Here is a 71,823-nt window from a genome sequence, read left to right on the forward strand (position 1 = left end):
ATCTCCAAGTAACTAGAATGCCATAGAAATTAAAGGTGTCAGCTCTAAAGTTGACTGAAGAAAAGGGGAGACACATCCGCAACACTGCTAGATAAAGAGATATCCGCTACACAGCTAGATAAACATTGTAAGATGCGTCCGCTTCTTTACAGCTGGATAAGATTAGGAGAGAGATAAATATGAGAGGGACATCTGCTACACAGCTGGACTAATTACGTGTGATGAGTTAAACCAGTGCTAGAAAGATCTTGTGCCAGATTGAAAGCGGACTAACAAAGCAACCAAATGTATCATTTTTGTGGTTGATGGCTCTTTCTCTTCGCGATTTACTTGTAATTGATATCTTCATTTGTATTAGGGTTTTGATTATCTTGTACTTTGATGTTTTTGATACTCTTGTAAGCGATCATGTAATCACTATTTTGATTTGAATAAATTGATTTGCTGCAAAGATAATACTCGTGCAGTTTTAAAAAAAACTTGATCTTATATCCCGTTACGACGCACAAACGAAACTCCCTACAAACTCACCTAAAATGTAGAATTTTTAAACATGTGGTCCTTATTCCGTAGGAATTATGATTTATTTAAAATTATAGTTCAACAAGTAAAAATAAATTACCTTTTATGCCCATCGATTTTTCAGTTTGATTGAACGTTACCGTATCTTAATTTATCAATTCGATTGAACGTAGCTATATGCTAGTGTATGTAAAGAATGCTTTATTTTTTTGTCGCTTTAATTTCCAAAAATAAAGTGTGCCCCCATTAAACATTTGTGCTAGATTCTCCACTGGATTAAATATAAGAGAAAAATGAAAATAAAAAAAATCAAAGCCAAAACTAGCAAAATACTTGTAATTTTGCTAAAAAGATGAACAAAAGAATGAATAACCGGATACCCGACGGGTTTTACGCATTTGCACCATTAAGATTTCGGTCCAATCGAATAATTACCCGCCGGTCCTAAATTGTTAATATAAAATCGTCCGTATTTTGATTTTGATCGATTCTTACTGATTTAATTAAGTTTTTCAACAGTTAATTTATTATTTCTTCCACAATTTTTTTATTATTATTTTGGTTGTTGTTGATCGAAATTTTTGAACAATTTCTTTAATTATCTCAATTTGTAACTCAATTTGGTGAATTGTGAGAATAAAATTTTCAATTTTATTTTTTCTGCACATTTGTTGTAACGGACATCAATGAGTTTTTCTTATCACGTAGTAACTCCATTTGGTCATCCAATAACCAACATATAATTCAATAATATTGAAATAGGGATAAAATTGACTCGTGATAAATCAAACAGACACACAACCTTAAAGAGAAGAGCCAATGAATTTTGATTAGAAATGTATCAAGAGAATTGAAATAATTCATGGGTCAGCGAAAATATAAATTAAAACAAATGTGCAGAGAAAATAAAATTGAAAAAAACATCAACATAGTCACCAATACTACGACTACAACAGACCGCCACCAACATCGAATGATAACTTCAACTACAAGTCTCCACCAACATCGTCACCAATACTACAACTACTACAGATCAACACCAACACCCAACAACACCGTCACCGGTACCACTGCTCCTACAAGTTACTGCCACTGTCATCAATAGTACTACTGTTCGTATTAATCGTACCCCATACATATAAGCTTTATAAACCTACAAATGACAACCACCACTATCTCCAGTACCCCCACTCTATGCTACAATAAATCATTATCACCACCACCACCATCACCATTACCCGCTCCTTACTATTACAAATTACAACTTCACCATCTCCAACACCCTCCAAATACAACTACATCAAAAAGATCAAAACATAACAATTATATATACAAACACTTACAAGTATTTATTGAGGTAATTTGCCAAACAATAAAATTCATCAAAAACCCTAGAGTTTAAAGCCAAATACTACAACAACTATTGCTACTAAATGATATGCGCAACAAAGAAATATAAAAAGACAGAAATACCCATCAGCTTCCAACTCAACTACTAAAGGTTCATGTCAGGGATTCTATAGTCATACTTAAGAAGAAAAAAAATAGAACCTCTTGCTAAGTTCAACCTCTTGAAAAAGTTAAACCATATAGATATTAATATCAGCCATTGAATCCACAAAATCAACCCATGTAGAACTAAAATAATTGAATCTAAACAAGATAGAGTTGGAAGATTTACCTTGTGAACCATTATTGTTTTCAGTTTCTTTTCTGAAGACATCAAGAATAGAATCAATCAAATCTGCAACTTCAGAATAATTAGAACACCGCTGCTGCGATGGGGAGGGTCAACTGAAGAAAAACGAAACACCGTTGATTGCATAATACCTTATACATCCTTTTTTCTTGGAATGTCATTTTTGAGGCATATACATCGTTTTAATTGTGCCTAAAAGGATAAACACCTCCGAATTTTTTTGTAAAAACTCTAAATTTGATATTGTTGTTTGTAACAAAAATCGGGTGAGTCGCGCTCTGCAAATCGGGCGACCAACTCATTCTTTTTTTCTCGTTTCAAGCGTTGAATTCGGCGTTCTTCATCATTAATTCAGGTGAAATTTCATTCAAAAATCTCAAATGATTGGTGTTCATTAATTTGTTGGTTGGCTATTTTGGTGTCAGTTAGGATTTATATCTTAATTTTAATGGAAAAACATCAAAACTCAGAAATGAATCCATAAGTTGTGGATCTTAATAACGCTGTTGAAGAAAGTCCATCAATAGATCTTATTAATGGTACTGAAGATAGATGTGTTGTGTGGAAACATTCTTTGATTGGACGTCTTGATTTACTTCGAATGAAATTTTCTGATGATGTATCAAATCTGAAATCTCAGTGGAAATTAGTTTGTCAATGCAAGATTATACCATTGGGGGAAGGTTTTTTCACAATCAAACTTGATAATGAGAGAGATCAAAATTACACCAAAGCTGGAAATTGGGAGGTTTACAATCAAACTTTATGGATTCGTAATTGGATACCAGATTTTCGTCCAGAATTACATCGAACATCTTCTGCAATGGTTTGGGTACATTATCTTGGTCTGAGTTTGGAATATTGGGATGAACAGACACTTTTTGCCATCAGCAAAGCATTGGGAAATCCAGTAAAAGTATATGAAGCTACATTGAATTTTGAAAATGGATTATATGCAAGAGTGCTTATTAAAATTGATTTAGCAAAGAAAATTCCACATAAAATATGGATTAAAACTAAGTTTGGAGGTTTTATGCAAGATGTAGTGCTTTCAAAGTTGCCAAAATTTTGTCATCACTGCAAAATTGTTGGTCATTTACAAGCTGAATGCAGAGTGGAGATATCAGCTGAAGTAGAAGCAAGTAATAACCAAGAAAATCAAAGGGATGCAACAAAGAATTTCAAACCAATTTCCCCTGAGCAGACTGCTGACAAAGGAAAAAATACTTCATCTACTTTAAATGTTGCTACAACTCCACTAATAGCAGCTCAGAAGGAACAAGTAAAGTTTGATATATGTTATACTCCAGTTACAACAATAAATCAGCACATTGCATCATCTCAAGACCAAAATGCTGTTGTTAATCTATCTTCAGGTAGATTTTGAAACTCTTAATATTGTGATTGAGGAGGAAATAGATATACAAATGAGTGAAGGAAATGAAACTCTTACTCCAGCAAAGATACTACAAATTGCTGAAGACAATGCAATGGAGAAAAGTGTCATCAATTTTATCAATGACAAAAATGGTTCAGTGTCAGAGGAAAGAGTTCCAACAACTCTTGGTCTAAGGTAATTCAAAAACCATCATCATCGAATATAACATCCATTCCAGCAGACCAACAAAAGGAGGTAGCACCTAAGGTAAAATCTCAGCAAGTCAAAAATAAATACAACTTTAGGAAGAATCAAGGAAAAGGAGGTACTAGGGACCTCCATTACTTACAATGAAAGTCTTATTTTGGAACCTCAGGGGCCTGAGAAGACCTACGACTCAAGAGAAATTAAGGTCTTTAATAAATCAATTTCAACCTTCTTTAGTTTTTATAGCAGAACCTAAAGTCATTTGTAATGCAACATTTTGCAATAAGTTGAATTTACCAGGGATGTAGAATATGGTGATTCATAATTCAATTTTAAATAAAAAAGGAAACATTTGGTTGTTTTGGAATAAACACTTTCCAACACCAACTGTGGTATCCATGTCAAATCAGATGATAACAGTCAACATTAGAGGCAATCTGGTTTCTGGAGTTTATGTCCATGTTGGTGCAGTGCAAAAAAGATTTTTTATGGTATGAGATGGAAGTGATAAGTGATTTAAATCTACCTTGTCTTGCTATTGGTGACTTCAATGCCATCACAACAGCAGGGGAAAAAGTTGGAGGAAGGCCTGCTAATACAATAAATATGCTTGAGTTCAATACTTGTTTAGACAAATGTGAACTGCAGCAAGCTCCAAAATCTGGATGTGAATATACTTGGTCAAATTGTCACCATGGTGCTAGAAGGATTCTGGACAGAGCAGTATTTAATAAGCCGTGGCTTCAAAAACATGAAGGTTGGGGATATAAAGTTGGAATGAGAATAACATCTGATCATTCTCCACTTTTGGGTGGGTGTGCTAACTGTCCTAAACCAAAAAATGTTCCACAAAAATTTCAAAAAATTTGGATTGAACATCCTGGTTTTATGGAAGTAGTCACTAAATGTTGGTCTACAAATATAGAAGGTGATCCAGCTTTTGTATTTCAGAGCAAATTAAAAAATCTAAAGAAGGTGTTAGTAGAATGGAATTGGAAAGTTTTTGGTAATGTAAATGAGCAAATCAAAGAAGCTGAAAAAGAAGTTCAAGTTGCAATGCAGATATCTGATGCTAATCCCCTTAATGAAAAGCTCTTGGACAACTTAGTGAAAGCTGAAAACAATTTAAATTCAAAAGAAGTGCAGTTAAGTACAATGAAGAAACTGAAAGCTAGAACCAAATGGTTCCAAGAAGGGTCTGCCAACACAAGCTTCTTTCATACCAATTTGAAGGTAAGGCAAGCTAGAAATTTTATTACTGAATTGGAGAATAGCAACAATAAAATTATCACAGATCAAGGAAAAATTGCAGAAATTCTCATTAATTACTTTGAGGAAAAATTCAAGTTTAAGGAAGTGGATATCTCAGACTCATTACTTGAAGTAATTCCAAATGCAATAACAGCAGATGATCAAGTTATGTTGGATGCGGTTCCATCTACTGAAGAAATAAAGCAAATTTTATTTGAAATGGATCCAGATAGTTCCCCAGGGCCAGATGGTTCCTCTGGTAGTTTTTATAGAGCATGTTGGCAAGTAATTCAAAATGATGTAGTAAATGCAGTTCAATTTTGTTGGAGAAGGAGGTTTATTCCAATAGGCTTAAATTCTAATTTTCCAAGTGCTTCTGCCAAAGGTTGAAGGTGCAATATCTCCACATCAATATAGACCAATTGGTCTCAGTAATGTAAGCTTTAAAATTTTCACCAAAATCATCACAGCAAGAATGTCAAGTCTTATGAATAAACTCATTTCTCCCCAGCAAGCAGCATGCATTAAAGGGAGAAATATACAAGACCAAATAGTTCTTGCTTCTGAGATGATTAATGAAATGAAGAAGAAAAGAATAAGTGGTAACATTGGACTCAAATTGGACACATCCTAGGCTTATGATTCTGTAAGTTGGAAGTTCTTATTTCAGGTATTAATCAAATATGGTTTTTCAGATACATGGTGCTATGCACTTTATTTGAATCTGCAAAAGTCTCAGTTATGATAAATGGTGGACCTAATGGCTTCTTCTCAGTAGGTAGAGGGTTAAGACAAGGATACCCTCTATATCCAATACTTTTTGTGCTTATGGAAGATGTCCTTAGTAGAAACATATCTAAAATGGTAGCTGAAGGCAAGATAAGTCCAATTGTAATAAGGAATGAAATTCATCCTTCTCATATGTTCTTTGTTGATGATGTGTTTATCTTTTGCAATGGAGCAAAGAAAAGCATTCAAAATATAATGAAACTTTTAGAAGAATACCAGAAAAGCTCAGGTCAAGTAATAAATAAAAGTAAAAGCAAGTTATTTATGGATGGAACAACTGCAGCAAGGACAATGCAAATTAAGGAAATGGTGCAAATGAAAGTAAGCACTCTACCTAACAAATACTTGGGAGTAATTTTACAATATGGCAGAGTAAAAATTTCAACAGTATGGCCAATGGTGGAGCTGATGCAAAAGAAATTGGCTACTTGGAAAGGAAAATTGTTGTCATTTAATGATAGATTGGTACTCACAAAATTAGTACTTTGCATTGTACCAATTTATAGTATGTCAGTATATAAGTGGCCAAAATCAGTAATTAAAATTTGTGAGAGAATAATTAGAAACTTTTTATGGTCTGGTGATGGTGAAACTAGAAAATACAAAACTCTTGCATGGAAGAAGGTCTGCTCCCCTTTTAGCGAAGGAGATCTTGGAATACAAAGATTGAAAGTTCTCAATAAAGCATTACTGATGAAGATTCTATGGAGAATAATAAACTCTGAAGCAGAATGGGCTCTATTTATCAAGGCTAAATTCCAAGACAAACAGAATCAATAAGAATAACTAGCAACTTTCATCATTTGGCCATGTCTAAAATGGGCCTGGAATCACTTGAAGGAGAACATAAGATGGTGTCTTGGAGATGGACATAAGATATCTATTTGGTTTGATTTCTGGATTAGTAATTTACCCCTTATAGAAGAAGTTGGTTACACTGACTATGTTAAAGCTCACATCAACATGAAGGTGTCAGATTTAATCATTAAGGGAGATGGAATGTACCTGAGCAGATCAAACAAATGCTTTCAACTTACACTTTACCTGAAATTGGTATTGGAAGAGATAACTTAATATGGAAAGGAGAAATAAAAGGTAATTTCACAACTTCCTCTGCAATCAATTTAGTGAGAAATAAATAACATCCTCTGCATTGCTATAAATACATATGGAATTCATACTTACATCCTACTATATCAAGCAATATTTGGAAAATTATCCAAGGAATATATGTTGATGACTCAGTAATGGTTGAAAGAGGGTATTAATTGGCTTCAAGGTGCTGCATTTGTGAAGAAGACCAAGATAATATGCATCATTTAATGTGGGAGTGCAAATTCAGTAAAGAGATTTGGAGATGGATATGTTCTGTATTTAAATTCAAAATTCCAAAATCTTTTGAAGAAGTGTGGAATAATGCAAAAGGTAAAAGTCCATTTATGAGAGAATGCTGGATTATTGATGGTTGTGAAATTTTAAAAGAGCTATGGTTTCAGAAAAACAAGATGTTGTTTGAGCAAGTTAAGCCTAATATTCAAAACTTTAAGGGCAGAATCAAAAAGACAGTATATGAAGGAGGGTTCAGAATCAAAAGTCACAAATGGGATAGTGACAATAATAACCAGGTAATTCTCTTCTTTAATCTGGGACCAAGAAAAACTAAATTTCAATGCATTAAACCTTGCTTCTGGATACCACCAAGTACTGGCTTTATTATGTTTTGCTGTGATGGAGCATCCATTGGAAATCCACGAGCTGCTGCTTTTGGTGTAGTAATAAGAGATCACTTGAGTCAAGTGTTGGGAGTCATCTCTGGAGGAATTGGAATTGCTATTAATTACATTGCAGAAGTATATGCAATCATTTGTGCAGTAGAGTTGGAAGTAGAATAAAAGATACAAGATGTAATTCTTAACTCAGAGTCCAAAACAGTTATATCTGAATTTGCAGCAAATAAGATGCCATGGTTTGTTAAAATAAGATGGCAGAAGGCAATAAATAATATCCACTCAATCAAATTCTGGCACAGTTTCAGGGAGATTAATTTTGCTGCAGATACAGCTGCAAGAAGAGGTGCTAGATTGGCAGCAGGTTAAAGGCAAATCTTTTATGGAAGACCAAGCTTCTTAGCAAGAATAGAGGTACCAAATGTTGAGTATTACAGATTTTTCTAAATTTGACTTTTAAAGCCTATGTAGTTGGCTTTCTTTTTCTGATATTTGTCTTGTAATCTTTCAAAAACAATTTTCTTATAAAATATATAAAATGTGATTCAGAAAAATAAAATAAAAAAAAATGAAATTGTTGTTTGTACAATTGTGTAGATCTCTTTAGTACTTTCCAGTAAGATAAAATTTGTAAAATTCCAAGGAACAATTTTTTTAGATATGCTTTATTCTAGTTTGCTTGCCAATTATATCCCAGAAAAAATATGATAATAAAGAGTTATAGTAATTTTACTAAAAGGGAGAGGCATTTCCGGTTTTTTAATAGTAAACATTTCCAATATTTTTATCAAATTGCACATTTTTGTTAGGTTACAATTTACAAAGAAAAATGGCCATAAAAGGGACTTCCTCCCTTCGGACCCTCCGGTCGGTCGTCTCAATAAACTTCAGCCCAGTTACTACAAGCAAAAAATCGGCCTAAAGGACCTTATCACCAGTCTAGCATACTTTGTCCTATACACAAAAAGAAATCCCCAAAATCAAAAATCTACAGAAAACAAACAAAATTGATTAAAGCCCTAGATTTTAAATTAAAAGGGTTTTTTCCTCACCTTGTCAGAAACATCTACAATTTTTTTACCTCTTAAAAAAATTGCAAAGAAAAACCACAAATTGATGAAGTGAAGTATGGGCGCAACAACAACAACAATAACAGATATAAAGAGACAAAGAAAGAATAGTATAGATAGAGAATCTCCACCAGAGATAAAGGAGGTCTATTTGATTGTCATGTTTAACGACTTCGATTATACTTCTCGGGAGTAGGAAGTTGGAGGAGTAATGGTGGGGAGAAGGAAAAGCTGTGGAGAATGGAGTGAGAGGAGAGGGGTTTTTTTTGGTAGCTGGAGAGTGTTAAGATTTAGGGTTCGAAATTACTATGGGGGTCGTCGGAAAGTCTGAAGTTTTTATTGTATTTCAAGAGACTTTTTAAATTACACGTTAGTATTGTGAGAGTTTGGAAAAATCTTTTAAAATCCCGTTAACCGTGGGAGAGTTTGAGAGAATTTGTCAAACATCCTAAAAATTCCTGTTAGTCGTGGGGGTCTTTGAAATTCCTGTTAGTCTCAAAACCCTAAATTTTGGGGGAGTTTAATTTTTTTAGAGATTTCTAGAGAGTTTGTGTATATTTTTTGGCTTGGTGAGCAATGAAGAGATTTTGGGAGAGAGCTTGGTGAAGGAGGGATAATATGTTTGAGCTTTATGTATGGGTTTCACTTCTTTTTTTTTTAATTTACTTTTCCATTTTTTATGGATCAACGATAATCATTTTTGTATTTATTCATTGGATGATTATGGTCTTAAGTTTGACGATATTGTGTTTGAGTATATATATAATCTCATTTATTTGCAAGATCAATATTTGATTGAGGAGAAAAATGATTTTACTGTATCTATATGATGTTGAAGTAGATAATATTTCGATTGCACCAATGTTATTTGTTCATCTGCATTACCTTGTTCCCTCTATCAACTACTTATAAAATTATTCTTATCAATCAAGCATAGATTTATGTATCCATAAACACTCATCTTCACAAAAGGGGTACTTAACCATAATTTTTTTATGTTGGGGTATATGACCTCCATAAATTTATGTTTACATTTTGACAGTTAGGTCTATAGACACTGGTTCTATACACGGTGAAACGTACAAGTTATAGTTCCTCTGCAATTTGCCTCTCAATCGCTTTTTAATAATCAGACTTTGTGTTGTTCCTAGTTCTGAAAGTATTTTTTTTGGTTTGAAACGTTAATAATCTTCCTGATTATTGTTCATGGCAATTACGAGCAAGGTTTTGCCTCAAACTGCTAATCTTCTTGATCTAACTCCATAATCCCGTTGGTGAACTTATGACGATGTTGTTTTCCTAAATGTATCCTAGAACATGAATGCATTGAACTGCTCAACCCTTGGCCCCTAACCAAAATTCTGAAAATTTATGGTGAAAAAGCAATGTAAATACTTTCAATATCAAGTGTAGTTTTTTTTCCCTAGTGAATATACATCTTATTTTTAGCTCGACAACTCAATTGTAATGCTTATACATTGTTCGTTTGTTTATTAGTCGTCATAATATGGATAATTATAGATAAATTAGTGTCACTAGTAACCATTTTGAACTTTTCATATTTTCATAGAGTGTGTCATCTATTTTCATAGAAATTATCTATATTGTACACACAATGATCTTATTAGCTCCCCAACTGATCACCCTTATGCTTATTAGATCAGTATAAAAAGTTATAATATTTTCTTTAAGTTGTTTGGAGTGTCATTAGAACTTGAACATATGTATAATATATGGGTGTACAAGCATGATTTGGGTACATGTCCTATCAGTTAACAGTTTGATTGATTAGACACTCCCAATATTGATTTTTCTTTTGCTTGAAAGATAGTTTATATAAGTACTATTATCATTAATTCCGTAGCTAATTTTTTAGTCTTTCAGTAAATACTGATTTGTAATTCATTAGATGCACAATTCAGTTCCTATAGGTATACACATGTTGTAATTCTCTTTTTTTTTCCCACCACATAATGGACAACCAAGAGACCTAAAAAACAACAACAAGAAGAATCCGTATACAATCAATGGACCGAAGAAGGGACTGATGAATTATTGAAATTATTGGTAGAAGCTACACTTCAGCGTCGAAAAGACAAGAATGGATCATTTACTAATAAGACCACAGAGACCAAAATATTACCAAAACTTAACCAGATATGTCAATGTAACAAAACTTATGAGAACTTTAAAGAAAGACGTAAATAGTTCAAAAATAGATTGAGTCAGTACAAGGAAATATTTAATTCTAGTTCTGGATTCGGTTGGAGAGACGATTTAAAAATGATTGACGGAACTGAAAAAATGTGGAACAATTACCTGGAGCTATGTGTATGTTATTTGCTGACAACTATCTTATTTTTGATATATACATAGGTCGAATATATGGTTTATTTGTTTTTGATTTGTGTCAACAGGGCCAACCAACTCATAATCACCTTAGGGTAAAAAATGGTAGAGACTATAGGGACTTGCTTCTTGTTTTGGGGAACAAATGTGCAGCTGGAAAAGTAACAACTGACCTCACTCAAGATGGTACAAGTGCTAGAATTTCTACAGAGGAAGATGAACAACAAGAGGATGACGAAGATGCTAATGGTACTCATACAAAATAATATGATAATGTTTTTGGCATAGCATATTAACCGTATTCCTAGGTGGAAAATAGTGAACTAGAAACGATGGTTCCAAGATATGGATACCGACAAAATTCATACCCAAAAGACAGTTCCAAGGAAAAGAGAAAGAAATGACAATAATGATTCTTCTGCATCTTCAACTCCTATAGGCCAATCAGAGTACATTGAAAAGTTGATTATAAGCAACTCATCAACTGCTTCTACTAATGAGTCAATGCATGTTATCGTTGTGGAAAATGTTAAAGAAAGAGAAGATCACAAAATTGAAAAGGAAATTTATAGACTTGAAACGGATAAGATGGAGAATGAACTATAAATATTTTGTATGCCATGTCGGGAATTATGTTGGAAGAGAAGCTCAAAGTGATTGAAATGCTCGATAGAAATCACAAGAAGAACATATTTAGACGTTTGACTGCCGAAGAGAGAAAATTGTGCCTCGAAGTTAACAGAATGAACTTGATAATATATTCGCAACATACTATTCTTTGCGAGCAACTTTCAAAATTACAAACTTGGTCATATGTCTACTCGTTTATTTTTATTTATGCTTGCTTTTAAACTATTACTACTTGCTTGGTTGTGTTCTATTTTGCTAATTATGACTTTATTTTCTAACATTGGTTAAGATTTTTTTTTTTTTGAGTATCTTGTTTGGTTATGATTTTACGAAATTGACATCTTTATTGTTATATATTATTTTGATAATCGGTTGTGTTTTATTTTGCTAATTATGACTTTATTTTCTAATATTGGTTAAGATTTTTTTTTTTTTTTTGAGTATCTTGTTTGGTTATGATTTTATGAATTGACATCTTTGTTGTTATATATCATTTTGATAATGGAATCTATGCACCAACATGCTTATTTTCATACATGTAAGCTTATTTAAGGATGATTCTGAACAAATGTATGTTTATTTATGTTTTTTTTACTAGGAATTACTGGTTGATCCAGTTTTTCATGACCCGGTTAATGACTAGTCCACCAGTGAAACTAATTTACTCGCTAGTCCAATTTTTTTTTTTTTTGGACCAGATTATTTACTAGCTGGTCCGAAAACTTTGTGGAGATTATAAAGTGTGTTTTCTAAATACCTAAAACACCCTTCCAGATCTAACTAGTATCGATACATATGTTAACATGTATTGATATGTAGTAACATATGTAGTATGTAGTATCAATACATATTAATATGTTACTACATATGTAGTAGTAATATATGTAGTATCTAGTATCAACACATGTTAATATGTTACTACATATGTAGTATCAATACATAACATAACACATATTGGTATGTAATATCGATACATTACAATATCAATGCATAACATATTGATACTACATATGTAGTATCAATGTTGTAGTATCAATACATAACATATTAATATGCAGTAACATATGTAGTATCAATACATAACATAACACATATTGGTATGTAGTGATGCTTATGGAGAGCATAAAAGAGGGTTTTACATAGTACTATATGTTAGGGTTAGCAGAGTAATTTTACTCTTTTCAAACCTTTTTTGGACTAGCGAGTAAATAACTTCTCCCGCTGGACTAGCCATTAAACCGGGTCGGATTTAGTGGACTAAACATCAAAGTTTTTTTTTTTTTTAATGTGAGCATGTCGGATTCAGAGTTATCTATCGAAGATCAGGCACTGATACAGAAGAAAAAGACAATGCCGACGATGAAGAAGATGAATTATCCATAACTTTAAATATACTATCAACGGTTCATTCATAGTTAATGTATATAATTAAGCAATTACAATACATGTAATGTAAATATGTTGAACGACCAGTAAGACGACCAGTTACTGCTTTTAAATAAAACTATATATTATAATGAGAGTTCTGAATGAAGACCCGGAAGGATTTCGACAGAGTATAGGATGTATCCTAATGTGTTTCAAAAACTTTGGTATATTATTCGGGAGACAACATCGACTCGTGATACAAAATGTGTTTCTGTTGAAGAAATGCTCGATACATTTTTACTTGTCATTTGCCAGGGTGAACGATGATGTAAAATACGTGGCACATCTGATCGCTCTCGATAGACAGTTAGTATAAAGATCAACAGGATGTTACGAGCTTTAAATGAAATAGCTCTGCGGATGATGGCCAAACCAACAAACACAACACCGGCTAAAATACAAAAGAGCACATGATTTTATCCTTACTTTAAGGTAATGAAAAAAATATATAAATTGTTGTTGAAAAATGTTAGCATGTTAACTTATTGGTGAATTGAAAATTTTAAGGATTGTATTGGAGCTATGGATGGTACACATATCCCATCAATGGTAAAGCGTAGGAATGCAGTCATTTTTCGAAATCGTCATGAAATTATAACTCAAAACGTATTAACGGCTTGCAACTTCGACTTGGAGTTTATATATGTGCTGAGCGGATTAAAGGATCTGCTCATGATTCAAAAATACTTAATGATGCAATGACAAGGAGAAATAGACTTCCAATCCCTCAAGGTATTTTTAGAATAGCTAGCATGTAGTACATATTGTGCATGTCAAAGTTTGTTTTACTATACTATGCGTGGGTTTAGAAAAAAGTTCGGTGACACGTACGGTTTGTTTGGTTTTTTTTTTGACAAAATTTGTTGTGTTTTAATTAGGTAAATATTACTTGGCGGACTATGGGTTTGGCCAGCGTTATCACCATTCCGTGTACAGGTTAGCACCATTTGAAAAAACCGGCGATACAGGTTAGCACCATTTCGTGGCTAGCGTTATCATGTACACGAATTTGGTGGTGTCGGTAATCATGCTCAAAATGCAGAAGAATTACTTATGTTAACGCTTCTTTAAGGAACATAGTTGAAAGATTATTCGGTGTTTTAAGTCCCATTTCACAAATTTTTAAGTCTCAACCTCCATTTCCATATCAAGTGCAAGCAGAGCTAATGACAACTTATAATGGATTACACAATTTCTTGAGAAAGGAATATCGCACCGATGAATTTCTTGTTGGAGAAGATGACCAAACAATATCGATACTCATAAATGACGATGTAGAAGTTTTATCACAAACTCAAGAAGTTAATGCATGAAGGGATGATATAACAAACACTATGTGGTCTGATGTCCGTGACCAGAGGGATTTGGAATTTTATGGAAAGCACCATTAAAATGAATACACTATGTAGTCTGATGTCTGTCCAATATTACGAGAATCTCAATAGTTGGTTTTGGATACGACATGAGCAGTGAATGCTGTAATATTTGTTGTCTACATCAAAATATTGCAAATTCTCTGGGATTTAAATATATCAAAATCCTCCAAACTCTTTCACGACTAGCCCCATGTATATTTAGGTATACACTATGAAGATAGATGGCTAGGATTTTATGAAATCCATGGCTCACAAATCGTTGTCTAAGTCAACGAAAATGTTACCATCCACACATGCGAGTGGCACGCATGAATTATTTTTTGTTGCTAATAGTAACAAGAACAAGTTGTTGCGAGTTTAGCAACAACAACTGTCTGTTGCTAAACTTTAGAAATTATTTTGTCTGTTGCTAATTTTAGTTGTTATATCTTTAATTTGGTGTAGTGCAATAACTTAATGGTTAATCGATATGAAAAAAACTGTTCCAAATTTATGAAGTGAAAAATTGGGTATCAAATCACGATATGGTGATATGAAACTGTTTGTTGATCGGTGAACCAATTGATTACTAACCCACATGGGTTTCAAACCTGACAACTAAGATTTGTGTAGGTAAGAGCTTAACAGCTGTGCCATACTTTGGTAATCTATATTATAAGAAAATGTTGCCTCTGTCTTGAAACAAATCCACTGTCGAAAACATGTGGGACAAATCCGAACGTCCATATATATATATATATAGTAAGATTTTAATATTTTGTAGGGCAAAGATTATGTGATAGCCCTAGCTTACTTGACCCTTATGTCGTGGCCCTAGCTTACATGACTCTAACTCTTAGGTGCATACTCCTTAGTACATACCGCGTTAATTAAGACGATATTAGAAAATTCATACCCTAACTGACTAGCTCTATCACCATTGATTAAGCAAGATAGAAACTAAAGTTGAACGGAGGTTATTGTGTGGTGAGTTGGTGATCTCCACCGTCTTCTTGCTGAGGTATATTCTCTCTGATCTTTTTCTTTCTCTCAGTTTTCGATTTCATCTTTCTCATGGTTACAAAAGGTGAAATTGGGGATATTATATAGTAACACAATCATATTGCGCCTTCATTCCCTTTTATTTGTTTTCATTGAACTCATCTGCATTGTTGTTAGTGGATTTAGGTGTGCATAGTGGATCGTGTTTTTCCTAAAATTTATGTTGGTATCCACTTACAAGAGTTCATATTTCTTATAAGGAGCGATTCGATTAACCCAACAAGCTAAATCAGTTCTTGTAGATGGTGGATTTTCGACAAAGGTTAAAATCGTAAAACCATAATTATGCATGCTCCTGATCCAACAATCAGATGAGTATTGAGGCTCATGTCTCTCATCGAAGCATGAAATATCATGCCACAAGAATCTCTGACTGAGAATACTGTCTCTCAGAGTATATGTAGGTGTGTAGTCTCTCAGCTGAGGCAACGACATATCTCATAAATACTGAGCAATTTCAGTAATCACTTCCGCAAAGAATCGAAATGATTGGACGGATCCTAGATGTATTACTCACTAGTACAGAGCATTAACGTCTTCAGGATGTCGCAATATTCCCTGACTTTATAGAATAAACATTCAAATTGAACGTTCTGCTTCAGCTAGCTCATACCTCGACTTTCGAATAGTTATAATTCTCCTAGACAACATGCCTGCTAGTATAGAGCCATCAATTAATTATTTCTACTTGCAAGATTCATCAATTGAATTCCTAGAAAATATTCTTTTGTACAATGTTTCGTTACTTCAATTTATGGTTATTCCCAGCAGAATTTCATGGGTTAGTAATAAATATTCAACGTACGGGCATCTGAGCCACCATCGAGTAAGCCCCGAGAAAATGGTGCAAATGTATTCAACAATAAATGCACTAACGAGCACCTAAATGCACGAATGAACATTCAATAACACGAAGGAACGATAAAACCGTAGAGAAAATAATAATAATAAAATACTTAAAAGAGGCGTCTAAGGGGACTCAGCCCACCGGCCGGCCGGTCACGCCGCCGTGGTCGGTCCCACGCTTCTCCCTTTATTTTATCATATTTTATTATTTTTCCTTGACCCATGAAAATCCCTTCAATTTATGAAACTCCTCTGTTTCATGGTATTTCCTTCACATTAAGGAAATTATATAAAAATTACAAAAAATTAGGAAAGGTGTCACGTGACCGTGGTCACTAGCCGGCCGACCATGCCCTAGCCGTGACCGGTCCCACACCTTGTAATTCCTTATTTTATTAATTTTTTCCATCATCTCATGGAAATTCCTTAATCCTACGAAACTCCTTTGTTTCATGGTATTTCCTTCACATTAAAGATATTATATAAAAATTACATAAAATTAGGAAAGGTGTCACGGGACCGTGGTCACTAGCCGGCCGACCATGCCCTAGTCGTGACTTGTCCCACACCTTGTAATTCCTTATTTTATTAATTATTTTCATCATCTCATGGAAATCCCTTAATTTCATGATATTTCCTTCAAATCATAAAAATAATATAAATTAGGGGAGACTCACGGGACCGGGTCCTAGCCGGCCGACCATGCCCAAGCCGGTCCCACACGCCCTTATTTTATTATTTGTTTCCCTCATCTCATGTAAACTCCTTCACTTCAAGGAAACTCCTTGATTTCATGATATTTCCCTAAAATCATGAAAATAATATAAAATTAGGAAAAGTGTTATGGGACCGGGCTCATTGGCAGGCCGACCATGCCTTGGCCATAGCCGGTCCCACACTTCATCATTCCTTCATTTTATAATTATTATTTCCTTCATCTTATGAAGTTTCCCCAGTTTCAGCAAAATCCTTGATTTCTTCATATTTTCTCAAAATGTTGCTCAAACGCACATCAGAAAATATCAAAATTCTCAGGACTAAGACGCGGACACTTCGGCGACGTGAGCATGTTACCTTGACCGACCAAGGTTGGATCTTTGGCTTGCAAGAGGCTGGTCCCATACTTTTTCATCATTTGACCTAACTTGTTCACATCAGGTTCAAACTCTTCCAAACAATTTTGGAATTTCATAAAACGATCGTCAGTCGATCCCGTGACCAACCAGGGCCGGTTTCATGGCCCCTTGGTCGGTCCTTCATCTCTTCGTAATTTATTAGGTTTTATCACCTAAGGTTCGGACGAACATTATTTGAATAAATGATTAAACCAACATTTAATCATCTTTTCACCAATTGGTCTTCAAGAGACTTTGGTACTTTGTTCACTCGAGCATCTGGGCGCTACATGGTCGATCCATCATCCTATGTAGCCGGTCCCTCCTTCACTCTGTGGTTGATTTTCAATAAATCATCAATTGATCAGCAATTGATCAAAATTAGGGTTTCGAATCCAAAGCTCTGCAAAATATAATTCTGAGCAGATTCAAACACTAATAATTTTACGTTGATCCCGTGATCAACATTCTAATACTCGGTTCCAGTATTTTAAATTAATATTTTATTTGGTCATGTTGCCAATAATTCATCAAACGAGCAACATTCGTTCAAATGAGCAATATTTGCTCACTAAGGAATATTGGTTCAACTATCAATATTCAAGTATTCATCAAGTGAGCAATATTTGTTTACCTTAATTATCAACATTTATTCGACAATTATACTTCTGTCTCAACAAACACGTTCAATTCATGAGTCCCAGAAAATTTGTTCGACTCAACAATGCAAGGACTCATCTTCCCATGAAGTCAGCAACTGACTAACTAAATACACGTCTGCCTTGCAGACTCCACAATCACGAGACATCAATCGTGTCACATGGGGGATATTAACTAGGGTTTTGGTCTGGCGGCCTACGACACGTGTGTTCACCCACGATGAGAATGTGAACAAGTCGTGCAATCAGTTGGAGGAGTTAGCAAAGTAGTGGATGGAAAATCAACCAAGTCTCCGCACGATGGGCAACTGGTTTTAACACGATTTCCATTTCCCCACTCTTTGACTCCAACAACTGTCACACTTTATGGGATCAAGGTGTTTACAATTCTTGCAATATAAATAAGTCTCTGAATCATGATTGGGAACAAACATTTTTTCGTAAAAACAGACAATTCTCGTCTTTCGTCTACACGAACTCATCGTCTTAACAATTACTCTCAACTGAGTAAACTCAATCATCCAGAAATTATTTTCACGCAAAATACACAACACATCAACAATCTTTGATCACCATTGATCTCACACATTTCTAAGCTTTCCTCCTACAGATCGACCCATCCTCTCTTGTGACCGAATTGACTCTGGAACGACCATTGTCTTGGTTTAGGCCGGAGTCCTACAGATTGATCTCTTGAACTTAAAGCACTCCCTTCTTGCAGTGCATCTGTGTGTGGTTAAACATTTCGCTCGGTTCAAGGAGTCTCCTCCGCATGGTCGTCTCCTCAATTCCGTAAAAACCAGCAAATCGTTTTTCCCCATCTACAATTCTTTTCAATGTATTATCAATGAAAACAAAGATCCAAAGAAACAAAAGAAAGATGATTCAATAATGTGGAAAGCCGCTTCAATGAATACCAATAAGTCCAGTTAGCTTGAGACTAATCGGCACTTGCAATACTAACGCAAAGCAATATACTTTGTCTACTTCTTCCAAGGTTGCAGCTTTACTGGTTAATAAGACTGAAAGCAGCACTAAAAGAGATTATAATGCATCCAAATAGAGGAGGATTGAAGAGAATTTCAGAATTGCATCCAAGTTTTATGCCCATGCAATATCCTCTTTCTTTTTCGAGATTGAAGGGCCACATCTAAGGAAGAGAAAAAAAATGAAGGATTGAAGGAACACCACGCATTTAGAATACAACAAAGGGAGAAAAAATGAAGGTCAAACTCTCACTCGAGGAGGTCGCCTAAGAGAGTCAGCATTTTTAGCACCTGTAAACTCCATACCGTAATATGTCGAGCACGAGGGATATTCGAAACCCAATCCTTAATGGATGCATTATGATAAGAAAGAATTTTAAGAAGAATTTGACAATCTAAATAAAAGCCTAAAAAAAGTTTCCCAAAACGTTATGAAGAAAAATAAACGATGTCTATCTTCTGTAACGAAAGCGGTGTAACTGGAAGGACGTACCCATAAAAAACGATTATTACTTTACTCCGTGCAAGACCCAAAATACTATTAGTTATAGCGTCTTTGGTTGAAAAATATGTGACTCAGTATTTTATCAATAACTATATATTTTATAGTGAATTACATAACTGTTATTTATTCACATGCCTTGGCTTCCTCTGTTCATTTGACAATGTAAAAGTGTATAATAATAGTATGTCTAATTTTGGTTACTCAACATGTATAACAACTCTATTATAGTAGGTCTTACGATACACTCAAGGTTCAAAATTCTAACGAGGATAGATGAACGTTCATGTGGTAAAGTGACAAAATAGTCAGAACAAGCTGAACTCCTTCCTAAGACAGAGTTGATAATCTGGGATGAAGCATCTCCGTCAAACTGACTTGCATTTGAAGCAGGCAATATAATTCAAGACATTATGACACCAGAGGTGATGATTCCTCTCAAACGGAACTATTTGGTGGAAAAACTGTGGTGATTGGCAGCGATTTTAGACATATTTCAAATTACAGAAGGGTTCAAGAGAAGATATCAGGGACGCGTCCATAAGCAGATCAAAACTGTGCGGTTGTTCAATGCGATCCAGAGACGAAAACAAAAATAAATCCACGGATTTGCAAAATGGGTTTTAGACGTCGGAAATGGTAAATTATCTGCAACTGCATTGCATGAATCAGAGGAAAATCCATGGATAGAACTTCAAAATGTTATGGTGATAAAAGATTGAACCACAGTCGTAGGTCAGGATGATACCTAGTTCTTTATTACCAAAGATATATACAAAAATGACCGCGATTTAACATGCAAATAGATTCTTAAAATAAAAAAAAAATCGTATCATGGTTCACGTTCTCACAAACTTGAATCATAGGATCTCTTTTGTTTTTTAAAATGAAGAGTAATTCTCCACAGACAAAAAAGATGTAGACACATGAAATATGAACCCCACCCCTAAGAGCTAGCACTATGGAGGGGTTCATCCCCTCCCTATTCCTCTCTATCCCTCAAAACCCCAAATATTCATGTGCTATAGTCTCCCAAATTCCTACTCATGTAGGGATATTCACCCCTTTCCCTACATGGGGGATTACATCTGATCCCGCTTGTAGGGAAGGAAAACCACACGGCAACTGAGTAGCCGTATAAATTTACGCTTTACGGATACTGAGTAGCCGTTTCAGAAAAAATATTTGCTTGACCTTTTCTCATTTACACCTCTCTCACACCCGATCCTAACCATCCATCATTAATAACGGTTCTATCTTCTCCACCGTCGAATCCCAACGGTCATTTTTTCAAAATCCTCTATAAATACCACTCTAATTCTCTATTCAAACCACACCAAATCAATTGATATCTTATTTTTCTTCTTCCTAGATCAATGGATTTCTTATTTCTCTTCTTTTTACTATACCTCTTTGATTTTCAAAATGGTTAATAATTTTGTTCAACAGGAAGAGATTGATCTCACTATTGCATTAATTTATGTGAGTATGGATGAAATTGTGGGTTCGGCACAAAAAACCGCTATGTTTTGGATACGTATTCACCAAATTTTTGTCCAACGCAACGATAATCCATATGAAAGAGATTGGTCATCCTTAAAAACCAAGATGAAGTATATAAAAAAAGATGTCAAAGAATTCGTGTCCATTCTTAACGCTATATATCGTCAAACCAAAAGCGGTGCGAGCCACGAAGATTTGGTTAGTTCTATTAATTTGTTAAGTTTTTCAATATAGTTGGTGATAATAGTAATAAAATCAATGTTTGTTACATGAATTTTCAGACAAAAGATGGTCGGAAGCAATTTCAGGAACAAACATGACAACCATTCAAGTATGATGCATGTTATGAATTGTTTAGAGAAAAGGTCCCTGGATATAATTATGAACTCACTGTTAGCGAAAACAGTGAGTTGTTTAATAATCATTGTAACTTTGTATCACACGAAGATGGTACTGAAGTTCTTTCTAATGGAGAGACTCGTTGGAAATACAAGGAGAATGCACGTCCTATAGGAGCCAAAAAATCCAAAATGCTAGCCAGACAGAAGAAGGATCGTGAGCAAGGTATATTTAGAGAAGGTGATGAGGAACATCTTCGGTTAAGATGGAAGAAGATAGGATCTATCAACAAAGTGCTAGTATTTTGGAGTATCTTAAGGAAACACGATCAAGGAAGGAAAAAATGAAAATGGAACAAGAATCCCAATACCAAGCAATTTGGGAGTATACTCAACAACCAAGTTATCAAATGGAATAAAAACTCAATTTGCAAAAGCTTCATCAACAGACTAATCAAATGCATCAACAACAAATGCATTCAGATCAAGACAATGCAGTAATGTCTATGTACCTTAGTCGATTAGCTCCCAACGAAAAAAGATATTATCGACGCAAGCAAAAGGAGATCTTGAAGGGGATGAATATAATCAGCGTTGAAGATTCAGAAAATGACGATGTAATCCATCTCTAGTTGTTTTATCTTTTATTGAGTTTAGTTTTTTAATTTGTAATGTAGGTTTAAATTAAAAGTGTTATCCTAAAATTGTAGTTAGTATTGTTGTTATCTAAATTTTAAAAGTGTTGTCTAAATTAATTTAAATTGTTCTTTGAATTAATAAAAGGTTTGAATGTATTGTAACGAAACGATTTTTATATTCAAATTAATAACTTTATTATCACTTCATTAAACTAATGTTCATTAATAACGAACAAAAGAAATTACAACAGATCATTCGATTAAAATTAATAACTTCATTATCACTTCATTAAGCGGGTATCGCTCTGCCCTCGTTTCTTAACGTGGTGCACGATAGGTCTGAATACATTACATGTTATTATTTTTCTTGGTGTGAGATTCAACGATCAATGCCGCTTCGATATGATAAAACTGTTCTCCTCTCCAGGCTTTATATGCATCTTGTGCAGCGGACCTGTCCCTTTTGTACCTATGGAGAAACTCATTGTACTTGATGCATAATTTCCTAATATGATGTGTCCCTGAACAAATGTGGGATGGTTCATAATTAAAGCGTGGTTGTTTTCCCGTCGGTTTAATGAAAGGACCCCTTCCAACATTAATCCAAAATACAGTATGATCATTAGGATCTTCTGGAAAATCACCCTTCAGAAGGTAAAAGTTTCTAATCCATTCCGTCTCTTCTTCAACATCCTTTAACCTTGCCCTCAGTTGCATTTGTTCTTGACCTCGTTTCTATGCCTTGAGCTTTTCTTCGTATTCTGTCGCAACCGATGATGAATCTTTGGTTTATTTAGTGGATTTTTGTTTGCTTAACACTTCATCCATCTTATTAATAAATTTGGTAGGTGATACGTTGTTGCTTTCGTAGTAGCTTGATCTCCTCTTTTGCATATCTCTTTTTCCATTGCAACAATTGATTGGGTGGTTCGCTTGCATCTTCTAAGAATTTCTTCGACTGAGTTGGTAGTTGTTGATTGATTTTCCATTGAATAAATGTTTAGGTTTGATTTACACCTCAAAGATTGTTACTGCAAATAAGAATGGGTAGATTGATGCTGGAAAGAAGAATGAGTTATCTTCCTTATATAGGAATCGTTCCCAACGACTATATTTCTTAGAACTCGTGTCCAACGACTATATTTCTTAGAAATCGTGTCCAACGACTCTGTTTCTTACAAATCATGTCCAACGGCTATATATTTCTTTCTATAAATATAGAGCATTTTTTCTAACCAACATAAATCTCAATTATTCTCAAATATAAACCTCAATCATGTATTCTAACAGTTCGAGTAGAAATAGAAAACAAATAGTATGTGTGGAAGCAAAAGAGGTTTGTCCATGTTGTTTCATGGATAATCATAATCTGCTTCAATGCCCATGGCTATTTACAAAATGTCCACAACGAGGTTGCACTGGCACTAGGAAGGTAACAGAGTCGATAGCGGCGAAGATAAGGTATTTGGAATGTGAGTACGCTAAATGTCCGGGAGAAGTACAATGTTTGGAGGATGCAATGAAAGATGCAATCAAACAAGAAAAAGTTGACGAACTCTGCAAGAACTTCAAACTAAAAGGAAAGGTGGAGTTTGAATGCACCAAGGGGATTCTCTGTGAAACCGAGGGTTGTAATTTCTTTATGGAAATGCACCGGTCAAGTGCAAAGAAAACATATGGAAAACGTTATTGGAAATACCTTGTCTGTGAAACGGTGGCATGGCTGAATAAGTGTTGTTACAATTTAGTTTAATCAAGAGTTTGAACATCAATTGATGTAATGTGCTTTTTTTATAATTAGTATGTGTTGTTGTAAGAGTTTAAATGTGATCAACATGATGTAACATGCTTCTACAATAAATAATAATACTTATTTTAATATTCATATGATTAACGATTACATTATGCATGTACAATCTGCATTTAAACCAATAGGCGACCCTATTGGACGAGTTATGTCTCGTGAGGGTTTACAGAGAGATATACCCACAAAACCTATTATTATTAAAATTCTTTACTCTTCATCTGATGATTCAGAGGATGAATCTTCAAAGGGGGAAGGGTTATACTCTGAGAAACTGTTTTTCAAAATCACATAGCAGTTAAAAAATCTAAACGGTTTCCCCTCCTTTTTTTGGTAACTCTCCAAAGCAAATTGCTCCTACAACAAAAGAAAACAATATCAATTTATAATTAAATTATTCAACAATTCAGTAGACATACACAAAAAAAATTGTTGGATAGGTAACCGGTAAGTTTCTTACGATTTCCGAAGGTACTGGAGCCCTCCATAAATATAACGATCTCTGTGTCGATACATACACTTTGACGCCTGAAGTGGTAACATTTAACCTTGTTTTCAGATACTTAACTGTTCGTTCATTCGGATTCCCGTTATGTATAGTCAACCTTTGTAGTTACTGCTCCAAAAGGTTTGTGTTATTTAGTTGTTCATCTTCTTCTTCATTCTCTAGATGAACATCAACCCATAAACTAACTATCAACTCGTCTTCCACCGGAATATAACCCACCATAATTAAGAAACTAAAGTGTTATAGATAACAATTTGGACAAAAATAAATGTTAATTTCTAAATTTGGAGGATAGAGTGGTTGATGGAACTAATGTGTTCATTGGTGAAGAGAATGCGAATCATTTATACATGGCCAGTATACATATCCATATATTGTACAAAGATATTTCACGGATACGTATACCTATCCATATACTGTACAAAAAGATTTAACGGATATGTATACATATCCATATACTGTACAAGGAGATTTAAATGATTTCACGGATTACATACATAATTGAAAACCCAAAAATAATTAAAAGTCTGTTATTACATATGCATGTAACATTCGAAATCTTTAAACATAACATAATTGAAAAACCAAAAATAATTAAAAGTCTGTTATTACATATGCATGTAACATTTGAAATCTTTAAACCAAACAGTGAATTGCATCCTATGCCTCAACATCATCATCATCGTACATACTCGCATCATCATAGGATGGAGCATCATCGTCATCGCTGGAATCCTCATCATCATCGTCCTCCTCATCGTCATCGTCCTCATCATCGTCATAATCCTCCTCGTCGCCAGAAGCCTCATCGTCATCTCCATCATGTTCATATTCGTCTCCCACATGTCCGTCTCCAGATACATGTTCAACTGCATGTTCAAAGTCATCTGGAATTTAATCATTGTAATCTCCATAATAATCAAATGCTCCATCCTCATTTTGACCAGGAACAACTTCTTCTTCTAAGTCTGTATCATCATAATCTCCTTCTGATGACGGAAGTACCACGTATTCCATATCTGAACCCTCCAAACTAGACATGTCCCCTGCCTGGCCTCCTCTACCAGGACGCACAGCAATGTTCTTGACAAGATCATCTCTTAGTTGTAGGTGTATTTCTAGGTTTTTCAGAGATGACATAAATACACGACCATTATTGGTAGGTTTCGGAAGCGGAACATGAACAACTCTGCCCCAATTCGTATCCCGACGTTCATGCTCGATAATCATGTTGTGTAAAATAAGACAACATTTCATAATAAGGTTCAAGTCAGATTGATGCCAATACTTACACGGAGATCCGACAATTCTGAATTTACCCTGGAGAAATCCAAAAGCACGCTCGACATCCTTTCTTTTAGCCGTTTGATACTTGTTGAATCTCACATAGTCGGGAATGTCCAATGTCTGAGAGAAAGCTTGTACAATTGTAGTCAACTTTAGATAGATACCATCGGCTAAGAAATAACCCATTTTGTAGTGGTGACCATTGATGACATAATTGCATGGAGGTGCTACACCCTTTAGCATGTTATCAAAAAGGGGAGAGTGCGCCAACACGTTCAAATCGTTGTTTGATCCAGGCATTCCAAAAAAAGCATGCCAAAACCATAAATCGCATGATGTCACCGCCTCTAATACCAAAATACTCTCTTTATCTTTACCCCGGTAAGTTTCTTGCCAAGCTACCAGACAATTCTTCCATGGCCATTGCATACAATCAACATTACCAAGCATTCAAAGAAAACCTCGGTCCGCATTCTCTTGTAGCAACCTCTGAACATCTTTAGGAGTGGGTTCACGCAAATATCTTTCTCCAAAAGTCATGCAAACGGTGTGGCAAAATCTTTTTAGATACTTGTATATTGTGGTGGCACCCATACGAGTGTAATCATCAACAATATCAGCTGGCATACTTTTGCATAAACATTTCATCACAGCAACTAATTTCATATGCGGAGAATGCCCCATAATACCGGTTGCATCTGGACGTTGTTGCCATTCTGGATCAACTTCAAGCAATTTTCCTAACAATTTCTCGATTAAGTCTTCCCTCATGCCTATACGTTGTTTGAATTGTCTTGAGGTATAACCAGTTCCAGGTGTAAAATAATCATTCATCATTTTGGCATCATACCGCACTCGATCACGCGTTATTACACTACGTGTCTGTACCTCCCTTGGTACAGGTTGTCTAATAATACGTAATCGTTCATCCAAACATAGTTGTGTAAACATTAGCAAAGCTTTCTCTTCTTCATCACTAGAGGAATCCAAATAGATTCCATATTTAACTCTCACATAAGCACGCATTAGACTCATTGTGCACCTTTGCAAACAACAAAAACAATATCAATTTGTGTATACCATACATAAATACAAGTCAATCAGTTTTCTATATTGATATTCTAGTTTTCAAACATTTCACTCAACATAAATCAAGAAACACAATAATTATCATGGATTTTTCACTAAATATATGTTTTAATTACATTATTGAATTGCATACTACATACCTAACCAACCTAATATCTACAATCTCATCAAAATCAAATTAATTTGAAATCCTAACATTAGAATCACTCACCTTAGATGATTTTTTGGATTAAATTCGAAATTGAAGAATGAATTTGTTTTCACCTTGGAGTAACGATCAAACCCTTTTAATTTAAGCCATCGAATCGCAATGAATCAACATGAAAATCGAAAGGGAGTAATAGGGGTTTGAAAGGGTTTTGAGAGGATGAAAAACTAGAAAAGAAGAAGAAGTGGGGAGCCCGAGATCGCTTCTGGTGACTTAAACCTATAAAACGGCTATTGAGTAACCGTATTGGTCAAGTCAACAGTTGACTGATACGGCTACTGAGTAACCGTTTGATACTATTCATACAACTACTGAGTAGCCGTACCGTGTAGGGAAGGGATAGCGAGCCCCCATAACGAGACTGACTTCTTTGTGCCATCCTTCCCTACATATGAGAAATAGGGAAGGGATGGAGTGAACCATGGTGCTAGCTCTAAACAAAAACAGGGAATCCCATTTATGGGGATTATACGTAATCGGTTATTTCTTAGTTTCTCATAGCCAAGACATGGTCAGTGGGGTGGATTAATCGCTCCTACATTAAATTCAAAATTTAAGAAAAGAAAATTAAAAGAAGAAAAGGCCAAAATTCGCTAGCCGTTATAAAAGCAGGTTGGTTCGTATAGGGTTTAACAAGGGTGGTAACGACCATCTCTACAATTTGCCAACTATTGAATGTTTGATGTTTCCGTCCAATTACGCGGCCATCCAAAACGTCGAGTTATCTACACCCATGTCAACCGAGTATTTTATTATTTTGAAAACCCCCTTGAAATTCAAAATCCAATCTCGCGGCGAGTACATGGAGATTCTAAATGATCAGATATATCAAATCCTAACTGTTGATTTTTAGAATCTCGGGTATACAAAGATCGAAGAGTTTTCTCGAAACAAGATCTTCAAGACTCTCACTCTCAGACAGCCTCCACCCTCTCTCTCTCTCTCTCAGTCTCAGGCTCTCAGCTTAGAGTGTGGGAAAAGAAGAAGAAATGATTTTATTTTCGTGGAAAAATATTAACTAGATTTAGTCCAGATTTATACTTAACTTTGTTTGTCCCAGAAAATTTCAGGACTTCTTATCCTGTTTCTCAATTCCTCTTTCAGGTAGCGCCCTTTTTTTATTTTTTTTTGTTTAAATTATCTGATTTCTTCTTGATTTTTGTTTTAATATAGTTTTGAATTTCCAATTTCTTCCTGATTTTTGCATACATTTTAATTTTTTAATTTTTTTTTTGGATGTTTAAATTTTGGCAGAATGTTGAAAGATTTGAGATCTTACAAGCGGAAGAAATCTAGTGAAGAGATTGAGAATGTACCAGTAAACCCTAAGGATTCTATAATAAATCCTAATTTTGTTGATGGAATTAGGGCTCCTTTACATACTATACCAGAACCAACACAAATTGTGTTAGAACAAGAATCTGGTTATAGTAAAAGTAAGATTGATAGAAATACTACTCCTTCTAAAGGGGGGAAGACTTCTGGATCGGCAGTTCGTACGCCGGAAAAGCAAGGGTTTTCCCTGAGGAGTAAGTTTGGATGGGCGAGTAAGAATGGTGCTGATGATGGTGATGCAACTCATAATTTGCATCAGTTTCCAGTGTCCAGCCGTGGGAGTAGTAATGCCAATGGGGGTTTGCCCAATGTGACTCCTCGTTCTGTTAGGACAACGGGAAGGTCTACAACAAGTTATTCTGAATCTAGTTCGATTTCGACCTTCAATACACCAACAAAGAGTGTCACTAAACCGACGGCTTCTGGGTTTACTGCACTTAATGGGGCCAGACCTCCAATGAGCATTGGTGCTCGCTTTGGAAACCCTGGTGCACTTTCTAAAGGAATTCCTTACTCTTCAACTTCTGTTGTAAATACGGTCCAAGTGCCTGATTTCGAGCTTAAAGAGGACCCTTCATTCTGGATGGATCACAATGTACAGGTAAAACAAGTCATTTTCTTCACCCTTTTGAAGTTAATTTACTTCATTTGTTTTGGAATTACTTTTTGTGCAATTGGCTAATTTAGGGGAAGAGTAATTTTACTTGCATAAAAAGTTGGGTTAAGGCTTTAGTTAGCCTACAGATGAATTGATGAGGGCTATATATTCCTTTTCAGGTTTTAATACGTGTCCGTCCATTGAATAACATGGAGCGGGGACAACAAGGTTATAACCGGTGCTTAAAGCAAGAGAATGCACAAAGCATTTCTTGGGTTGGGCAACAGGAAGCTCGTTTCACATTTGATCACGTGGCATGTGAAACAACTAGCCAGGTATATATTTACACAATACATTATAAGGTTTTATTTTAGTATTTGATGTGTCTAGCCTTTTGAGGTTTGTTTGGAAATGGATTTTCTGCAGGAAATGCTTTTTAGAGTGGCTGGTCTACCAATGGTAGAGAATTGTCTGTCTGGATACAATAGCTGTATGTTTGCATATGGCCAGGTACTTCTACATTTATTTTCTTGGGTTCTATTGTTACGATTGGCTAACTTTCATGTATGTTGTGACTTCCATAATTTTGGAAGACTTCTTAGGTATGAAGATTATAGCCACAACATTTTAATGATCAACTAGATATTGTGAATAGTTTCCGTTTTGCCTGTTTTGACACGTAATGTTTTTAACTGGTTTTGGTATATTGTAAATTGTGCATTGATAATCTCTTCAACAGACTGGGAGCGGGAAGACACATACAATGCTTGGTGAAATTGCCGACTTGGATGTCAATCCCAGTGCAGAGCGTGGGATGACACCACGTATCTTCGAATTTTTGTTTGCGAGGATAAGAGCTGTAATTTCCGTTTCTCTAGTTAATTTCACTGTGCACCTTGTACACTTATAATTCAATTGGCTGATTGTTCTTCCATCTTCTATTTGCAGGAAGAGGAAATCCGAAGGGATGAGAAATTAACATACAATTGCAAGTGTTCCTTCTTAGAGATTTACAATGAACAGATAACGGACCTCCTAGATCCTTCATGTACTAATTTGCTAGTAAGTTATTCTTTGTGTAAGCTTAAGAGTTGAGATTTTATACAAATTAACGCCTTTAGTCTTTAATTCTTACTTTACTCTCTTCATCTCTATTTACTTACAGCTGAGGGAGGATATGAAAACAGGCGTGTACGTTGAGAATCTAACCGAATTTGAAGTTAACACAGTGAATGACATTCTTTGCCTTCTTACTCGGGTGGTGTACCTTTAACTCTTTCCGTCAGAGTCTCTCTCCGTCTCTATCTCTGGTTGTTCTACTAACATTGATGCTTCTCGGCTCTCGACAGGGTGCTGCAAATAGGAAGGTGGCAGCGACAAATATGAACAGAGAGAGCAGTCGTTCACATAGTGTCTTTACATGTGTGATTGAGAGTAGGTGGGAAAAAGACTCCACCACTAACTTACGGTTTGCGCGATTAAACCTTGTAGATCTTGCTGGTTCAGAAAGGTAATGAGCTTGATGACAGTTGCTGAATATAAAATCATACTTAGGCTTGGCAAACAAAGCTCGCACATCTCTAACATTTTTCAAACAGGCAGAAAGCATCTGGAGCTGAGGGTGAGCGACTAAAGGAAGCAGCGAGTATTAACAAATCACTATCTACGTTAGGGTACTTGCTTCTACTTACCTTGATTTGCTACTTACCTTATAGTGAAGCCTCAATTTCTTGTCGTTGTTTACTTGCATATGCAGTCATGTAATAATGGTTCTAGTGGATGTGGCACAAGGGAAGCAGCGACATATTCCATATAGAGATTCAAGGCTCACTTTTCTTCTCCAGGTCAAATTCTAAACGTAAAAGGTTCTAAACATAGGGCTCACTTTTCTTATCTAGGCATGGCCTTAGGTGTACTGTTAGCTATGCAGGATTCGCTGGGTGGAAACTCAAAAACTATGATAATTGCTAATGTTAGCCCTTCAATCTGGTATGTGTTCGTCCTTTTCTTTTTAATATAATTTTCAACTTTGGGATACGGTTTCTGATTAACCTTCTATACTATGTTTGTAGTTCTGCTGCCGAAACCCTAAGCACTCTCAAGTTTGCACAACGGGCTAAATTAATTCAAAACAATGTAATACTTACTTTAAGTTATCATTGCCAGTAATTATTTTTTTTCCACATCAATTATGCATGTATGATTAACCAACATGTCTAATAGAGTATAAGGGATCACTTCTCCTCTGTCACCTAAAAACATCTCTTTCATTTGCAAATTCAAGGCTATTGTCAACGAAGATGCATCGGGGAACGTAATGGCGTTGCAGCACCAGATACACCTATTGAAGGTAATTGATATGATTCAAACTGTATTTGTTGGTTTTGGCGCATCATTGCTATTTAGGCTGTAGTTGACTGAAAATTTTGACACAGGAGGAACTTGCTGTTCTCAAGCGGCAGAATGTATCTAGGTCCCTCTCATATCGTTCGGCAATCTTCGGTGATGCCGACAGAAAAAGTTCTGATGGTCCACATGATGAAGAGACACCTGATATGGTTCTTGAAAGTGTTGACGGCTCCCAAGGGTCTGCCTCTTTGGGTATTGTGCGATTGTCTACTAAACAGGTAATGCAGCAGTGCTTTGGGTTTTATTATATGATGAATCTTGAAAAACACCCACTGATGATGGTGGCTGCAATTATCAAATGGGTTCTTCTTTAAATACCTTATTAGGATTTATCTGGTTATGATGAGACCTATAATGTTTTATTACACTTACATTAGATGCAATCTCTGGAAACTACCCTGACCGGTGCCTTGAGAAGAGAACAGATGGCAGATACTTCAATGAAGCAGCTGGAAGCTGAAATCGCACAGCTGAATCGTTTGGTAACTTATTATCATTTGATAAAGTAATCTACCTTTTGCTTTTGTGGATCAAAATTATCTCAACCAGTTATTTGAACTTTCATATTGCAGGTTCGCCAACGAGAGGAGGACACTCAGTGCACCAAAATGATGCTGAAGTTTCGGGAGGACAAGATTCAGAGAATGGAGTCACTGGTCGGTGGTTTGATACCTTCTGATGCCTACTTATTGGAGGAGACAAATGCTCTCTCTGAAGAGCTTAAGTTACTTCAAGTTAGGGCTGATAGGAACCCAGAAGTAACCCGTTTTGCACTTGAAAACATCAGGCTTCTGGAGAAAATTAGAAAGTAATTCCCCTGTAGCTCTCCTAGCACATCGTACATATTTCCAAATTGCTTTGTTAGTCATACTTACATTTTGAGCTTGTAGGTTTCAGGACTTTTATGAAGAAGGAGAGAGAGAACTGCTAATCACAGAAGTATCCGAACTGCGCGATCAGGTCTTTCTTCATTTTAGTCTCAGTTTTAATTTCCGTTTGTTAATTTATTTGGTATACTAATTACAATTTTTTACAGCTACTTCAATTCCTTGAAGAGAATAGCAAAATGTATAGCAATCAAAATGTTACTGTGCCACCACAGGTCAGTTAGTTTATGTCTTTGCAAACATCTTCTTATGTGTTTTAATTCATCCATGTGTTATATTATTGGTTCCTCTTGATTCCCTTACCATGGCACATATTTCCACAGGAGGCTGTTGTTAGAGAGCATAATTCAAACCAGTTAGAGGTTCAATTCTACTACCCAACTCCTTGTTTAAACTATATATGGTAGTTTTCTCTGGTATATCTGACCTTCCTCTCCTTTTCTCTCTCAGTTAACAAAAACTCAGAATGAGTTAGAAAACTGCAGGAATAACTTAAATTCTTGTTCGGAGACAAATGCAAAACTTACCAGGTCAGTGGAGTTCAGTACTAGCTGTTCAAATCAACTGTGTTTAATCTCACTTTTAGGTCAGCTGCTTTCTCGTCTTCCTTTCTACTTCAGCTTTGTCATGCTATGCTTCCCATTCCTTTTGTTTGCAGGGAAATAGAAGAACTGCATTCTCAATTGAACAGCTATAGATCTTTCCATGATGATAAGGATTTCCATTTCAAGTCCTCCGAGGTAAATTTGATTAGTGACACTTTTGTTCAAATTATTTCACATAACTCTTCAAAGTTTGCTGAACTATTAGCGCGTGGATATTATCTTTCAGGAAGCTTCAATAGATCAAGCATTCACCAATCATTTGCATGATTCAGTTGAGAAGGAGACTCTGAAGCATGAAATCATACTGAAACACACAGAAGAAGTTATGAATTTAGAACTGGAGCTGGATATACTAAAAAACATTATCCAAGAAGAGAGATCATCTCGTATCAGTATAGAGGAAAATGCTTCGTCTTTGGGAAATGATCTTGAGATGGCAAAAGAGAGGTATTCGCAGATGAGCAAGCAATTAGAAGACGCCCACAGAGAGTTGAAAGATGCAAGGTCTGTAATTGAAGCACTCGAATCACAAATTCTTTCCATGAGTGAGTTGGAGGATCTGAAGAGGGGTGACGGTTATTTGGAGCTTCTAAGTAAAAAGGATCATGACATATCCATTTTACAGGAACAAATACACAGCCTCGAACTAAGAAATCTTCCAGTTCTTAAGCATTCAAAGATTGAAAATCTCTCCTTGCAGGACAGGTTGAAAGGAGTAAGCAACTCTCTTGAAAAAGCCAAAAGATTGAATCTGTGGTACAAAAGTGATCGGGCATTTCAGGTGTCAAATGAACAAGAAACAGAAGAAGTTCGTAGACAGGTTGAGGCAGAAACAGCAGAGGTTATTGTATGCCTCGAAGAAGAGCTCATGGCTCTACAACAGCAGGTCACGGAGTTGCATGTGAAAGAGGTAGAAGCTAAAGAGAGTTTGATGATGCTAGAAACTGAGAAAGCAGATCTTCTGAAAAAGCTAACTACGATGACTGACGACAATAAACACATCCGAGAAGAGCTTATAAGTCTTCACCAGCAAGTTGTAGAAGGCAATGCAAATGATGTAGTAACTAAAGAGAGCTTACTGATGCTGGAAGCAGAAAAAGAGGATCTCCGGGAGAAGCTATTACAGATGACAGATGACAACGAAAGGTTACATGAACTAATTCAGGGGAAAGATGAGGAACTGAATGCCTTAACCGATGAATGGGAAAGGTTAGCTTTTGAAATCGAAGAGGTTATTGCTGATGGTCATGACTCAGTGAGAGATGCTTCTGATGAGGTGGACTTAATTTCACGTTCATTTTCTCAGAGAATTAGGATCAGTGAGCAGGTCGGGAGGATGGTAAATACCATCTGTGAAAAAGATCTTTTGATTGATGAGTTAAGAAGTGGCCTGGAGGATGCAGAGAAGCTAAGGTCTGATATGGAATTGAAGGTTAGGTCTTTAAGAGGGGCAGCACTGGCTATCACTGAACAGCAGCAAAACGAAAAGTGTGAAAAGGAGAAAGAAGTTCTAGCTCTAACTTCAGCGTTGCGTGCAAAACAGTGTACGATAACGGAGATAGAGACTAAGGTCAAGTTATGGGGAGACCATATCAGTAAAACTGAAATTTGTGCAACAGCTGGCTTTGTAATTGTGAATAGACTGTCCGAGAGAAATTCTGATCTTTTAGAAACTTTGAAGCACAAAGAGATCCAGCTTAATGAGACCCGTGCAGAGGGAATGGAGAAGGATGCACTTTGCAAGTATCAGGTTTCTGCGCTTAGGGATGCAGAACAACAAATCAAAGCTTTGAGATTGGAATCCGAGTGCTCTGAAGAAATCTGTACAAATCTGAAGATTAAACTTGCTGAAGAGCAAGAAGTTGTTCATGCACTGGAAAGGAAGCTGAGTGAGATTCAAAGTCACAGTATACTGGAAACAAAGGAGAAATTGGACGAGTTTAGATTCCATATTTCCACTCTCAGTACATACATGAATGAATACGCTGAACTAGAAGGACAACCTCACACAGTAACCACTCAAGAATTGCATGCTTTGCCATGTGAGAAGAGTTATTCGGTAAGTTCACTTTTCTTTCAAATTGATAAAACTCCAAAACAGTGAAACCTTGCTAATGATGTTGTGATAATCATAATATGCACATAACTTTGGTTGTACAATGCATTTCTTAAAATTTCCCAGGCTGATATTGAGACATGTCCAAGCATCCGCAAGAAAGAGCCAGATTATGTTGGGAGGCCTTGCAAAGATGCATCTGATGGAGACACAACCATTGTCCTTTTGAAAAAGGAGGTTGAGTTAGCTCTTGGTAGCTTAAGGGAAGTACAGGCACAGATGGCCAAACTACTCAAAGAGAAAGATGAGATTAAGAAGTCGGAGATACGTTGTCGAATAAACATGGAGGGTGTCACTGCTCAAGTCCTTAACTTTCAAACAGAAACAGATGCTACAGGGAAACAATTTGATCTCAAGCTAAATGAGTTGGAGCAAAAGCTTTTGACATTTGAGAAAAGGGTGAAGGAAACTAAATCTTATTGGATTCAAAAGAAAGAGGTAATATTCATTTTTTTCAGTCATTGTGAGTTTAACACCTATTATGGGCTATGATGCTGTTTGCTTCCTGCATGAATGTCATCAAGCATCTGTTCAGCTTTATCGATAATTAGACAAATAATTAGTAGAGGATTTGAGTGTTCCTTCATATATATTTGTGTCTTATGATACCCTTTTGTAATGGTTTTATGTAGGTGCTTGAATTCGATTTGCGTGCTGCAAAGATGACTGCAGCACAGAAAACGGTTGAGGCTTCTGGTTTGCTTGTTAAACTTGGAGAAGCACAAGACACAATGAAAGAATCCGAAATTGCGAAACTTGCAGTGATGGAAGAAAATGAAATGGCTAAACTTGAAATAAGAAGGCTGAAGAATTTGGAGGACAGAATCACCCATGAAAGAGACTCCTTAATCCATGAAATGCAAAGCATTCAAAATTCTAGTGATCAGAAGGATCAAAAATATGACAACCTGGAGAGACAGCTCTATTCGGATCTTTCCGAAACAAGGAGTGTAGTTCTAGCCTTGGAGGATATTATTACACAAACCCAAACTGCATGCATGGAGAATTTCACCTCAATAGTTTGTGAGTTCAACTGCTTGAAGTCCAAGGTTGTTCAGTCTACAAGCTTAACAAGGTCATGGTTGGAGGACATCTGGTCGGAGATAATTGCCAAGGATTGTGCTGTATCGGTGTTACACCTCTGTCACGTGGGTGTTCTGTTGGAAGCTGTGATTGGGTTGAATGCAGAAAATGGGTTGCTTCACCATGGTGTGTGTGAGTCAACCACGTTGATAGCTGATTTGAAGGAGCATAACTTGAGAGCAAGAAGAAACATCTTTGATCGAGTCTCAAGAAAAGAAGATGAGACTGATAAGTTAAGCTGTATGCTAAGTGCCTTTGAGAAGAAAATACTGGATTTGCAACTCCTAGAAAAGGAACTGCTGGCTAGGTCAGATTCTATGGGTTCTGAGCTTTCCTTATTGATGAAAGATTTAGACGCGACTAATGTGAGTGCTTTGACAGCCCTGTTGGATCAGCAGAAGTTGTTTGGAGACAAAGAGGATCTAATGATGTTGGATTCAGCATCTAAAGGTTTTGAATCACTTATTCTAGCAACAGAGATGAAACAACTGGCTGTGGATAAGGCTGGTTCTGAGAGAGAGACAGAAGCATATAGAGAAAATTTTGAAACTTTAATTAAAGAGATGATCTTTCTTCAGGTAGATGTTGAGCTGGAAAAGCAAGTATGCATGGCTGTAGAAGCTGATGCTGCTGTTTTAAAAAATGTGGTGGAAGAAACAGTTTCCAGCAAAGATGCCGTCTCATGCAAGCTGAAAGAGTGCCTCTCAGAACTTGCAAAAACATATGAAGTAAACAAGATCCTTGAACGAGATACTCAATCATTGAGGGAAGTTGCTTTCATAAATGAGAAATTAAAAGCTGAACTTGGCGATGCGATGGCAATCAAGGAGAGTTTATCATCTGAAATTCAGGTTCTCGAGATTCAAAATGAACGGTTGGATAAAAAGTTGGCGGCAAGGGATGCAGCTCTGGAGAGTTCTCGTTGCAGCCTGCAAATAGAAATGGAAAGTAGAGAAGCAGAGTTACAAAGGCTGAGGTCTGTAGAGGAAGAGAACGTGACATTGCAAAGTGGCGCAAAGGAACTGAAGGCGAACTACTGCAGAGTTCTTGAAGATTTTCAAGAGAAGAAATCTGAAATTGAGTCTTCTAATAGTCGTGGGCATGTCATTGAACAAGAAAACAGTAAATTGCAGGAAAAAATATGCTCGTTGGAAACTTGCATTTCTAGCTTAAATACTGAGTGTGTCATGAGAGATGAAGAACTAGATAAGCTTCAGAGTTTGCAATCAAATTTGGTGGAAGAGCTCAAGTTAAAAAGTCAGGATCTAGAAATCCAGTCCAGCCTATTAAATTCCTTGAAGGCGGAAAATTGTTCTTTGAGAAACAAGCTTATTGCTACTGAGAAAAGTAAGGACGGTGTGTTTAGCTTGCTCGCTTTGAAAACTAAGAGCTTTTCTGATTTGCTCCAATCTGTAAATATTGTGGGTGACATTCTTCAAGTTTTCGATGACAAATATATTGTGCTGGTAGAGAAAATGTTGAATGATATCCGTGTAAATGATGAAATGTTCTCTAGGTTCATTGGGGAGCTTGAATGCTTGGAGAACTCTGTTAAAGAATTGATGTCTGATAATTTGTCTCTCCAGACTGAGTTGGCAAGGAAAGATGAAGTCCTGAAAGGCTTGTTGTTTGAGTTAAATACGTTGCAAGAAACAGCGTCTAATGCCAAAGACCAACATGATGAATTCGAAGAAATAGTTACTGCTATGAAATCATTAAAAGATGATCTTACCTGTAGAGCTGTTGAGCTTGAAGAAGCTATTGAGCAAAGGCAAGTGCTGGAAGCTCAATTTAAGGAGAAAACCAACTTCTGCTCAAAACTTGAGATGGATCTATCAACAGAGCGTAAGTCGCATAAAATTATTCAGAATGAGAATGTTGATCTGAGAGCTCAACTGGAGGATGTTCAAGTAGCAAACGCTTCCATTGAGGAGGAATTGAAGGAGAGAGGCAAGCTGCAGGAAAGTTTAGAAGAGGAACTCTTTCAAATGGAAAACACCCTTGGTCAAATGAATGCTTTGCTTGAGGGATTGAAGAATGATTTGAACAAAGTCACTAGTGAGAGGGATCATCTCAATTCCGAGGTCTTTGATTGGAAAGAGAAGTTCGAAGCGATGCGAGCTTTGGCTGAAGAAAACGAAGCAATCTCTGTGGAAGCTCGGCAGGTAGTTCTGTAATTGCTAATTTCCTTTTTTTTTTATTGATGCTGACATGCTTACCTGCCTCTGCGGTTCCTAACTGTCTTTTGTCTCATGGTTCCTGATCTGTGATCGGTTGTGTGTTTAGATTGCTGAGTCAACAAAGGCATACGCAGAAGAGAAGGAAGAGGAGGTGAAGTTGTTGGAGAGGTCCGTTGAAGAGCTAGAAAGTACTGTTGATGTACTGCAAAACCAGGTATATACTGAACTTTTGTTTCAATGTTATCTGCTGGCAGTTTCTTTTTCCTCTCTCCCTCTCTCTCTCTCTCTCTCTCTCTCTCTCTCTCCAACATAGAGTTAAGTCACGACACATGCGTCTGATGTGCTTAAATTTCATCTATGCTAGTCGGACATTGTCAGAGGGGAGGCTGAAAGGCAAAGGTTGCAGAGAGAGGATCTAGAAATGGAGCTTCACTCAATAAGAAATCAGATGCTGGCTGTACAAACATCTGGTGCGAACATGAAGTTAGAAATGCAAAACATTATGAATGAAGATGCTGACTTGCAGAGGTTTGAGATACTTCATAATTTGTTTACCCCGTTTGAAAAAGTTTGAATATGGATCCTAATCTTAATTGTCCACAATGATGAAATCCAATATTTTTTTTTTATCTTTCCACAGGCATCTTCAAAATAAAGAAAGCGACTTGCAAGAAGCCAGAAAACAAATTAAAGATCTTGAAAAGAATATGGCTGAGAAAGATGCAGAGGTATGTAATTTTTGTGCTTGTTTATCCTTCACAAGATTCATTATTTCAAAAATGCTGGCTCAATACAACCTTCGTTCATAAATAATTTCAAATGGATTGCTGAAACATTAATTTGAATGTGCATTCAAGCTTGCGATTTTTGTTTTGCGCGTATCAGATTTCTCGGTGCATAGCTCATATCTCAGAGTTAAATTTACACGCAGAGGCACAGGCATGCGAATACAAGCAAAAGGTTACTTACGTCATGTAAATCTTTATTATATTCCCTGTCGCTTCACTACTAACTATTAAGTGGAGTCAGCATCTTCTGATTTTATTTACTATATACTGAAACCAGTTCAAAACATTGGAAGCCATGGCCGAACCTGTCAAACCTGAGCCTGTTTCTTCCCATGCTACAAACTCAATGTCCACAAAACCGGAGAAGTATGCAGTGAAGTCTAGAGGTTCTGGTTCCCCCTTTAAATGCATTGGACTGGGCTTGACTCAGCAAATAAAGTCTGAAAAAGACGAGGAACTTACTGCTGGGAGGATTCGCATTGAGGAGCTTGAAGCCTTGGCTGTAAATCGACAGAAAGAGGTATGAGCGTTAACCCACAGGTTTCACTTTTGTTTTTGTTCAGATACAGAAAAATCTCATAATTTATTTACCATTCTCGTTAATAAACTTAGTTTTTCGCAGATATTTATGCTGAACGCTAGACTTGCTGCCGCAGAGAGCATGACTCATGATGTTATTCGGGATTTACTTGGAGTGAAGCTGGACATGACCAACTATGCTGTAAGATATTAATCTACGAGTTAATCTTGTAGCTTGCTTATTTTTATCTTGTGTCTACTCTTTCTCCTGTTTGGAGTTGTTCTTGCTACATAGGTTGGGTGGGATGTCACTTTTTTGGATGTATAGCTCCAACAACATAATAATAGCTCCATTAATAGAAGCAAGCGTACCTTTTTTTTCTTCTATTCTGTGTTTTTAAATCTCTTCAATTTCTTACCTCTCTTCTTTGATATAATGTTAGTCACTAGTGGATCATCAACAAGTGCTTAAGGTTACGGACAAGGGTCAGCATGAGGCTGATGAATCCTCTGGAAAGGTTAAACTAAGCCTTACTTACTATACATTTACATTCTTTTTGATGCCGCATACATTTATGTTCTAAAAATAAATGTATTCTACAGGATCGCGAGGTTGTAAAACTGAAGCAGCAGTTGAATGTGTTTATTGAAGAGAGACAAGGGTGAGTAACTCTAAGTATCAAGGTTTTTGACTTTTTTTTGTATTATATTTATTACTCAGTTATTCAAAGTTGATGAGTCTTTCATTAGATGGCTGGAGGAAATAAACCAAAGACATGCAGAAATGGTGGCGCTACAAGTTGCTTGCGAAAAGCTTCGGCAACGTGATCAGTTTCTCACAACGGAAAACGAAATGTTGAAGGTTTGCCTACCATATCTTTGTATTGCCAACAGTTTTGCAGTGTAGGTGGATTCCTTTGGTTTTTGATTTTCCTTTTTGAAACTTGTAGATTGAGAATGTGAACCATAAGAAGAAGGTGATGGATCTTGAAGATGAAGCGAAAAAGTTGTCAGGACAGCAAAATCTGCAGCAGCGTATACATCATCATGCAAAAATCAAGGTATGGACTTTTCGATCTTCAATTCACCTCAAGGAGTTAACATCAAAATTAGGGACAACTTATTGGTCACTTGAAACATTCGATCCGGTTTCCTTTATAGTAGTTTTGAAATATTGGTGTTCCTCCCTTTTTATTCTGCACTACTGATCTTAAAGAACACAATCCTTACACCTTTCAATTCAATAGGAGGAAAATAATGTACTAAGGGCTCATAATGAAGACCTAAGTGCCAAGTTACGACGATCCGAGATAATCTTATCACGGGTCAAGGAAGAACTTGCTCGTTATCGTGCTTCTGAAGGAAGGAGCCCCTTTATCAATTTTGACGAGGAACAAAGATTACACAAGAAACTCAAGGTTGGCAATCTGACTAGAACAAAATACTTCCTTCGCATAATTTTTGGCCTAAATGATTTTATCAGTCTAACTGCTGGGGTGAAAGGGTGAGTTCTGCTGTCTCGAATGCTCATATATTTTATTGATGCAGGAAACCGAAGAGGAAAGGCTTCAATTGGCACAGAAGCTATTGTGCTTGTGTACAAGTATTTTGAAGGCAGCAGGAATAACTAGGCCTGTATCTGATATAAGTCTCTCAGGAGCAGAAGATGCACTCGAGCAGCTAAAGAATCGGGTGTCTTCCTTGGAGAGAGAAGTAAAAGATATTGAATTTAAGGTGATACTGAAAACATTATTTATTTGTTCTTTTTATTTTATTTCTTTTTTCTTTGCAGATTGTGAAACTAACAGTATTGTGCTACATTTTTTTATTTATTTATGCTAACAGAGTAGGATAACAAGTGAGAAAGTTCGATTATCTGAGCTAAAGCAACAATAATCACCGGTAGGTTCAAGGACAGATGAGAACAATCCAACACCGAGAAAGTCACCCTTCCTAACTTCATTAGGTCGATAAGTCAACTCATGTACAACTTCTGTTAGCTTTTGGCTAATAGTTCTTTAGCTTACAAGCTCACACTCTCTGTAGTTATAACGTGTATCTCAAAAAGAAAGCTAACCGGCTCTCCCTAATATGTTCAGCTGATTGAGCTTCCAAATATATTTTTTTGTATCTGTGAATATGTTCACCTTGTTATCTACAGGTATGTATAAAATAAATCAAAGCATAATTGAGATATACACATGAGATCAAAAATTACCTCCATTTAGTTCACAACAATTTTCTGTTTCTTGCTTCAAAAGAAAAAAAAAACAATTTTCTGTTTCTCGCATCGTTGTCATAAGAGGGGAAATAATCACATCCCAGGGCGAGCGAATGCTGCTGAATCATGAATCTCATTGTCATCGGCAATGGGCCGATCGTATATAATAGTGGGGGATAGGACATCCAAATAAGTAGTACTACGGGTTTTTTCCTTGTCCGCATCCAATCCAACTAATTACAGATTTTAAATTTGGCGTCCGCATCCAATTCAACATCCAACTAATTTGTATCCAATGGATGAAAGGATGAACGGATTAGGTACGGATAATCCAATGGATTTGTTAAAATTAAAAGTTATAATGAAAAAATAGAACTAACATAGATGGTTTCTTGTAGAAGCCGCACATTCTATATATTTATATAGATATAAAAGTGCCATAAACAACACTCCAAACAAACACTTTAAGAATTTCTAAATTATCTATATATTTTCTAAAAACTATATAAATATCCTTAATCTAACGGTTAAGGATATTCAACGATTTTTCAAGGCTGTATCCGGACCCAATCCGTAATCTGTTAGATTCCAAATATCTCATGTGAAAAATACTAGAACCCCTACTATATGGGTTCAATATATAAAAGCCCCACTAAATGGATCCTCCCCTATCAACTCCATACTTTCACTTTTTAATATTTCTAGGCCCAGAACTTTAGATTTCAGGGCTTGGTAATAAAGTTTAAGGTTTGGGGGAAATTCGTAATACCAAAAATGCCCTTTACTATATATAGCTAATAAAGTTAGCTTTCAATTTCATTTTCGGTTTCATATTCTAATTGTTTTTCTCTCTCCCCTGTTGCTCCCCTGCTCCGCGAAGAACGAAGAATCGAAGATTAATTTGATGAAACTCGAAGAAAACTTGAAGATTCAACATCATATTGAAAGAACAAGATAAGTTTCTCATCATATATTTTCCTATTGATTCTCATTATGTTTTAACCAAAAAGAAGTTCTGAAAAGTTTATTGACAGCTTCAAATACCTAATAAATTCGATTTTACTTCAAATTTTGATCTGATTTTAGAATCGTTGCTTCGATCTATCATCCTTTTATCATTTTCTTTGATTCGAATTATTTTTTTTCGAATTTTGTTTACGAAATATTTTTTAGGGTTTGTAATCAACCCTGATTTGTAATTTTTTAATGATTTCAACTAAATTTTCTCAATGAAATCAAGATTAGAGTTCAGATTTGTTATAGTCTAATCCTTATCTTGCTTTTGACATGAAAAATCCTGAAAGTAATTCACATAATTTTTTCTAGGTTTTTTATTGAAGATCAATCGATCAATTTATCTTAAATCTCTTTTGAAAATCGGTTTTCATATTCGAAATGTACGAATCATCATCTTTATTACCCATCTATTTGTTATGAATTTCATCTATTTTTATCTTTTAACTAGTTCAAGCTAATATCTACTTGTATCTGATCTTGAATATTTTATTTTAATGCAATCAAAATTGGAATTAGTTGTTTGATTGATTGATATCAAAATTTTATTCTCTATGGAGAAATTATCAGATTCAGTATTTAACACCGAATTCTCTATGTTACAGAATCTATACCTCATTTGGTTTTTGAGGTTTCTGGAGGGACTATTTGTTTGATGTATTTGCGTAGGAATACAATCAAGTACGATGATTTTCCGGAAGTAAGTTGATTCATGCTTTCTGATTTTAACATCACCTTATTTGCTTTATTTTTGAACATTTTTTGTAAAATAGATGCACTCTGCCTACACATATATGATGTTTTATGTGGTGTTTCATTGATGTGTATGGTTAGTTAGAAACTCAGAAGTCACACGTTAAGTGTATGAATCGTTTTATGTTTTTCTTAGTGAAATTCTTAATACGAAGTATTTCCTCTTTTTCATACGTCGCCGTGGTGGTGTAGGTAGACGTTTCAGAGGAGTATTTTGGAGTAGGTGGTGCAGGTAAATCCATTGTTTACAGTTAAGCTCGAGGTAAGCGTGGTATTAAGCTCCCTACTTTAATTGTTTACTGTTACAAATACTTCTGTTGGTATGACATGAGCAGCTTGTTCTATTTTCACTTGAAGTTGTGGTGTTGGAATCCATGGTGTTCTAATATCTTTTGTTGCATGAGTTTTCAAATAACAGATTGCAAAATTTTTGGGGTTTCTGCAAATTCTAGTTACAGGGAAGGAGAACTACAAATAGAATTTTATCGCACCACAGCAAGCTCATCTCTTTAGCAGAGCGCTCAAAATATGTTCGATAAAATGCTCCAAAGAGGAAAAAAATGGTTAGAGGTTCTTATCACTTCCCTTTCCTGTTTTTATGAATTTTGACGTGATTAATTTGTGAAAATGGCAATAACATGTGGATTTGAACGCTGTTAATGTTACTGTTAAAGTTGAGTGTCTTGACCTATGCATGAAATTTATATGATAACATTTGAAAATATAAGTCATACCATGTTTCATGTAAATTTGTAGCATGTGGTTTTATACGGTGAATTTGAGTATCTTTAGAGAGGGACCGGAAAATTTATCGCTACTGCCGAACATGTAAAAATTGGCCAAATGTTGATGTTAAAAATTTAAGGTAATGGGAAACGACAGTAGGTTAATGGATGGCGGGTCATTGATCATAAGGGAAGCTTCATACTGCTAATGAAGAAAAGGTTGGTAGAATTTAATTTTAATTATTAAACGGATGGAGTTAGACGTTCTTCATGGGAGTGGCTGAGTAGTTAACTTGAGTTTATAATTTATGTTATATTTACTAACTAAAGTTCATTTTTCAGTACTTGTTAATTTAGTGGACTTCTGTGAGATCCTAGATAGAAAGCGGAGAATCATTTTTTCTCAACATCTGATCTCTAACTAAACCACACAGAGTATTAGCTCCAGTTAATCCACTAGACTAATGTAGTCCTAGTTTGGAGTAACTTTCAAGATACTTTAGTAGCACAAGAATATACTGTATTAATCTTCGAAAATGTGTGGATCCTACATGGTTTGTTTTCAGGTTTTGGATTTCAGTAGCTTTGTTTTTAGTCGTATATTTCCCACAACCATAAGTATACATCGAATAAAAATCTATTCGCTAGGGGCAAGGTTGTGTGGTGAGCCTGAGTGTGTGTGGGAAGTCATTGTCATTCTAGGAAAGGTAATTAGCACATCTGGAATATGGACCTCTTATTACAAACTAGTGATTCAAAATTCGTGCTCAATTTCCTTTGTTTTAAGAGCTTATTAACTGTAACTTCTAGCTTCTCTATCTCCATATATTCATTAGGGATCTCATCATAGAATAACGAAGTAACCAGGAGAGCATTTTCTCTCTACCAACTTGGGCAGCTATCTTGATAGGAGTCCTACAAGATATATTTTTGTATTAGCAGTGAGGTTATAAAAAAGCATAAATAGGAATTAATGTGTTATACTAGAACTTTGTACTACAGAACTATGTTATAAAAATTGAGAACATTTAGCAAAGATAGGTGTTGGCTTGGTTTTCAGATTATGTCTATAGTGGTCTTTTGGAATGAACAATCAGGGCATTCCATTATAACCAAATGTTGTTTGAGTAATGACTTGGTAATTGATGACATATCATTTCTTTCTAATTATTAGGTGTCGTTTTGTGCTCGCAATGCCAAGGTAGTTTCCTTGAAAAGGCTTAGTGTAAGGTCTGGAACACATGCATCGCGCAGTTGAAGTTGTGTCAGGTTTGGTTCTGTTCTTACATTTGCCTGTCCTATTTTTCCCTATATCTTAAAATATTTTTGTTATTTACATTACTCAACTAGAATTAGGCTAGGTGATTTTGGATGCTACCAAGATGATTCAGTAAATTATTATATAATCATTTTCATTGTTGCACTGTAAGTTAAATATTTAGTGTTTTGCTTTATATGTACAAAGAGATTTCAGATTTATATGCCACTATATATGTGTAACTGCTGGTTACACATGCTACTATGCATGTGTAACTCTCATTTACACTACCCATATCCATGTGTAAGTCCTAATAGTTACACATGCTAAAAATGAACAACAAAATTGTTTTTTGCATCAATTGATTTTGCATTTCCGAAGTTGTTGTTTCGTATGAAACGTTACCTGATGGTAAGAGTTCAAATCTTTTATTTTGAATCTTAGATCATCTTTGATTGATCATGGTGGTTCGTCCATGCAGATGCCCAAAGCCAACAGTTGATGCTATAGGAGGACTTGCGCTTGGAGGTGGTTTATAATTGGAAATGGTTAGTGATTTCTGCTAACTAGTAGTTATATGGATGTGTAACTAGTAGTTACACAAGCTATATGGATCTGTAACCACTAGTTACACATCCTGGGATATAAAGTTTATGTTCTATATATTGCAGGTTCTTATGAAAAGGTATATCATGCATATTGGAATGACTAGATAACATTGGTTGGCAGTTGCTTTATGGCCATCTTGTTCTCAGTAAAGGACCATCATTCAGTTTGGATGATGATCTAGCTAAAGAAGCGAGTAAAGCAGGTTAATTCTTTATCCTAAAATTCTCTCCCTCGACTCTTCCATAAAAAGGAAAAAAACTATTCAATGCACTCAAATTCTTTTTGAAGTTTTTCTTTGTGAGTAGCTTAGGCACAGAAGGAAAATAAGCAAAAGATAGCAGAAGAGGTTGCTTCGGTGCTTAGTATTGGTGTTGATCTTAATACCATGCCGACTGAAAAGTTTTTTTATTTTATTTCAGATCGTAACAAAAGAAATATGAGAGAGTTTGGAATATAATACTTTTGAGTTTCCATTCAGTTCTGAGAAGATGGTAACTACATTGCGCGTTGGGGCAGAGTATGCTGGAGTTTCTGTACAGAACTGAATGCTTATTGCTGGAGGCCAATCTGGTGTATCTGAATGTTAATGCATAGTCATGCCACGTATCGTTCTGCGGAGCAGGTCTGTGGTTTCTTATATACATCAACATACATTATACGTCTATTGTACAGTTCATGATTTGATCATATTTGCAGAGTGTTATAACTTGGCAAGATAAATGGACTTGTAGCTACTAGTTACATGTGCTAATTAGATATGTAACTCATATATACACATGCTAATTAGATGTGTAGCTACTAGTTACACATGCTAATTAGATGTGTAACTTATAGATACACATGCTAATTGGATAGGATATAAAGTCTATGTAATATGCATGATGATCGTTTGATAGAAAGTGGTGGTGACAGTCGTCATAGGTAATTATTTTATTTCATTTTATGCTACAGTTAAGATTCGATTTCAGTAAAAGCCATATTTGATTTAAACGAAGGAGATTTAGTTGCTATTATACCTATAAATGCTTGTTTAACTATGAAATATCATTAACTAAAGACATAATTGAAGAATCTGGATTAGCTGAATCATTAGGACTTTCAGTTGTCTTAATGTATGAGAAAAGTATTGGTGAAGCTTCTAATTGGGTTGTTTATTTTCCCGTTTACATATGTGTTGGAAGTCTTTATTGTTTGACCACCTTATCAAGGATGCGATAGTTCATGAATTGACCTCATCTTTTGACGTTAAGTTCATATTGCATATAGGAAAATTTGAGCTTCATATCATGGAGGGAGAGTTTGTTGATCCTCAGATTGTAGTTATGCTTGGTGAAAACAGGACAGGGAAGACGACATTTGTTTGCTTGCTGGTACACTTATTTAGATCCCTCTCTTGTTGTTTTTAGTTTCAAATTCTATGTCTAGACTGCGCATTTATTCACATTACACAAGTAGGATGCATGTGTAACTTCTAGTTACACATGTTATATGCTTGTGTAACTCCTAATTACACTAGTAGGATGCATGTGTAACTATGAATTACACTAGACATATGCATGAGTATCTTCTAATTACACGTGCTAAAATGAACAAACCTTGTAACCAAAAATTACGCATGCCAGTTACACAAACTTTGTGGATGTGTAACTGCTAGTTACACATGCTAATTGGATGTGTAACTATGAATTACACATGCTAATTGAATATGTCACTGTGAGTTACACATGCTATGTGGATGCGTATCTGTTGCATATGCTTATACTTTGGTGTGTTTGATGAGCAATTTTTTTGAGTTTGCAAAAAATTTGAATTCTTGCAGCAAAGTTGTTTCTTAAGCTCTGGTTTTTAATTACTTGATTTCACATCTCCTTATGATAGAATGTGATTTCGTGTAGGTGAAACTGAATATACATTGTTGTATGTATTGTTCATTTTAATCTTATATATACTGATTGCGTGTTGTTATATTTCAGGTTTCAGATAACTTCATAGAAGCTAATTGCTTAAATGTGATAATGGTCTCGCTGGAATTGGAGTTGACGCTGAGTACACAAATCAGATGCATGTGTAACTCTCAATTACACTAGATAGATGCATATGTAAATCTCAATTACAATAGACATAAGTTACACATGCTAAGAAATTATTGTAAATGAATATTAAAGTAATACATGTATTTTTTGGTATGCGTTCTTTTTTATGTCTATTTTTTTGATGTGTAACTTTGCATTACACATGTCATAAAGATGTGTAACTTCTGGATACACATGCCATATGCATGTGTAACTTATGTTTACACATTCACACTATACTTTAATAATTTTGGGCTTAAATTTAAATTTTATTTAATTTGGGGCTTGACAATATATAAAAGGGCATGGATGTCTTTTAATAACTCGGGGCCTAGATTTAAACTTCTTTTAATTAAGGGATTCATATTATGGGTAACCTATGGGTCGGGCCTTAGCCTAATTTCCCCATATCTCATGCATCCAACCCATTAGCGAACGATTTGGACATCTATCCGCAAACATGCGGTTGGATATTCAGTTAAGGATATTCAACGGTTTTTCAAGGCTGTATCCGGACCCAATCTGTAATCCGTTGGATTCCAAACATCTCATCTGCATCCAACCCATTAGCGAACGGTTTGGACATCTATCCGCAAACATGCGATTGGTCCCGGTTAAATCCGCGAATTACGGACCAAATGCTCACCCCTAACTACGGGTGAGCGTTTGTCACCCAATCCAGCACATCCGACTTATTACGGGTGGGTATCCAATCCTTACCCTAATGGATTGGATGTGGGTGTAAAATTAAAAATTCTTCGGACATCCAAAACCGTTAAATCTTTCTGACTTTCTATACTTTTGATTCCAGCAGAATCTGGCTCAGGAACGGATCTAAGTTAGCAATTATTCATTAGTATTAGTTGCTTAGTTGAAGTACTAGATTTATAATAATATCATATTAGATAAGATTAAAATATTATTAATTAAAAAAGTCTGCGAGTTTTTTCAAGGTGTTTGAGGGTGAAAACCGTTTCTGCTGATTTTGGTAATTTCGGGTGTATGGGGTGAGAAACAGGTCTAAACCCTAAACAATGTACTGCACGGGAGTACTTTTGATTCGAGAGATCAATCTGTACAATCCTGGACTAAACTAAGAAATGGCCGTTCCAGGCTTGCTTCGGTCACAAATTGAAGGAGAAGTATTGGTCTTAGGGAGGGAAGCGAAGAAAGTGTTGAGACTAGAATAGTTGATTCTGGAAGTGTGGGCGTTTTGTGACTTGTATCAGAAAGTAGAACTGGTAATCCGAATGGAAAGATACCAGGTGATTTCTAGATGCTGAGTGTTACCGACCAAAAAACTTGTGTCCTTTGGTGGAAATAGGTGAGACCTATTTATACAAGTCATAGTGAAAAGTACCCTGGTCTCGTAGGAAGTGGAAACGATTGAGTGGTAGAAGAGAAGAGTAACGTGTAACTGCCAGACGTTATGCTTCCATGATCAAGGAAGTGAATTCGTATAACCGCCGGTCATTACTCTTCCATGATGAAGGAAATGAATTGTTTACACCGTTACTTTTCACCACCACTAATTATCCTACTTCATGACACTTTCTTGTAACGGGCGCATTGCACGCCGCACACTGTAAACCGCCAGACCAATACCCTGATGAGCATCCCCCAGTTTGTGACATATTTTGATGTCTCGAGTGTTTCCGTGGAAAACATGTAGCAATTTTCTAGGTGTGGAAAGTTAAAATTGAGAGGCTTGCCGCCGGTAAATAGCATGTAATGCTAGGCTCGTCTTGGCTAGTCGAGCTTATCGGTTTGGTGGCGAACTTCGATGGCCGAGATCGCATATTATGAATAAGGGTAACCGTTGATTGTGGCTACCTTGTGTTGGCGCCTGAAAATGGCGCAGTGGCATTGCGACATGACTTGTGCATGCCAGTGGCACGATGGCGCAAGTGGCACCTGATGTAGCCATGGTCGCTGGGTTTAGGCGGTTGGTCGCCTAAAAGTTGCCACAAGTCCATCAGTTCGGTGGCGAACTTGGATGGCTGAGATTGCGTCTCATGAAGAAGGATGGCCATTTATCATTGACACATCTTGTTGTATAGTGAAGTGGCGTCGGCCACATGCTAATGGCATGCCGGTGGCGTAGCCATGGCATGGAGGCATAGCGGCATGCTAGTAGCCGCGGCATAGTGGTATGCCAGAGATGTTGCGGCATGGCCAAAGCTAAAAATTGGCTCCGCATCCAAAGTTAGGGTTTGGCGTCGTGGAGGGATTTGTCGTGGACAAGTCTTGGCGCCGTTGGGAGGATTTGGTCTGGACAAGTCTTGGCGCCGTTGGAAGGATTTGTCACGGACAAGTCTTGGTGTCGTTGGAAGGAATTGGCCTGGACAAAGCGCCGTGGAGTCGTACCCACATGTGGCGTGGCAACATCGGCCATGTTTCCACGCCAATCCCGTTGCTCTAGGAACGTTGTTGGCTTTGGTAGAAATTTGCTCAAATTAGGGTTTGTCGAAACCCTAATTAGCGCATGTGGCGTGCGGCTGTGGCATAGCGCTACTTTTGTGCAAATGGCATCATGGCTATACCAAAGGAACTATGGCAAGGCCATAGTGTGGAAACAGCCACATGGGCAGAAATTGCCGCGGGTGGCTATTTATGGCAGGTTGCCACGAAGTTGGCATGTTGCTCGGTTGCATGGCGTGTTGCCAAGGTAGCATGGAATGTTTCCAAGGTAGCATGGAATGTTTCCGAGGTAGCATGTTGGCATGTTGCCGAAGTAGCATGGCGTGTTTCCCAGGTAGCATGTTGGCGCTGCAAGGAGCGTTTGGCCTTTAACGTATGGTGGCAAATTTGGAGTAACCTGATTGGCCACAAATGGGGGGACGAACAAACAAAAGGTGCTACCACATTTCTGGTGAGAGTGTGGCGCATTTAGGGCGACCTGATTGGTCAATGGGAAGTAGGGCCGGCAAGCTAGGGCGAGACCACACTTCCAGTGCGCTTGGAGGTTTTAAAGCGACCTGATTGGTCGATGGAAAGGGGGATCTGTTTCCTTGCAGAGTGACGTCACATCAGATGCAAGGTTTTACGATTTTGTCCCTAAGCTAAAAACCACCATCAACATTAAGTCCCCTGCTTAGCACGTAACAGTGGTGTTGTTGCGGGGTAAGCATGAGATGGTGACGGACAAGAGCAAAATCGAAGAGGGCAAGGTGTGAAGAGTTTGCCAGGGAAATTCAACTAACCTTTAGCGGAAGGCATGAGGAATCCGTGATCCTTGTATTAACGACTTGGCGCATTTCCGGCTTGACCAGGGGGTGTTGGCGTAGAGTTTTGCTTCCCGAAACATTGGTGCCATTTTGGGCCATGGGGTGGTGAAGATGGCACTTTCGTCTTGGGAATGGCGGACGACGCGGCTCTGAACGGTGGAGATTGCATTGCTTTGAACTGTGAAGATGGTGCTTCAATCTTGGACGAACGGAGATGAAGCTGCGGAATGGAAAATAGCGCGACTAGCTTGGAAAAGCCGATGGTGCGGCTAGCTCGGCATGGCGGATGACACAGCTAGCTTGTCTTGGCGGATGGCGCAGCTAGCTTGGAGTGGCGGATGGAAGCGGCTAGCTTGGAAAGCCAATGAAGCGTTGGCTTGGGAAGACCAATGGAGCACTGGCTTGGGAAGGCCAACGGAGCGCTGGATTGGGAAGGCCAATGGAGCGCTGGCTTGGGAAGGCCAATGGAGCGCTGGCTTGGAAAGGCCAATGGCGCGGCCAGCTTGGAATGGCGCTGCTAGCTTGGATGCGGACTTCTGGCACGGGCGTGGTACATCTTGCTTGGTAAAGATGAGGCCACGGGGCGTTGGCGTAGTGTTGTCCTGGCCGTGGAGATTAGCGCCATGGAACGCCAATACCGTGGGCCCACCTACCTTCTTTCGTGCGTGTCCAAAAAGAGAAACCTTTCTCTATTCGAACTCCAAAAACACCATGCATATAAAAGGCGTTACCCATCTTCCTTACTTTCACATTGTTTGCTTTGTTTCCACATCTTGGTGTTAGCGGCAAAGGCTTGGATCAGCGAAGAGAATAGCAACAAAAGTAGGCGAGCGTATTTTAGGTATGTTTCTCAACGTTTCTTCTAGGAACGATGATGATGGCACTGAAACTTTGGCTACCAAGCGGTGATGATAGCGCTGGAACTCTGGATACCAAGCGGTGATGATAGCGCTGGAACTTTGGCTTCAAATGGCACTTGGAAGGCTTGCTGGCTGGGTCACAGAATCTTGGAACGTTGGTGCGAACTTAACCATTAAGCGCTGGAGCCATGGAGAGTTGGCTTGACCGCGGAGTGATGGAGCCATGGAGAGTTGGCTTGACTACGGATCGCTGGAGCCATGGAGAGTTGTCTTGACCACGGAGTGCTGGATCCATGGAGAGTTGCAGGTTGAGCGACTGGTGTTCCTCGTGCTGTCGCGCTGCTAGTTCGGTCATGGAGCGGAGATATTGGCACACTACTTGTTCGGCTATGGAGCATGAGTGTGGTGCGCCCAGTCATCTATTCTCGTTCATGGAGCAGTAAGGAGTCCTTATTTTTTTCAAACTCTAGAACTGCGTTCGTATGAAAAGGGGTATCAACCCTCTTCTGTTTTTGTTGTTCGTCCAGTTCCGTGCTTTCATCTGCAGTATCTAGATCCTCTTCGTCATTTGTTAGCGGTGGTAGAGAGAGCATTAATGGTAACAAATCAATCTCCAAATCAGAAGCAAGGCGATCCAGGAGACCTCAAGGTAGGTGCTCTCGCATGTATCCACCCAACAATACCATCGATCTTCTCCAGAATTTGTAATAAGATTATGACTCCAGAAGAATGAGTATCTGACCTCTCCAGTGGATTTCAAAATTTACGAAACTCCATTGTACTCTTGGGATGTATGGATGAAATAATGTCAGAGCTAATCTTGGAGATTGTGGTTACGTCGTTGGTTCACCCTTGACTTTAGGTTATTTGGTACCTAGACTTTTGATTGCGATAATGACATGCTGTGGATGCTTGTATGGTCGAAATATTCCGGAGCCATTGGGTGAAATAGATGAGTTGAGAGTCGTTTCATTGCCGATGTGCTGCTATCAATTCTTCAAGGACTTCGTTCCAAACGACATCCTTTGAACCATCTTCTGAACCTTGGATTATTGTATGGAATGGGATGCAGTGAGAAGTTCCCAGTTATACTTCTGTTAGATCCGATGGTGTGGTCAGATATGTGAATGTATCTTTGTGGCTTACTTTTGGGGTTTTTGATGCGCGTGTACGGTTTGAGAAATTCTTGCGGCTCGTAAAATTCGACAGTGATGATATTGAAATCGGAAATAACCTGGTTGAGGTCAGTGAAGGCATCCCATTCTGGTAGTCCCCATGTATAATTATCCTGAGCCCATTTTTTTATGGAAGATGTGCTTCTGCTGCATTCACTGGTAAGGTGGTGACTGCGTTTAAGCTTCTAATCATGAAGGAGGCTTCAGTCCCTAAGTGTAGCCTACTTTAATTGCATCGCCTTGAATCCACGCCTTTGGGATTTGATACAATCTTATCATACTCTCCTGGATGTGATGCTGGGATACTTGGAATATCACATGGACAAAACATTCTGGATAACAAAGAAGTAGAAGTGAGAGAGTCGTGCCATTAATCGTGGCTCCCTCTGTGTCTTCAAGAAAAATGTTTCAGCCGCGTCTCAGGAGTTATTTCATGAATGCTTGATTGTTGTCGGGGATGGACCGTGATGAGCAGTCCCCAGTCGCACTTCTCTTTGGTTACTGAAGTTGTTTTCTCTGAGTAGGCTTGGGATCCGCCGCAGCCTCGTAAAGTGTTGCAGGCGCCTTCTAGACAGAGAGGTGATGATATTATTACGCTACACCCTTGAAGGGTGGATGACCTTGTCGTGGCGATGACTTTTGGTTGACTGTGTCTTCTGAGCTTTGACATTGAAAGGATCCCGTGTAGAGCCTCAGTCCCCTAGTGTGGTTTACATGTTTATATATGGTATGGTCGGTGAGTTGACCATGATAAGGATATCACCATCTTGCATCCGTACTGGTGACTCTATTACTTCTTCCATATGAAACTAACACATGAAGAAGTACGGATTACCCTTATAGCGGTTGTCGCTATGGCGAAGCTCTGGATGGTATCGACAAACGAGCAACAGTCCTTGGCAGCGGATGTGATCACAAGAGACTACATCGTCGTGGGAACCAAAATAGGTTGGCTGGAACTGCATGGGCGTCCATGGAAGCAAAGGGATCGGCTGGATGCGTAAGCGAGTAAACTGTTCACGACCACGAGCTTTGGAGAAATGGATCAAAAAGTGGCCACAACTGCGATCCTTGGCTGGCTGTGATCATGATCCTTGACAGGGAGGAGTGTGGCGACTTCTGGAGAGAATGTTGAAGCGGTTTCCAGAGCGAAAAATTGAAACGGAGCGGCTTCCCGAGAGAATGTTGAAGCGGTTTCCAGAGCGAAACATTGAAGCGAAGCGACTTCTGGTTCTCGAAGCGGAGCGGCTTCCCGAGAGAATGTTGAAGGGGAGCGACTTCTGGTTCTGGAAGCGGAGCGGCTTCTTGAGAGAATGTTGAAGCGGAGCGGCTTCTGGCTCTGGAAGCGGAGCGACTTCCCGAGAGAATGTTGAAGCGGAGCGGCTTCCGGCTCTGGAAGCGGAGCGGCTTCCCGAGAGAATGTTGAAGCGATTTCCAGAGCGAAACATTGAAGCAGAGCGGTTTCCCGAGATGATGTTGAAGCGGCTCCTGGAGAGAATTCCAGTGAGGGTATCGTTAACCCTTGACTTCGAAAAACGAATTGATACGATATGGAATATGGGAAGACGTCACAAATAGTGCTGGTCAGCAAGTCGTGTTTTTTCTCCTCATGGGAAAGAATACGCTTCTTCTGTTTGATTTTCCTTTGCGATTCTCAGAGCCTTGATGGTTACAATGTTGAAATCGGGGGCCGCGTCAATCAGCGTGCTGTCAAACTCGACATCCTTCAAGTGAACAGTGGCTAGGAGTCCCCAGTTCCATCTATCAATCGTGCTTTCTAGGAGGGGTTGGGGTTTGGGAATGGCTTCCCTGACTGGAAACAGTTGTTTTCCTGATACAATGTGGTTGAGTGTTGCAAGTATGTCTTGGCGATGCGCCTTGGAGAAATACAGAATCTCACACAAATGTTTCATCATAGGCTGCGCGATTTGTGGATGGAGTCCCCAGAAATTATGCAGCTCATGATGGGAAGAGGGTCTCTATGAACTCAGGAGGGTTGCTAATTTTCTTTGCCTCGATTTTGGAGAAGTCGTTCCTGATCTTCACGTGTGATGAAATCGGATTGCTGATTCTTTTCTACCGGGCGTTTAGGAGAAACGCGAGCCTCTTCATCTATAAAGGCGCGTCCTGTTGAAGTGCTTGCGCCGGATGTTAAAAGTATTCCTTGTCAGCTCCATCTGGGGTTGACGTGACTCTTGTGGTAGCCTCTCATTAGTGTCTTGAGGAAAATAGGTATGTCCTTCTGAGTTGTAGCCATGTCTGTCTGAGCCCTACGAGAACCTTTTGCATTTCCATCATATCAACAGCGGTAAGGGGAGGTTGTCTTCCTCTGGATCCTCCAACCTCTCGTCTCGGTGATGGAGTAACATCGGCTCTGGTGACGGTTGAAGGTGTCAGACTTGACGAAATATTAGGAGCGGCGGCAGCGGCTCTGGCTCTGGTGATTGGAGGTGTGACACCCGAAGGAGCATTTTCCGCGGCAGAGGCTCTGGCTATGGTGATTGGAGGTGTAACACCTGAAGAAACATTCTCCATGTTGTTCGTGTTGACAGGCGGCGTATTAGCATCACTGGGAGAAAAGTTAACACCGAGGATAATTTCGGCGCCAATGTTCTCAGGGTTTGTTGCTGATCCTGACCTGAGTTCTACCATCTTGAGATCGGAGTTGAAAGATAAAATCGGGAATTGAGAAACTGATATTGTAACCGAGAGATTAATCTCCCACTGCGGTCGCTAATTGTTTGAGGGTGAAAACCGTTTCTGCTGATTTTGGTAATTTCGGGTGTATGGGTGAGAAACAAGTCTAAACCCTAAACAATGTACTGCAAGGGAGTACTTTTGATTCGAGAGATCAATATGTACAATCCTGTCCAAAACTAAGAAATGGCCGTTCCAGGCTTGCTTCAGTCACAAAGTGAAGGAGAAGGATTGGTCTTTGTGAAGGAAGCGAAAAAAGTGTTGAGACCAGAATAGTTGATTCTGTAAGTGTGGGAGTTTTGTGACTTGTATCAGAAAGTAGAAATGGTAAGCCGAATGGAAAGCTACCAGGTGATTTCTAGATGTTGTGTGTTACCAACCAAAAAACTTGTGTCCTTTGGTGGAAATAAGTGAGACCAATTTATACAAGTCATAGTGAAACGTACCCTGGTCTCGTAGGAAGTGGAAACGATTGAGTAGTAGAAGAAAAGAGTAACGTGTAACTGCCAAACGTTATGCTTCCATGATGAAGGAAGTGAATTCGTGTAACCGCCGGTCATTACTCTTCCATGATGAAGGAAATGAATTGTTTACACCGTTACTTTTCACCACCACTAATTATCCTACTTCATGACACTTTCTTGTAACGGGCGCATTGCACGTCATACGCTGTAAACCGCCGGACCAATACCCTGATGAGCATCCCCCAGTTTGTGACATATTTTGATGTCTCGAGTGTTTCCGTGGAAAACATGTAGCACTTTGCTACGTGTGGCAAGTTAAAATTGAGAGGCTTGCCGCCGGTAAATAGCATGTAATGCTAGGCTCGTCTTGGCTAGTTGCCTAAAAACTTGTCACGAACTTATCGGTTTGATGGCGAACTTCGATGGCCGAGATCGAATCTTATAAATAAGGGTGGTCGTTGATTGTGGCTACCTTGTGTTGGCACCTGAAAATGGCGCAGTGGCATTGCGGCATGACTTGTGCATGCCAGTGGCACGACGGCGCAAGTGGCACCTGATGTAGACATGGTCGCTGGATTTAGGCGGTTGGTCGCCTAAAAGTTGCCACAAGTCTATCAGTTCGGTGGCGAACTTGGATGGCTGAGATTGCGGCATGAATAAGGATGGTCATTGATCATGGCCACATCTTGTTGTATAGTGAAGTGGCGCCGGCCACATGCTAATGGCATGGCGGTGGCGTAGCCATGGCATGGCGGCATGCTAGTAGCCGCGACATAGTGGTATGCCAGAGATGTTGCGGAACGGCCAAAGCTAAAAATTGGCTCCGCAGCCTAAGTTAGGGTTTGGCGTCGTGGACAATTTTTGGCGTCGTTGAGAGGATTTGGCCTGGAAAAGTCTTGGCGCCGTTGGAAGGATTTGGCCCAGACAAGTCTTAGTGTCGTTGGAAAGATTTGTCCTGGACAAAGCGCCATGGAGTCGGACCCACATGTGGCATGGCAACATCGGCCCTGTTGCCATGCCAATCCCGTTGCTCTAGGAACATTGTTGGCTTGGGTAGCAGTTTGCTCAAATTAGGGTTTGTTGAAACCCTAATTACCGCATGTGGCGTGCGGCTGCGCCATGGCGCTAGCTTTGTGCGAATGGCGCCATGGATATGCCAAAGGAACTATAGCAAGTCCATAGTGTGGAAACGTCCACAGGGGTAGAAATTTCCGCGGGTGACTATTTATGGCAGGTTGCCACGAAGTTGGCATGTTGCGAGGTTGCATGGCGTGTTGCCAAGGTAGCATGGCATGTTGCCGAGGTAGCGTATTGGCATGTTGCCGAACTAGCATGGCGTGTGATTTTGTTTTTGATGATGTTGTAGTAATGAGGTTCAAACTCTCGGACTTGTGAAGATTAAATTTAAAGATTTAATAAAATTATATACAAAAATATTAACAAAGTGGGCGAGAGGTAACCAAGACACTAGAATCCACTATTACACATGAATGATGTCAAATATTTCATAACTCTGATTATCCTTTTAATCCTTTATTTCTTAATCCACAAATAATCAAATATATTCTCAAAAATTAATTGTATCCCTTAAGCATAGATTATCTAACCAAAGCATAACCTATCTAATTGAATCACAACTAATGAAGAAAATTATGTAAACTTTTAAGAACTCTGCAAAAGCAGTGATTGAGTGAATTATAATTAAATATTAGAGAAAATGAAATAGTTACCCATTGTTCATGTGTGAATAGCTTCATCCATTTCCTTGGTTACGAGAGAATTAGCCGCTCATCATGTTGGAAAACCTCTCAAAGAATTTCATTGATGCTCAAAAATGGTTTACAAATGATGAGAATATGAGAAATACAATAAAACCGGGTTTGTAACAATTATATTTGTTACAAACCATAGAACTACGACCCTCAGTGACAAAATAAGACTACTGCTGCTGTGTCGCAAACGATGTAGCAAATAAGTCTGTCTGATGTACGACCCACAAGTGTGAGTCGTTATTACTGTAGAGAAACGACTGCTGGTGCAGGTCCGTTCTTCGTGTTCTTCTTCAGTGTTCTTCAATGGCAGCAACAGCAGCAGGTGGTCTCTCTGCAAATTCGATTTTTTTGACTCTGTGGTGCTCTAAACTTCTCTCAATCTCCCCCCCGATTCTCTATGATCCCCTCAACATATTTATACTCCTTAGCCCCATTTAATTACGCCAAAATTCTCAATATTCTTCATTAAACTCGGCAGTTAAAGAAAAATATTTTCCTGATATTTTTTCTTCATACGACCATCTACAGCTGTCCAACCTTCCTTATTTTCCTTCTACACGGTCCAGAGTGTTGCTAGAGTCATCATACACGAGCAGAACACGCATAAATCTTCAAAAACTCGTGAATTATTCTTCTCATGCACGGGTTGCCCTGTTTTCTTGTCACGGATTTTCCAGCCAATTTTGATCGAAACAAACACCCATACAAGCTTTGTTAGGACATATCACAACTACCCATTAAGTTTCAGCCCTTTAGTCTACCCAGAAATCCTTCAAATTTCGATCGAAAAATTCACCAGAGAGCTGCTTTTTTTTCCCGCCAAGAAGAAGGTGGTGTCCCCCTAACCAGATGTGGGGTGCGAATAGCAGCTGCCTGTTTTGGGGGTGACCTGGGGTGCCCCTTAGTAATTGATGTTCCCCTTAGTAATTGAGGCGCCCCTTAACCAAATCTGGGCTCCATATAGCAAGTGTCCTCCGGGGGTGTTCCGAGTGATTTTTTCGAGCCGATTTTTGCAACAATATTTATTTTCCAAAAATACCTAAAAATACACAAAACACCACAATAAGGACGAAAACGAGTACCAACAATACGAAACATTGAGGACAATTTAGCACATAAATGCGCCCATCAAATACCCCCAAACTTATTATTTGCTAGTCCTCGAGCAAAACTAATAAAAAATAAATAAAACCGAGTTAATCTCGGGAGGGTTTACCAGAGGTGTTCCCACAAAACCATTACTTCTAATTGGTCACAAGTATCCAAAGAGCTATGAGGACATACATATTCTCAACCTATCTCCAAGTAACTAGAATGCCAGAGAAATTAAAGGTGTCAGCTCTAAAGCTGACTGAAGAAAAGGGAGACACATCCGCAACACTGCTAGATAAAGAGATATCCGCTACACAGCTAGATAAACATTGTCAGATGCGTCCGCTGCTTTACAGCTGGATAAGATTAAGAGAGAGATAAAGATGAGAGGGACATCTGCTACACAGCTGGACTAATTACGTGTGATGAGTTAAACCAGTGCTAGAAAGATCTTGTTAGCGTACTAAAAAAGCAATGTATCTTTCTTCGACTCTCTCATAGAGAAACAACGTCTTCTTCGGTCTTCAACTGTTGATGATAAACTATCGAACCTCATAGAACCTTGAAAATTAACTCTTCTCTTCGATTTCTTGCTTGACTTATAAATTTCTACTTCCCTTTGGCCTTATTGAACAAAACGTAACGATGATATTTTTTCATTTTTCATTTTTTTTTCCTTTGTGTTTTTTTTTTTTTTTTTTTTTTTTTTTTGAAACAAAAATTACAAGACAACAATTTACATGGCCATGAGAGAAGGACTTTCAAAACTTGGATCTTCGCAACTTGTGATGTCTTGGTATCATGGATTCTAACAACTTATATCATTTGCTCTTATAACTTCAACTTTGATTTTTGAATCATTCTTTTCTATTGTTGCTTCTAAACCTAAAACGTCTTCAACTTTCTTCATAGATTTTGATGTCGCTCCGCTTGTTGATGATGATAAGTTTCTACTGAGAGAGAGTCGCAATCCAGTAACTAAGACTACATTGTGAGGTTGCTTTGTCTTTCTGGCATTTCCTGACCTACTTGCCTTTCCATCATGTATGGTTAGGTCCATCACGGTTACCCTCTAAAAGGAACAAGTTCTCTCCTGAATTTCAAGGATCTCAATGTCTTTTTCTCTAATGTCTCAAAAGGTTGTTATCCCTAGCATTCCAATTTCTATCTTTTCGGTGAGAAACAGTATGTAAACTTAGCTAACCGGATACCATGTGACGCTAGAAGTTTCAAAGTGCAACTAAAAAGTTCTTCCCCACCCCCAAACTTAAATCTAACATTGTCCTCGATGTTCTAAAGATAAAATTAAAAGCATGAACAAGGAGAAACTGTTACTACTTGAAGAAAAAGAGTTAAGGAAAGATATTACCATGTTGCATGAGCATGGGTTACCTCCCAAGAAGTGCTAAGTTTAAAGTCTTCAGCCATTAGGAAAGGATTAGTCAACTCGAACCGTATAACAGTAGCCGGAATAACTGTGGGTCTTCAAAACCAAATAGAGCTGACCAAAGGAAACTGCAGTAAACCAAGAAAATGAACAAGACTAGCATGCCCTTACCTAGTTTCCTGATTAAGACAACTACATCTAATTGTGGTTCAGGTTCAGGTTCTATAAAAGGGTCTAAATATTTTCTTTAGGCTGCAACTCCTCAAAAGTGAGATCCGAATTATTAGGTCCTAGAGTCTGTAAAAACTCAAATAAAAATTTAGAAGCACATAATAATAACCTAAATAATTGAGGATCCTCTAAGTCAATCAGGTTTGACTTACAAAATTGACCACAGTGAGGGTAGTAGTCATTCTTAAGAAAATGTGTTGATTCTAATTTCCTAAAGCATTTAGGTTTAGTCTCACAACTAAATATTCGACACATTTGAAATATAAACGTTCCCACATTTGGAAGAAAACTATTTGGTGGGAAAACAAAGTCAATAAGGGTATCATAGCCTGGGCAAACCACATCAACCAGAGGATGGGTTTCTAATGACTGAACTTCTTTCTGGACATTATTAGGTTCGGGAAAACGTGTATGGAGATAATCTTGAACGATGGTTGAGGCACAAATGTCAATCCCTACACGAGGGAACTTTCTAAGAGTTAAAGGTAAAGCACAGGGAGAATGATAATCACCCCCAAACTTAGAGTTTTGTGTCTCTAGGTAGACTAACTACAATTTCCCTAATTTCTAGATCATCGGAATCCTGAAAATGGTCAATTGCTTCTGTTAGGTTATACTCAGGTGATGCATCCTCACTCATATTTAAAAGCTCTACGAGTTCATCTTCTTCGTCTAAGACTATTGTTTCTAAATCGCTAGACTCTAAAACATTATTCTCAGAATAAACTCGTTCCTCTAAATCATTATCGGCTTTGTAAACAGGAAATACTACATCGTCTAAAACGAGGGTATCTCTAGTCAAATCCTCGTCCTTTTGAATAGGTGAATAATTATTAAAATTATTTGGATTTGAACTAGAAATAATATTATCATTGTAAAGCTCAATTGGAGTAACCATTTCCTGATCACTATTCCTACATAAGTATGATTCTCCATCAACACTATCCTCATCATAATAACATGAAAAAGATCGAACCTCATCAAAACAAGTAGTGTTACCAATTCTAACCTCGTCATCTTGATTATGAAAATAACTATCCTCATTTTAAGGGTATTATTGGAAACACTATATTGGAAAGTAAGATTATTTCGAGCAAGTCTTTCGTTCGTCTCAGCCATCAGCTTGAGGGATTCCTCTATAGAAAGTTTACTCATTATTGTAGTTCTTTCGTCTATAATTACACTATTCATCTCAGCTAACTTACGCGTCGACTCAGCTAATTCCCTGAGGGACTCTTCTAAAGGAGGAATATGAACAGAGGGATCATAAAAAGGACTACTTTTCAATAGTTTGATTGTATCCTCTAGAGACGAAGAACTAGTACTATAATCTTCTTGCTCGTAAGACTGATGCATGTGTGGATAGTAATTGGGCTCACCAGGGTATGACCCATATCCTTCCAAAGGATGGCGTTCCCAACCACTATTCCCAACATGGTCATAAAAATGATGATGTCCATATTCAAATTCAGGTCGATAATCATTGTATTGGCTTCTATCATACCAGTTCGACATTCTTAATTGCAAGGGAATTCTACACAATCACAAACAAGGCTGACTCGACCAAATCAAACCTATAAAATCTAGCAAAAAACAAGCATGATGGCTCCACTTAGATTGTTTCTAGACCAGCTTCTAATCCTTCGAAAGGGAATTCGTTACAATTTAAGCAAACCCCTCTGGAATCAATCCGAGTCAAAGTAAGTTGAATTGAGGGAGGGAAGCTCAGTGGAGCTTTGATACCCAAGGCCTCACCGCTATCACAAGGCGGCAGTCACGCATTCAACTCACAGAAACCATCATGAACTTCGAAGTATGCTAAAAGAGTAACCAATATTTTTCGAACGACTTTCCTACTAAGCTCGTTACCCTATAGGTCTCGTTCTAGTCAAAATTTTAAGCTTAGGTTCGCGTTTGGTTTCGTTTTCCTAAAGCGGGCAAGAAGGAAACGGTGATGAAATCCGAGTCCTTATCTTAATTTGGCCAGGCCTTGCCCTTTACTAGGAAATTAAAACAACCGTATTCAAATCCTCAACATATATTCACCTTAAGGCATACAATAAACCCGCTGACAGGGGATTCACGGGTGTTTCGAAAGCTTACCTCCCGTACCAGACGGGCGCAGAACCGCTGAAGTCGACTCGGGCCACGACTCCTATGTCATGTGCGAACCCGAGGGGCCGAGACGATATTGTAATCGTCGTCCTTCCCTGCAAACAGTTTTATATTTAATGTACCCTTCCTTAGGGTTTAAAAAAATAAAAATAATAATTGTCCAAGTCCAAAGTCCAAATAAAGTGCAAAAGAAAAGAAATACAAAAAAATAATAACTATAAAAAATGGAAGGTCTCTAAAAAAAATAAATAATAAATTCTCTCTTTTTTTTTAATTTTTTCTTTCGCTTTTTTTTTTTTTTGCTTTGTCTTTTTCCTTCTCTTTTAGCTTTAAGCTTTGATTCCAAGTCTTTAGTATCCAACTTCAAACCTGTAATACAAAGACACACCCAAAGAAACGTAAAAAGAACAAATGAAATAAAAAAAACCTAAAATTCTACCTAAGCACAAATCCGCGTCGGCGGTGCCAAAATGATTTTGTTTTTGATGATGTTGTAGTAATGAGGTTCAAACTCTCGGACTTGTGAAGATTAAATTCAAAGATTTAATAAAATTATATACAAAAATATTAACAAAGTGGGCGAGAGGTAACCAAGACACTAAAATCCACTATTACACATGAATGATGTCAAATATTTCATAACTCTAATTATCCTTTTAATCCTTTGTTTCTTAATCCACAAATAATCAAACATATTCTCAAAAATTAATTGCATCACTTAAGCATAGATTATCTAACCAAAGCATAATCTATCTAATTGAATCACAACTAATGAAGAAAATTATGTAAACTTTTAAGAACTCTGCAAAAGCAGTGATTGAGTGAATTATAATTAAATATTAGAGAAAATGAAATAGTTACCCATTGTTCATGTGTGAATAGCTTCATCCATTTCCTTGGTTACGAGAGAATTAGCCGCTCATCATGTTGGAAAACCTCTCAAATAATTTCATTGATGCTCAAAAATGGTTTACAAATGATGAGAATATGAGAAATACAATAAAACCGGGTTTGTAACAATTATATTTGTTACAAACCAGAGAACTACGACCCTCAGTGACAAAATAAGACTGCTGCTGCTGTGTCGCAAACGCCGTAGCAAATAAGTCTGCCTGATTACGACCCACAAGTGTGAGTCGTTATTACTGTAGAGAAACGACTGCTGGTGCAGATCCGTTCTTCGTGTTCTTCTTCAGTGTTCTTCAATGGCAGCAGCAGCAGGTGGTCTCTCTGCAAATTCGATTTTTTTGACTCTGTGGTGCTCTAAACTTCTCTCAATCTCTCCCCCCCCCCCCCCCCCCCCGATTCTCTATGATCCCCTCAACATATTTATACTCCTTAGCCCCATTTAATTACGCCAAAATTCTCAATATTCTTCATTAAACTCGGCAGTTAAAGAAAATATTTTCCGGATATTTTTTCTTCATCCGAGCATCAGCAGCTGTCCAACCTTCCTTATTTTCCTTCTACACGGTCTAGAGTGTTTCTAGAGTCATCATACACGAGCAGAACACGCATAAATCTTCAAAAACTCGTGAATTATTCTTCTCATGCACGGGCTGCCCTGTTTTCTTGTCACGGATTTTCCAGCCAATTTTGATTGAAACAAGCACCCATACCAGCTTTGTTAGGACATATCACAACTACCCATTAAGTTTCGGCCCTTTAGTCTACCCAGAAATCCTTCAAATTTCGATCGAAAAATTCACCAGAGAACTGCTTTTTTTTCCCGCCAAGAAGAAGGTGGTGTCCCCCTAACCGGATGTGGGGTGCGAATAGCAGATGCCTGTTTTGGGGGTGACCTGGGGTGCCCCTTAGTAATTGATGTGCCCCTTAGTAATTGAGGTGCCCCTTAACCAAATCTGGGCTCCATATAGCAAGTGTCCTCCGGGGGTGTTCCGAGTGATTTTTCGAGCCAATTTTTCCAACAATATTTATTTTCCAAAAATACCTAAAAATACACAAAACACCATAATAAGGACGAAAACGAGTATCAACAATACGAAACATTGAGGACAATTTAGGCACATAAATGTGCCTATCAGCGTGTTTCCCAGGTAGCATGTTGGCGTTGCAAGGTGCATTTGGCCTTTAACGTATGGTGGCAAATTTGGAGTAACCTGATTGGCCACAAAAGGGGGGCCGGCCAAACAAAAGGTGCGACCACAATTCTGGTGAGAGTGTGGCGCCTTTAGGGCGACCTGATTGGTCAATAGGAAGTGGGGCCGACAAGCTAGGGAGAGGCCACACTTCCAGTGCGCTGTGGCGGTTTTAAAGCGACCTGATTGGTCGATGGAAAGGGGTCCGGCAGGTAACATGGGGCGGACCTTGTTCGGAATACGCGTGGCGTATTTAGGGCGACCTGATTGGTCGATGGGAAGTGAGGCCGGCAAGCTAGGGCGTGGCCACACTTCCAGTGCTCTGTGGAGGAAATTTTGACAAGCAAGGTATGGTATATTACGCGAGGCGTGAAACCCTAACTTCTGCAAGTTAGTCAGTTTGACTGAATTCTATGTGTCGACACAGAGCTCTTTTAAGTTCGTTTCCAGAGAGCAGCATGCTTTTCTGATGGAATACCTTATGCAAAGATCTTATTCTTTATACTTGGAGATTCATGCTACTCTTCTGTGAGTGAACACAAATCGTCATGCCATATCAACATTAAGAGTTCATCCAGGGAACATAGCATAGAAGGCATCCAGAGGAACTTATATTAAGTGAATATGCGTGAGGCGCCGAAATTTACAGAACATCTGTAATTCTCCAGTCTGGATAAATTTCATGTAAGTATATTGAGCAGCTCAATAAATTTTCCAGTGGGGAGGTTAGCACACGTGGCTCTGTTTCCTTGCAGAGTGACGTCACATCAGATGCAAGGTTTTACGATTTTGACCATAAGCTAAAAACAACCATCAATACAAGGAAACGTTGAAAATTGATGACCCTTAATAAGGGATTCTTGGGGACTAAACCAAATTCCTAGGTGCATGTTCCGTGTGAAGAGCTTTCCTTCGTCAGTCCCTCATCATCCTGACGAAGGAAAGCTCTTCACACGGAATATTTCAGAACGCGATCGCCAAGTACCTGGAGGCGAACTATCGGGTAGTGAAACATGGCAACCACGACTACATGAATCCTCCATATTCAGCTAAACAAATATCCTAAGGACTAAATACAAAAACTATACTGATCGAGAGAATGCAAGAGAACAGCTTAGCCGCTTTCTATCAAGCATGAACACTTGCTCCTCCAACAAAAGCTTATGTTTGAGAGAGTTTCCAAAATCACTTTTAGAGATAACCTTCACCTGGAATGATAATCTTAGACAGTGATGGTTGTGATGTTCTTGAGGAGTTCTACTCAGCCAGGAAGAAGGTTACCACGAACGACCTAAGCAAATGCAATCAACGGGTGGAGGAAGAAGTCGGAAAGTATATCACGCGGTTCTGAAACATCTTCGTCGAGTGTCATGAATACAACAAGGAAGTAACTCTAGTTGAATTTTGTGTTCGATGAATGACGACTGTGTTTAAGTGGAACCTGAGGAATTTCAAGTTCCAGACTATTAAAGCATAGCTCGGTTGAACCCACCAAGTGTTGGTATGTCAAGTTTGGTTGTCATATTTTAGTATCAAAACTCATCTAGAGTCGCTTAGTTAAATAGTAGAGTCAAATAGGTTATACTAGAAAGTCTAGGAATGTTGAGACATACAAGTATTATTTTGAAGACCTGAATAATGAGAAGAAGTAACGGCTACAACTATGACATCATCCTTCCACTTGAGGTTAATAATATTGACTTGATCTTGTTTCCATTCCTAACGTATCTTTCAAGTCTCACCACTTGCAAACTATCCTAAGAGCCAGGCAAACTTTATTTCTTGTAGTTTCTGGTGGAACCGTCTATTTGGAGAGGAAAGTACCCTAATTAGGTGAAATCTCTTACGACCGCTAGTTTAAAGACTTCTGTGGGATCAAGAAGCTCTACGAGTACCGTTGGTTGGAAACCAGATAATTACAATGTTATTAGTTTTCGATTATTGATTTGATTGACAAACAATTGTTGTAACTTTGATTGCACCTAATTTGTTTATTCTTGAAAACCTTCTCTTTTGATATAAGGCTAAATCAAACTAGATCAAAGTATCGACGAGATCTTTAGTACCATCTTCGGATCTAAGACATCTTGTGATAATCCATTGTTAACAGACTCCGTGGTGTTGTGCAGGTATTTGAAGGAAATAAAAGATTTAAAGACGAAGAAAAATTCTTATTAGTTTTCGTATCTTTTGGACTTAGTGCACAAACCTTGATTGGCTAGGATCCAACTAGAATCAGTTTATCTTTGATAGACTTGGTTGATTAGTTGCATGAGATCGACATCGATTTATAGTTTCTCTCTGAGATCTATATTGATTGATTGTGAATCTAGAACTTGATTATTTCAGTAATCAATATTTAGATTGATCTAACCAGACAAAGTAGTTTATTAGATTAAACATAAGAGCCTTTGTCAACAACTCAACAATATCTTTAGTAAGATTTATTAGAGTGTTTTCCAAACAGATTCTTTCAAAGGACTTGCTACTCACGTGCATGACTCTAGAAGTCGAAGGCATAGGGATACTGAAGAAACTAAGTATCTAGGGGTAATCTTCTTGGTCTCAACTATACGAAGTTGGCATTAGATTTCGTATAACGACTTAATTCTGAGAGTATTCGAAACTGGACTAAGTCCCGCGGTTTTTCTGCATTTGCGGTTTCCTCATTAATAAAATCCTGTTGTATCTTTTACTTTGTAATCCACATTATAATTGTTATTATAATTAAGTAAATTACACACGTACGTTAATTCCGTAACAATTGATATTGGTCATATCGAGTTTCAATTATTACCGAACTTATTATCAAGTGAACACCTTGTTGTTGTATTGTCTCGATCTCGTATCCATAAACGATCACACGAAGTGTGAACCGAATTTTTTGTATTGTTTCAACTTTGTCCGTACACGATCACATTCGGTAGAGGACTTATAGGTTGATAAATAAAAGATTGTGGCATATTTGGGTACCCTCATTTTTCACAGACTCTTGTTGAGTTAGCAGAGGCGGCAACCAGAATAACGTTGAAAAAGAGGGGGTCTAACAACCACACCCAACATTTCGATTATCAATCTGTATGGACTAACTCCAATATACTTTCTAGATAATCAACTAGACAGTCATACTCAATCTAGAGAAAAGTATATCGAGGAGTTAATAACTCTCTCTTGATTTGATTTTACTCAAGCAAATATAAATCTGCGAGTCTTTATCAAATACAAGGATAATAAACTTGGATGGTACCAAAGACCAATATCCAAGGATCAATCAATTTCCAATCAACAACCAAAGGTTGGATTTCACAATTGATCGATCCAAACGCACAACATGTGATATTTCAATTATATAACAAAATATAATGCGGAATAGAAATAACACAGACACCAGAAATTTTGTTAACGAGGAAACCGCAAATGCAGAAAAACCCCGGGACCTAGTCCAGATTGAACACCACACTGTATTAAGTCGCTACAGACACTAGCCTACTACAAACTAAATTCGGTCTGGACTGTAGTTGAACCCTAATCAATATTACACTGATTCAAGGTACAGTTGCGCTCCTTACGCCTCTGATCCCAGCAGGATACTATGCACTTGATTCCCTTAGCTGATCTCACCCACAACCAAGAGTTGCTTCGATCCAAAGTCGAAGACTTTAATAAACAAATCTCTATCACACAAAAAAGTCTACTATGATAGATAAATCTGTCTCCCACAGATAAACCTAAAAGTTTTGTTCCATATTTTGATAAAATCAAGGTGAATAGGAACCAATCGATAACCCGGACTTATATTCCCGAAGAACAGCCTAGAATTATCAATCACCTCACAATAATCTAAATCGTATGGTAGCGAAACTAGATATTGCGGAATCACAAACGATGAGACGGAGATGTTTGTGATTTCTTTTTATCTTGCCCTATCAGAGATATAATCTCAAGCCAATCTTACAATTGAACTCGTACGATAGAAAATGGAAAGATCAGATCGCTCAACTACAAGAGAAGTAGTTTCGTCTGGCTTCACAATCTCAATGAAGTCTTCAAGTCGTTAACCGGCAGGGTCTCGAGAAGAAACCTACGGTTAAAGGAGAATCGACTCTAGCAAACCAACTAGTATCACACAGGAGGTGTGGGGATTAGTTTTTCCAATTACTAGATGTCTCCTTTATATAGTTTTCAAATCAGGGTTTGCAATCCAAGTTACCTTGGTAACAAAGCATTCAATATTCACCGTTAGATGAAAAACCTGATTTATCCAAGCTAATATCTTTCAACCGGTAGATCGAAACTTAGCTTGTTACGCACAAGTTAAATGTATTCATTTTAGTTTGAGTGACCGTACCTAAACGTGTACACTTAGTTGGTTCACAAATAGTTAACTGATGGTTAGCCATATGAGCACTTTCATATTAACTGTATTCATCTTTCTCATAACTAGTTCAAATGACTCATAAGAACTAGTTCAAGAGTTGTTCAATTGCTTAGATCTTTATACATAGACACAATTGAAACAAAATCGGTTTGATTCATTTGAATCAATTCATGAACAATATAGGCACGGTTTGCAAAAATTGCATTCCTTATTGATTTATTGTTTAAGTTCATGAAATTACCGATTTGAGAAATATAACCAGCTTGGGTACGCGTACGGGTATGTGTACCTTAGCTACCGAATTTGAGTTGGCTTTTGGTTTCCAAACTCAGTAGAATCTTTCGGGTAGAAAAGTTCCGCTAGTACGCGTACGGGTACGCGTACCTAAGGTGACTGGTTCATGAGTTCGTAAACTCGAAACTCAACAAAATATTCCGAGAGGAAAAGTTCAGCCAGTACGCGCACCTAACCCGTGTCCTTCACCAATACCGTATGCACACATATGCACACACTTGGTTTCCGGTACATGGATTTATACACTAATGTGCGAACACACTATATATGCTTATATCCATAGTTGGTTACGTAATCTCAATTCTTGTAGATGGGGCAAAATGATTTGCTGGTTTTCACGGGATTGAGGAGACGACCGTACGGAGGAGACTCCTTGAACCGAGCGAAACGTTCAACCTTACACAGATGCACTGCAAGAAGGGAATGCTTTGAATTCGAGAGATCAATTTATAGTACTCCGGCCTAAACCAAAACAATGGCCGTTCCAGAGTAAATTCGGTCACAAGAGAGGATGGGTTGATCTGTAGGAGGGAAGCTTAGAAATGTGTGGAATCAATGGTAATCAAAGATTGTGGGTGTGTTGTGAATTCTGAATAAGATAAGTTCTGAATGATTGAAGTTGCTCAGTTAAGAGTAATTGCTCAATTGATGAGGTGTTGATCTCGTGTTGTCTGTGAGACGTGAGATTCTTATATATTCAATCATGATTTCAGAGATTTATTTATATTGCTGGAATTGTAGACACCATGATCCCATGAAGTGTGACAGTTGATGGAATCAAAGAGTGGGGAAATGGAAATCGTGTTTGAAACCAGTTGCTCATCGTGCGGAGACTTGGTCGATTTTCCATCCACTACTTTGTTAACTCCTTCAACTTATTGCACGACTTGCTCACATTCTATCGTGTTTATGAACACACGTGCCATAGACCGCCAGACCAAAACCCTAGTTAATATCCCCCCATGTGACACGATTAACGTCTCGTGGTTAATTAGTCAAGTGTTGACTTCATGATTTTATGGGACGATGAGTCCATGTATTTGCTGAGTTGAACATGATTTTGCAAAATGTTACTCATAAATTGAACGTGTCTGTTGAGACAAAAGTATAATTCTCACGTTGACAGTTAAGGCGAGCAAGTATTGCTCTGAATTTTTGAATATTGATAGTTGAACCAATATTCCTTGATTTGAGCAAATATTGCTTATCTGAGCAAGTGTTGCCCGTCTGATGAATTATTGGTAGCGTGACCAAAATAAAATATTAATTAGAATACTGGTAGTTGAACCGAGCATAATTAATAAGAATACTGATCATGAGATCATCGTAAATATATTAGTGTTCGAATCTGGAATTATGATCCTTGGACTCAAAAACCCTAATTTTATCAATTGATGACCAGTTGATGGTTTATTTCAAAATCAACCATGGAATGAAGGAGGGATTGGCTACATGGGATCATGGATCGACCATGTAGTGCCCATATGCTCATGTGAGCAAATACCAAGGTCTCTTGAAGAGTTGGTGATTTGTTGATGAAAGAATGATTAAATGCTGGTTTAATCATTTATTCGAAAAATCCTCGTCTGAGCCTTAGGTGATAAAACCTAATTAATTATGAAGAGGTGAGGGACCGACCAAGGGGTCATGAAACTGGCCCTGGGTGGTCACGGGATCGACTGACGATCACTCCATGAAATTCCAAAATTATTTGGAAGAGTTTTGGACCTAATACGTGCAATTGCGCAAATTAGGTCAAATCGTGAAAATACGTGGGACCGGATTCTTACAAGCCAAAGAGCCAACCTTGGTCAGTCAAGGTAACATGCTCACATCGCCAACACGTCCATGTCTCAGTCCTGAGAATTTTGATATTTTCTGGCGTGCGTTTGAGCAACCATTCGAGAAAA

At 37.7% G+C, this 71,823-nt stretch overlaps 5 protein-coding genes and 1 long non-coding RNA gene across 8 annotated transcripts; 5 read left to right on the plus strand and 1 right to left on the minus strand.

Annotated features, from left to right (window-relative positions):
* The first annotated feature begins 2,822 nt into the window (after positions 1-2,822).
* On the plus strand, positions 2,823-4,131 carry LOC113360076. Its single transcript, XM_026603625.1, has 4 exons — positions 2,823-3,182; positions 3,279-3,503; positions 3,598-3,794; positions 4,107-4,131. Exons 1-4 carry the CDS (start codon positions 2,823-2,825, stop codon positions 4,129-4,131), a joined length of 807 nt encoding a protein of 268 aa, XP_026459410.1.
* A 1,625-nt stretch (positions 4,132-5,756) lies between these two features.
* LOC113360077 lies at positions 5,757-6,626 on the plus strand. Its single transcript, XM_026603626.1, has one exon. It carries the CDS (start codon positions 5,757-5,759, stop codon positions 6,624-6,626), a length of 870 nt encoding a protein of 289 aa, XP_026459411.1.
* A 530-nt stretch (positions 6,627-7,156) lies between these two features.
* Positions 7,157-7,738, plus strand: LOC113360078. Its single transcript, XM_026603627.1, has one exon. It carries the CDS (start codon positions 7,157-7,159, stop codon positions 7,736-7,738), a length of 582 nt encoding a protein of 193 aa, XP_026459412.1.
* An 18,365-nt stretch (positions 7,739-26,103) lies between these two features.
* Positions 26,104-26,688, minus strand: LOC113360079. Its single transcript, XM_026603628.1, has one exon. It carries the CDS (start codon positions 26,686-26,688, stop codon positions 26,104-26,106), a length of 585 nt encoding a protein of 194 aa, XP_026459413.1.
* Positions 26,689-27,913: 1,225 nt separating this feature from the next.
* LOC113357636 (kinesin-like protein KIN-12D) lies at positions 27,914-41,682 on the plus strand. 3 transcript variants are annotated; one of them, XM_026601073.1, is made up of 37 exons: positions 27,914-28,054; positions 28,205-28,886; positions 29,063-29,218; positions 29,310-29,393; positions 29,623-29,742; positions 29,832-29,945; positions 30,049-30,141; positions 30,233-30,393; positions 30,482-30,556; positions 30,640-30,727; positions 30,814-30,872; positions 30,956-31,019; positions 31,168-31,233; positions 31,319-31,510; positions 31,670-31,774; positions 31,865-32,100; positions 32,183-32,252; positions 32,329-32,394; positions 32,503-32,541; positions 32,630-32,709; positions 32,838-32,919; positions 33,011-34,843; positions 34,967-35,338; positions 35,533-38,148; positions 38,270-38,377; positions 38,528-38,691; positions 38,804-38,891; positions 39,049-39,123; positions 39,229-39,471; positions 39,574-39,672; positions 39,914-39,988; positions 40,074-40,132; positions 40,221-40,332; positions 40,421-40,531; positions 40,718-40,888; positions 41,019-41,204; positions 41,316-41,682. In XM_026601073.1, the coding sequence occupies exons 2-37, from the start codon at positions 28,206-28,208 to the stop codon at positions 41,364-41,366; spliced, it is 8,994 nt and encodes a 2,997-aa protein (XP_026456858.1). In that variant the 5' UTR covers positions 27,914-28,054; position 28,205; the 3' UTR covers positions 41,367-41,682. The 3 variants fall into 3 exon arrangements, with proteins under 3 accessions (XP_026456858.1, XP_026456859.1, XP_026456860.1); XM_026601074.1 differs by lacking the exon at positions 32,329-32,394; XM_026601075.1 differs by lacking the exons at positions 39,574-39,672; positions 39,914-39,988; positions 40,074-40,132; ... (3 more) ...; positions 41,019-41,204; positions 41,316-41,682 and having other exon boundaries at positions 39,049-39,137; positions 39,229-39,459.
* Positions 41,683-43,110: 1,428 nt separating this feature from the next.
* On the plus strand, positions 43,111-48,164 carry LOC113361706. The gene is made up of 7 exons (XR_003365276.1): positions 43,111-43,405; positions 43,651-44,021; positions 45,358-45,452; positions 45,923-45,989; positions 46,113-46,252; positions 46,470-46,672; positions 48,024-48,164. It is a non-coding gene; the product is annotated as an uncharacterized LOC113361706 (long non-coding RNA).
* The last annotated feature ends 23,659 nt before the right edge of the window (positions 48,165-71,823 follow it).

Source organism: Papaver somniferum, chromosome 3 (assembly GCF_003573695.1).
Source record: "Papaver somniferum cultivar HN1 chromosome 3, ASM357369v1, whole genome shotgun sequence".
NCBI lineage: Eukaryota > Viridiplantae > Streptophyta > Magnoliopsida > Ranunculales > Papaveraceae > Papaver > Papaver somniferum.

Excerpts from the sequence above, each read along its gene's own strand:
- LOC113360079 (XM_026603628.1), bottom strand. The coding sequence starts at position 26,688 with ATGAGTCTAATGCGTGCTTATGTGAGAGTTAAATATGGAATCTATTTG.
- LOC113360076 (XM_026603625.1), top strand. The coding sequence starts at position 2,823 with ATGAAATTTTCTGATGATGTATCAAATCTGAAATCTCAGTGGAAATTA. Across the intron at positions 3,183-3,278 it reads AAAATGGATTATATGCAAGA|TTGCCAAAATTTTGTCATCA; the intron begins GTGCTTATTAAA and ends GTGCTTTCAAAG. Across the intron at positions 3,795-4,106 it reads CCAACAACTCTTGGTCTAAG|GGATGTAGAATATGGTGATT; the intron begins GTAATTCAAAAA and ends TGAATTTACCAG.
- LOC113360077 (XM_026603626.1), top strand. The coding sequence starts at position 5,757 with ATGGTGCTATGCACTTTATTTGAATCTGCAAAAGTCTCAGTTATGATA.
- LOC113360078 (XM_026603627.1), top strand. The coding sequence starts at position 7,157 with ATGCATCATTTAATGTGGGAGTGCAAATTCAGTAAAGAGATTTGGAGA.
- LOC113357636 (XM_026601073.1), top strand. The coding sequence starts at position 28,206 with ATGTTGAAAGATTTGAGATCTTACAAGCGGAAGAAATCTAGTGAAGAG. Across the intron at positions 38,378-38,527 it reads TTGATGTACTGCAAAACCAG|TCGGACATTGTCAGAGGGGA; the intron begins GTATATACTGAA and ends CATCTATGCTAG. Across the intron at positions 39,673-39,913 it reads TGGACATGACCAACTATGCT|TCACTAGTGGATCATCAACA; the intron begins GTAAGATATTAA and ends ATATAATGTTAG.